This window comes from Ranitomeya variabilis, chromosome 5, assembly GCF_051348905.1.
Source record: "Ranitomeya variabilis isolate aRanVar5 chromosome 5, aRanVar5.hap1, whole genome shotgun sequence".
NCBI lineage: Eukaryota > Metazoa > Chordata > Amphibia > Anura > Dendrobatidae > Ranitomeya > Ranitomeya variabilis.
Genome location: NC_135236.1, coordinates 606,975,345 through 607,047,433, shown reverse-complemented (window position 1 = coordinate 607,047,433; position 72,089 = coordinate 606,975,345).

Below are 72,089 nucleotides of genomic sequence, written 5' to 3'. Positions count from 1 at the left end.
ATCTACATGTGTGGTGAGCACTTTGAGCCCCCAAGTGCTTCACAGAAGTTTATAAAGTAGAGCCGTGAAAATAAAAAATCGCATTTGTTTACACAAAAATGATTTTTTTGCCCACAAATTCTTATTTTCACAAGGGTAACAGGAAAAATTAGACCACAAAAGTTGTTGTGCAATTTCTCCTGAGTATGTTGATACCCGATATGTGGAGGTAAACCACTGTTTGGGCGCACTGCAGAGCTTGGAAGAGAAGGAGTGCCGTTTTACTTTTTCAATGTAGAATTGGCTGGAATTGAGATTGGACGCCATGTCGCGTTTGGAGAGCCCCTGATGTGCCTAAACAGTGGAAACCCCCCACAAGTGACCCCATTTTGGAAACTAGACTCCTTAAGGAACTAAACTAGATGTGTGGTGAGCACTTTAAACCCCCAGGTGATTCTCAGAAGTTTATAACGTAGAGCCGTGAAAATAAAAAATCACATTTTTTCTACAAAAATGATATTTTTGCCCCAAAATTTTTATTTTCACAAGGGTAACAGGAGAAATTAGACCACAAAAGTTGTTGTGCGATTTCTCCTGAGTACATTGATACCCCATATGTGGGGGTAAACCACTGTTTGGGTGCACTGCAGAGCTTCGAAGAGAAGGAGTGCCGTTTTACTTTTTCGATGTAGAATTGGCTGGAATTGAGATTGGACGCCATGTCGCATTTGGAGAGCCCCTGATGTGCCTAAACAGTGGAATCCCCCCACAAGTGACACCATTTTGGAAACTAGACCCCTTAAGGAACTTATCTAGATGTGTGGTGAGCACTTTAAACCCCCAGGTGCTTCACGGAAGTTTATAGCGTAGAGCCGTGAAAATAAAAAGTCGCATTTTTCCTACAGAAATGATATTTTGCCCCCAAATTTTTATTTTGACAAGGGTAACAGGAGAAATTAGACCACAACAGTTGTTGTGCAATTTCTCCTGAGTACGTTGATACCCCATATGTGGGAGTAAACCACTGTTTGGGCACACCGCAGAGCTTAGAAGAGAAGGAGTGCCGTTTTACTTTTTCAATGTAGAATTGGCTGGAATTGAGATCGGACACCATGTCGCGTTTGGAGAGCCCCTGATGTGCCTAAACAGTAGAAACCCCCCACAAGTGACCCCATTTTGGGATGTAGACCACTTAAGGAACTTATCTAGATGTGTAGTGAGCACTTTAAACCCCCAAGTGCTTCACAGAAATTTATAAAGTGGAGCCGTGAAAATAAAAAATCCTTTTTTTTCCTCAAAAATAATTTTTTAGCCTGCAATTTTTTATTTTCTCAAGGGTATCAGGAGAAATTGGACCCTAAAATTTATTGTGCAATTTATGCTGAGTAGGCTGATACCCCATATGTTGGGGTAAACCACTGTTTGGGCGCATGGCAGAGCTCGGAAGGGAAGGAGTGCCGTTTTGGAATGCAGACTTTGATAGAATGGTCTGCGGGCATTATGTTGCGTTTGCAGAGCCCCTGATGTACCTAAACAGTAGAAACCCCCCATAAGTGACCCCATTTTGGAAACTAGACCCCCCAAGGAACTTATCTAGATGTGTGGTGAGAACTTTGAATGCCCAACTACTTAACAGAAGTTTATAATGCAGAGTCGTGAAAATAAAAAACATTTTTTTTCCACAAAAAAGATTTTTTAGCCCCCAAGTTTTTATTTTCTCAAGGGTACAAGAGAAATTGGAAACCAATACTTGTTGTCCAATTTGTCCTAAGTACACTGATACCCCATGTGTGGGGGGACCACTGTTTGGGTGCACGGAAGAGCTCGGAAGGGAAGGAGCGCCGTTTTGGAATGCAGACTTTGATAGAATGGTCTGCGGGCGTTATGTTGCGTTTGCAGAGCCCCTGATGTGCCTAAACAGTAGAAACCCCCCATAAGTGACCCCATTTTGGAAACTAGACCCCACAAGGAACTTATCTAGATGTGTGGTGAGAACTTTGAATGCCCAAGTGCTTCACAGATGTTTATAATGCAGAGTCGTGAAAATAAAAAATATTTTTTTTTCCACAAAAAAGTTTTTTTTAGCCCCCAAGTTTTTATTTTCACAAGGGTAACAGGAGAAATTGGATCCCAAAAGTTGTTGTCCAATTTATCTTGAGTACGCTGATGCCCCATATGTGGGGGTAAACCACTGTTTGGGTGCACGGCAGAGCTCGGAAGGGAGGGAGCACCATTTGACTTTTTGAGCGCATAATTGGCTGTGGCGTTTAGAGACCCCCTGATGTACCTAAACAGTGGAAACCCCCCAAATCTAACTCCAACCCTAACCCCAACAGACCCCTAAGGCTTCTTTCACACTTCAGCTGTTTGGCGTCAGTCAGCTCCGACATAGTGACAGATCGACGGATCCGTCACAATTGTTGAGAAAACGGTTCTAATGGATCCGTTTTTTTTACGGATCCGTTACTTGGGGGTTGTCTGGGAAAAGTATCTACTTTTTGGAGCACGCGCAATTGAAAAAGAGGATTGGGGCGACGGATCCGCCGAAATGACGGTAACGACGGATCAGTCGCCCAGAGGCGGCCATTCTGTGGAATGACGAACGCGACAGATCCGTCGCGAACCGCCATTTCGGCGCAGACAAAAACGTTACAATGGCTGTCAATGTCTAGATGATGTCCGCCAAATCTCGATGGATCCGTCGCATGGCGGATGGATCGGACGACCATCCGCCGCAACCCGTCGCTAATGCATGTCTATGGGAAAATAGCGGATCTGCCAAAAAAAAAGGCGGATCTGCTATTTGATGAAAATGGCGGTTTCAGACTGACGCCAAAAGACTGAAGTGTGAAAGAGGCCTAAACCTAATGCCAACCCGATCCATAATCCTAATCACAACCCTAAGGATAATCGCAACCCTAACCCCAAAACAACCATAACCCTAATCAGAACCCTAAATCCAACACACTCCTAATCCTAATCTCAACCCTAACCTCAAACCTAACCCTAATCCCAATACACCCCTAATCCAAACCCTAACCTTAACCCTAATCCCAAACCTAACCCTAATCCCAAACATAACCCTAATGCCAACTTTAATCCAAACCCTAATCCCAACTCTAACCCTAACTTTAGCTGCAACCCTAGTCCTAACTTTAGCCCCAACCCTAACCCTAACTTTAGCCCCAACTCTAACTCTAGCCCTAACTTTAGCCCCAACCCTAACCCTAGCCCTAACCCTAAATTTAGCCCCAGCCCTAACCCTAAATTTAGCCCCAACCCTAACCCTAAATTTAGCCCCAACCCTAACCCTAAATTTAGCCCCAACCCTAACCCTAAATTTAGCCCCAACCCTAACCCTAGCCCTAACCCTAACCCTAGCCCTAACCCTAACCCTAGCCCTAACCCTAGCCCTAGCCCTAACCCTAGCCCTGACCCTAGCCCTAACCCTAACCCTAATTTTAGCCCCAACTCCTCTCTCCTGCCGGCCGGCAGATGGCAGCAGAGAGCAGGCGCACTGCGCATGCGCCCGCCATTTTCTTTCCATAGGAAGAAGCCGGCCGGCAGGAGAGGACGCAGGAGGACCCAGGGACACCGGTAAGTATGATAGGGTCCCCGAATCCCCCTATTTCTCTGTCCTCTGATGTGCGATCACATCAGAGGACAGAGAATTACACATCGCTTTCTTTTTTTTTGCGGTCGCTGATAAACAGTTAATTACCGGCGATCGCAAAACAGGGGTCGGTAAAAACCGACCCCGATCATGTTCTTTGGGGTCTCGGCTACCCCCAGCAGCCGAGACTCCAAAGATCTCCCGGGTGCCGGCCGGCGGGTGCACTGCGCATGCGCCTGCCATATTTTTGCCGGAAGAAGATGGCGGCGCCCATCGGGAGCCACGAGGAGCACCGGGGGAGACAGGTGAGTATCGGGGGGCTATCGGATTGGGGGCGATCGGGGACCCCATTTCTCTGTTCTCTGATGTGCGATCACATCGGAGGACAGAGTAATTAAATGGGAAATCGCGTTTTTTGGTTTTTTTTTGCGACCGCCGGTAAATGGTTAATTACCGGCGATCGCAACTCGGGGGTCGGTAAAAAAAACCCGAATCATGTTCTCTGGGGTCTCGGCTACTCCCGGTAACCGAGGCCCCAGAGAAAATCCGACTCTGGGGGGCGCTATTCACTTTTTCCACAGCGCCGTTAATTAACGGAGCTGTGGTTTAAGTACCCTTAGCGGCCGCTGTTAAAAGGCGTATCAGCGGTCGTTAAGGGGTTAATTCAACGCATTTCAAAGTTCAAATGACCTCTTCCTCAGGACATAACCTCAAGTGTGTAGATCAAATTTTCAAATCTGGCTCCAAGCTAACATCACTTGATTGACAATGTCAGGTTTCACAGCTTTAACACATGGTGCGACACATGACATGCAGACAACTCAATTGTACATAACGAAGTCAAAATCATATTAGTAATAATATAATTGATTAATATCTAATTCTTTTATACTCATATGGAAAAAAATAAGAGACAACATTTTTCCTTCATTTTGTGTATATACGAAGAAAAGAAAAAGCCAGGTCAAGAACCCACAACAAAGGATTCGTTTGAATGAGCAGTGCGACTTGATGTGCCATTTTTCAGTGGGAAGAGGGTCATGTGACACATCAAACGTATTGAGAATTTCACAAGAAAAACAATGGTGTGCTTGGTTTTAACGTAACTTTATTCTTTCATTAGTTATTTCTAAGTTTCTCTTTGTTTACAGCCATTGACATGTCACAGAGGTTAACACATGAGGAGCGGAGATAAGTTTTTGAAGCAGATTTCAATGCAAGACACCCTATGAGACCACCCATCTCCCATGCTACAGTTAGCAAACTGCTTGCCAAATTTCATGAAAGAGGGTCAGTGTTGGATTTGCCAAAATGTGGACACAAGAAAACTGTCACTAATGAAAATAACATCAGTGGCTGTCCTAGCTTCATTCAGCAAGAGCCCACAACATAGCACTCACTGCATGTCACAAATGGCACCCTTACAAAATAGAGCTGCTGCAGCATCTCAATGAGGATGACCCAGATTGGTGCTGAGTTTGCAGAATGGGCAAAAAAAATTGGAACAGGACCCTCAGTTTACACAGAATATTATTTTTAGTGATGAGACAAACTTTTTTGTGAAAGGTGAAGTTAACAAACAAAACCAGTGCTATTGGTCTGACACTAGCCCACAGTGGATATATACCTTCAAGACTGTTGGAACACAAAAATCGATGGTATGGTGTGGTATATTATTATCATTTATTATTATAGTGCCATTTATTCCATGGCATTTTACATGTGAGGAGGGGTATATATAATAAAAAAAACAAGTAGAATAATCTTGTTCAATACAAGTCATGACTGGTACAGGAGGATAGAGGACCCAGCCCATGAGGGCTCACAGCGTACAATGGATGGGTGAGAATACAGTAGGCGAGGGTAGAGCTGGTCGTGCAGTAGTTTGGTCGATTGGTGGTCACTGCAAGTTGTAGGCTTGGCGGAAGTGGTAGGTCTTCAGGTTCTTTTTGAAGGTTTCCACAGTAGGTGAGAGTCTGATGTGTTGGGGCAGAAAGTTCCAGAGTATGGGGGATGTGCGGGAGAAATCTTGTATGCAATTGTGGGAAAAGGAGATAAGAGGGGAGTTCTTGTGAGGATCGGAGGTTACCAGCAGGTAAGTACTGGGAGACAAGGTCACAGATATATGGAGGAGACAGGTTGTGGATGGATTTGTATGTCATGGTTATTAGTGTTGAGCGATACTTTCCGATATCGGAAAGTATCGGTATCGGAAAGTATCGGCCGATACCGTCAAAATATCGGATCCAATCCGATACCGATACCCGATCCCAATGCAAGTCAATGGGACGAAAATATCGGAATTAAAATAAACCCTTTATACACTTGTAGGTTCATTCTACATGAAGGAAAACAACTAAGAATAATGTAGGATGTATTGGGGGACGTGGCGGAGACACTAAAGGCACAGAGGTTTAGCCCAATGTAATAGAATAGCAGGATTTTTTTTTTTTTTATGACGTTCGGCGTTAGAAAGAATTTGACTATGTTATTTTTTTTTTTTTTTTTATGTCACATATTGATGTTTCACTATCACTACTTCAACGCCCTTCACCTTCTTTTTTACTTCTCCCACGCTTTCTTCTTCATTATCCTCATCATCAGCTTCTTTGACATCAACTTCTTCACCTTATTCATCTTCTTCTTCATCTTCTACCTATTATTTTTTGGGTTACATTGTTCATATTCTTTTTATTTTACTATTATCTTCATCATATTCTACTTCTTCATCATATTCTTATTTGTGACAGGCATTCCCGTAGTTGTTATCTATAAAAGTTTGAAGATTACACCTTCCGTTCTGCCTGTCACAAAAGAGTTACATTTGTCCGCGTTCAGTTTGGCCTGCAGCATCAGGCTTTATCCAGGGGCACCACGAGGAGGAACGGACTCACCCCCATACACTGCTTAGTCTTCTTCTGCTTATAATTTAGATAATATTTTTTGCTCTGATATTTAGTGTTATGCTTAATGTTCTTCTGCTCTTTGTTCTGCAGCCTCTTGTTCTTCTGCTTCTCGGTCTTCCAGGTCGTCGTCGTCTCCAGGGTTGTCGTCTCCGGGGTCGTCGTCATCGGGGTGGTCTTCAGGGTCGTCGTCTCCGGGGTCGTCGTCATCACGGTGGTCTTCAGGGTCATCGTCTCCAGGGTCGTCGTCATCACGGTGGTTGTCGTCTCTGGTGTCGTCGTCATCTTAGGGGTGTTCTTCCGGGTTATCGTGTTTAGTCTCTTGAACTTGGAAATGTAGCAGAAGGTACAAGAAGGCTGAGAAAATGCCGAGAACCAGCTGATGGAACTGGAACTCGGATGGCTACCCGAAGGTCCAAGAGCCAATGGAACTACCGAGGACCAGCTGACGTTACTGGAACCCGGTTACTAAGCAGGAGGTACCCGTGCCTGAAAGCACTACCAAGGACCACCTGACGTTGGTGGAACTCGGATACCCAGAGGGAGGCACCTAAGCCAAAGGCTCTGCCCGGAACCAGCTGACGGTACTGGAACCAGGATGGGGAGCAGAAGGTACAAGAGCAAAATACACTGCCGAGAACCAGCTGACGGTGCTGGAACCCGGATGGGTAGCCGAAGGTCCAAGAGCCAATGGAACTACCGAGGACCAGCTGACGTTACTGGAACCCGGTTACTAAGCAGGAGGTACCCGTGCCTGAAAGCACTACCAAGGACCACCTGACGTTGGTGGAACTCGGATACCCAGAGGGAGGCACCTAAGCCAAAGGCTCTGCCCGGAACCAGCTGACGGTACTGGAACCAGGATGGGGAGCAGAAGGTACAAGAGCAAGTGTCTGCGTGGCTTTTGCAGGACACGATGCCGGCTGCACAGCAGGGGAACAGCTGGCGGTGCTGAACCCCACTGACACATTGGCTGGTGTTTTTCTCTGTGCAGCTAGCAGTACCGGGCCCCAACTGGCGGTGTTGGAGCCCGGGGTCAGCAGGAGGAGGAGATGGAGCAGAGTGTAGGCCGAAGCCTGCACTGGCGGCAGCTTTTGGGTCTGTTGTGCCTGCGTGGCAGTTGCAGGACACGTTGCCGGCTGCACAGCAGGGGAACAGCTGGCGGTGCTGAACCCCACTGACACATTGGCTGGTGTTTTTCTCTGTGCAGCTAGCAGTACCGGGCCCCAACTGGCGGTGTTGGAGCCCAGGGCTCTGCAGGGGGAGCAGAGTGTAGGCCGAAGCCTAATTGAACCAATTTCAAAGGTAACCTTTAACCCCCCCTCAGGGGTTACAAAGTAGAAGAGCCACAGCTTATGCAGCAGTAGTGCTGCACAAGTCAAAGGTTGCTCTTTTAATTTCGCTCCTTGCACACGCTGAGTGAAACACGTATAACATTTAGCCCTTTATACAGTCAAACTGTGTTGGAGGCGCGAGTTCCCTTTGTAATGAGACGCAGCACAGATGTCAAGAATCCCACCTTGGTGCTGGGTGCAGCCTCCTGAGCGTTGTTATTTGCTGTACAGGAGTCTGCGCTGTCGTGTTATCCCCTGGCCTAGCGCTGTTAGCGCTGCCCATGTTCTGGCATCATTTAATGTCGGCCGGTGCGTTTCGCGATGACCATGAATCCCAGCCCCGCAGTGTCTTAACATTGTTAAAACACTGCGGGGCTGGGATTCAGGGCCTGGCGCAGCACATATGTTCGCCTCTCACACTCGGGTCCTTACACCCGCTTCAGACTGTGCGGCGTCATCTGATCCCTTATCGCATGCCACGGCCATGAAGCCGCACAGTCCGCAGAAGGCGGAAGGAGATGAGGGACAGGCGAACTGATGCACTGATCATGCCCATCAATCACACCCTCGCAGTCCCAATAACTAAGACAACGAGGGGCGTTGTGTGGGTCAGGGCGGCCGCAGAGGCGCAGGCAGCCAAACCATGATGCCAGAAGATGGGCAGCGCTACCAAGGGGGTTGCAGCGTGTCATTACATAGGAAAGTCACACCACCGGGACGGTTAAATGGTCACACAGAGGACACATTTTAGACGTGTTTTCAGTTCCACATGTGCGAGGAGAATACGTTTATGAGCCACCTTGCACACATGCAGCATTACCGCTGTACAAGGTGGCCTTTAAAACGTACAAACGCCTGGGGGAGGGGGGACAGGTTCCCTTCAATTTCAGTTCTTGTGTCTGCGTGGCTTTTGCAGGACACGATGCCGGCTGCACAGCAGGGGAACAGCTGGCGGTGCTGAACCCCACTGACACATTGGCTGGTGTTTTTCTCTGTGCAGCTAGCAGTACCGGGCCCCAACTGGCGGTGTTGGAGCCCAGGGCTCTGCAGGGGGAGCAGAGTGTAGGCCGAAGCCTAATTGAACCAATTTCAAAGGTAACCTTTAACCCCCCCTCAGGGGTTACAAAGTAGAAGAGCCACAGCTTATGCAGCAGTAGTGCTGCACAAGTCAAAGGTTGCTCTTTTAATTTCGCTCCTTGCACACGCTGAGTGAAACACGTATAACATTTAGCCCTTTATACAGTCAAACTGTGTTGGAGGCGCGAGTTCCCTTTGTAATGAGACGCAGCACAGATGTCAAGAATCCCACCTTGGTGCTGGGTGCAGCCTCCTGAGCGTTGTTATTTGCTGTACAGGAGTCTGCGCTGTCGTGTTATCCCCTGGCCTAGCGCTGTTAGCGCTGCCCATGTTCTGGCATCATTTAATGTCGGCCGGTGCATTTCGCGATGACCATGAATCCCAGCCCCGCAGTGTCTTAACATTGTTAAAACACTGCGGGGCTGGGATTCAGGGCCTGGCGCAGCACATATGTTCGCCTCTCACACTCGGGTCCTTACACCCGCTTCAGACTGTGCGGCGTCATCTGATCCCTTATCGCATGCCACGGCCATGAAGCCGCACAGTCCGCAGAAGGCGGAAGGAGATGAGGGACAGGCGAACTGATGCACTGATCATGCCCATCAATCACACCCTCGCAGTCCCAATAACTAAGACAACGAGGGGCGTTGTGTGGGTCAGGGCGGCTGCAGAGGCGCAGGCAGCCAAACCATGATGCCAGAAGACGGGCAGCGCTACCAAGGGGGTTGCAGCGTGTCATTACAAAGGAAAGTCACACCACCGGGACGGTTAAATGGTCACACAGAGGACACATTTTAGACGTGTTTTCAGTTCCACATGTGCGAGGAGAATACGTTTATGAGACACCTTGCACACATGCAGCATTACCGCTGTACAAGGTGGCCTTTAAAACGTACAAACGCCTGGGGGAGGGGGGACAGGTTCCCTTCAATTTCAGTTCTTGTGTCTGCGTGGCTTTTGCAGGACACGATGCCGGCTGCACAGCAGGGGAACAGCTGGCGGTGCTGAACCCCACTGACACATTGGCTGGTGTTTTTCTCTGTGCAGCTAGCAGTACCGGGCCCCAACTGGCGGTGTTGGAGCCCGGGGTCAGCAGGAGGAGGAGATGGAGCAGAGTGTAGGCCGAAGCCTGCACTGGCGGCAGCTTTTGGGTCTGTTGTGCCTGCGTGGCAGTTGCAGGACACGTTGCCGGCTGCACAGCAGGGGAACAGCTGGCGGTGCTGAACCCCACTGACACATTGGCTGGTGTTTTTCTCTGTGCAACTAGCAGTACCGGGCCCCAACTGGCGGTGTTGGAGCCCAGGGCTCTGCAGGGGGAGCAGAGTGTAGGCCGAAGCCTAATTGAACCAATTTCAAAGGTAACCTTTAACCCCCCCCTCAGGGGTTACAAAGTAGAAGAGCCACAGCTTATGCAGCAGTAGTGCTGCACAAGTCAAAGGTTGCTCTTTTAATTTCGCTCCTTGCACACGCTGAAAGGAACACGTATAACATTTAGGCCCTTACACAGTCACACTGATTTTGAGGCGTGAGTTCCCTTCGTAAAGAGACGCAGTACAGCTGGCAAAAATGCCACCTTGGTGCTTGGCGCGGCCTCCTGAGCATCGTTATTTGTTGCACAGGAGTCTGCGCTGTCGTGTTATCCCTTGGCCTTGCGCTGTTAGCGCTGCCCATCCTCTGACATCATGTAATGTCGGCCGGTGCGGTTTGCGATGACCATGAATCCCAGCCCCGCAGTGTCTTAACATTGTTAAAACACTGCGGGGCTGGGATTCATGGCCTGGTGCAGTACATATGTTCGCCTCTCGCTTGGTTTCTTACACCCGCTTCAGACTATGCGGCGTCAGCTGATCCCTTATCGCATGCCACGGCCATGAAGCCGCACAGTCCGAAGAAGGCGGAAGGAGATGAGGGACAGGCGAAGAAATGCACCGTTCATGCCCATCAATCACACCCTCGCAGTACAAATAAATAAGACACCGAGGGGCGTTGTGTGGGGCAAGGCGGCCGCAGAGGCGCAGGCAGCCAAACAATGATGCCAGAAGACGGGCAGCGCTACCAAGGAGCTTGTTGCGTGTCAATACAAAGGAAAATCACACCTGAGGGACGTTTTAATGGTCGCAGAGGACTCATTTTAGACGTGTTCAGTTCCCCATGGGCAAGGAGACTAAGTTTCTGAGCCACCTTGCACACATGCAGCATTACTGTCGTACAAGGTGGCTGTAAAACGTAGAAACACCTGGGGGAGGGGGGACAGGTTTCCTTCAATTTCAGTTCTTGTGTCTGCGTGGCTTTTGCAGGACACGATGCCGGCTACACAGCAGGGGAACAGCTGGCGGTGCTGAACCCCACTGACACATTGGCTGGTGTTTTTCTCTGTGCAGCTAGCAGTACCGGGCCCTAACTGGCGGTGTTGGAGCCCAGGGTCAGCAGGAGGAGGAGAGAGAGCAGAGTGTAGGCCGAAGCCTGCACTGGAGCAAGTTGAAAGGGAAACTTTAACCCCCCCCCCAGGCGTTTGTAGCTGAAAGAGCCATCGTGTACAGCACTAATGCTGGAAAAGGTAAACTTAGCTCTTTTAATTATGGTCCTTGCACATGCTGAACCTAACACTTATGAAAAGTGTCCCCTCCTACCGTGATACCGTTCGGTAGGAGGAACTTTCCTTTGTGATGTGACGCAGCACAGCCGTCATTCTTACCCCCTTGGCGCCGTGCGCCGCCTCCTCAGCGTTGTTTGAATCAGTCCCGGAGCCTGCGCTGTTAGGTTAGCCCTTGGCCATGCACACATTTTGCGCTGCCCGTCTTCTGACATCATTTGGTGTCAGGCTGGCTGCGCCTGTGCGGCCGCGCTGGCCGAGATCCCGCCTCGTACTGTCTTCTGATTTCATCCCACTGGGGGCCTGAGATACGTGGCCATGCGCAGTGCATATCCTCGCCTCTCACTCCCCTCCCTACGGCTTCTTCAGACTGTGCGGTGTCACGGCCGTGGCATGCTATTAGGGACCAGCTGACACCGAACAGTCTGAAGAAGCCATAGGGAGATGAGTGAGAGGTGGAGGTTCAGATATGCACTGCGCATGTCCATGGATCTCAGGCCCCCAGTGGGATGAAATCAGAAGACAGTACGAGGCGGGATCTCGGCCAGCGCGGCCGCACAGGCGCAGCCAGCCTGACACCAAATGATGTCAGAAGACGGGCAGCGCAAAATGTGTGCATGGCCAAGGGCTAACCTAACAGCGCAGGCTCCGGGACTGATTCAAACAACGCTGAGGAGGCGGCGCACGGCGCCAAGGGGGTAAGAATGACGGCTGTGCTGCGTCACATCACAAAGGAAAGTTCCACCAACCGTACGGTATCACGGTAGGAGGGGGCACTTTTCATAAGTGTTAGGATCAGCATGTGCAAGGAGCACCACGAAAAGAGGCACTTTTTCCCTTTGCATCATTACTGCTGCACAAGGTGGCTCCTTCAGTAACAAACGCCTGGGGGGGGGGCAGGTTCCCTTAAATTTAACTTGTTGTGCCTGCGTGGCGGTCGCAGTACACGCTGCCGGCTGCACAGCAGGGGAACAGCTGGCGGTGCTGAACCCCACTAACACATTGGCGAGGTGTTTGGCTCTGTGCGGACAGCACTTCTGGATGGCAACTGGCGGTGTTGGAGCCCAGGGACAGGTGGAGGAGGAGGAGGTTGGAGGAGGTTGGAGGAGGTAGGAGGGATTGCCACACACACAGCAGGGGAACAGCTGACGTTACTGAACCCCAATAACAGAGGAGGGACTGTCGGGACTGTGCGTACAGCACTTCTGGACGGCAACTGGCGGTGTTGGAGCCCAGGGACAGGTGGAGGAGGAGGAGGTTGGAGGAGGTTGGAGGAGGTAGGAGGGATTGCCACACACACAGCAGGGGAACAGCTGACGTTACTGAACCCCAATAACAGAGGAGGGACTGTCGGGACTGTGCGTACAGCACTTCTGGACGGCAACTGGCGGTGTTGGAGCCCAGGGACAGGTGGAGGAGGAGGAGGTTGGAGGAGGTTGGAGGAGGTAGGAGGGATTGCCACACACACAGCAGGGGAACAGCTGACGTTACTGAACCCCAATAACAGAGGAGGGACTGTCGGGACTGTGCGTACAGCACTTCTGGACGGCAACTGGCGGTGTTGGAGCCCAGGGACAGGTGGAGGAGGAGGAGGTTGGAGGAGGTAGGAGGAGGTAGGAGGGATTGCCACACACACAGCAGGGGAACAGCTGACGTTACTGAACCCCAATAACAGAGGAGGGACTGTCGGGACTGTGCGTACAGCACTTCTGGACGGCAACTGGCGGTGTTGGAGCCCAGGGACAGGTGGAGGAGGAGGAGGTTGGAGGAGGTTGGAGGAGGTAGGAGGGATTGCCACACACACAGCAGGGGAACAGCTGACGTTACTGAACCCCAATAACAGAGGAGGGACTGTCGGGACTGTGCGTACAGCACTTCTGGACGGCAACTGGCGGTGTTGGAGCCCAGGGACAGGTGGAGGAGGAGGAGGTTGGAGGAGGTAGGAGGAGGTAGGAGGGATTGCCACACACACAGCAGGGGAACAGCTGACGTTACTGAACCCCAATAACAGAGGAGGGACTGTCGGGACTGTGCGGACAGCACTTCTGGACAGCAACTGGCGGTGTTGGAGCCCAGGGACAGGTGGAGGAGGAGGAGGTTGGAGGAGGTAGGAGGAGGTAGGACGGATTGCCACACACACAGCAGGGGAACAGCTGACGTTACTGAACCCCAATAACAGAGGAGGGACTGTCGGGACTGTGCGTACAGCACTTCTGGACGGCAACTGGCGGTGTTGGAGCCCAGGGACAGGTGGAGGAGGAGGAGGTTGGAGGAGGTTGGAGGAGGTAGGAGGGATTGCCACACACACAGCAGGGGAACAGCTGACGTTACTGAACCCCAATAACAGAGGAGGGACTGTCGGGACTGTGCGGACAGCACTTCTGGACGGCAACTGGCGGTGTTGGAGCCCAGGGACAGGTGGAGGAGGAGGAGGTTGGAGGAGGTAGGAGGAGGTAGGAAGGATTGCCACACACACAGCAGGGGAACAGCTGACGTTACTGAACCCCAATAACAGAGGAGGGACTGTCGGGACTGTGCGTACAGCACTTCTGGACGGCAACTGGCGGTGTTGGAGCCCAGGGACAGGTGGAGGAGGAGGAGGTTGGAGGAGGTTGGAGGAGGTAGGAGGGATTGCCACACACACAGCAGGGGAACAGCTGACGTTACTGAACCCCAATAACAGAGGAGGGACTGTCGGGACTGTGCGTACAGCACTTCTGGACGGCAACTGGCGGTGTTGGAGCCCAGGGACAGGTGGAGGAGGAGGAGGTTGGAGGAGGTAGGAGGAGGTAGGAGGGATTGCCACACACACAGCAGGGGAACAGCTGACGTTACTGAACCCCAATAACAGAGGAGGGACTGTCGGGACTGTGCGGACAGCACTTCTGGACGGCAACTGGCGGTGTTGGAGCCCAGGGACAGGTGGAGGAGGAGGAGGTTGGAGGAGGTAGGAGGAGGTAGGAGGGATTGCCACACACATAGCAGGGGAACAGCTGACGTTACTGAACCCCAATAACAGAGGAGGGACTGTCGGGACTGTGCGGACAGCACTTCTGGACGGCAACTGGCGGTGTTGGAGCCCAGGGACAGGTGGAGGAGGAGGAGGTTGGAGGAGGTAGGAGGAGGTAGGAGGGATTGCCACACACACAGCAGGGGAACAGCTGACGTTACTGAACCCCAATAACAGAGGAGGGACTGTCGGGACTGTGCGTACAGCACTTCTGGACGGCAACTGGCGGTGGAGCCCAGGGACAGGTGGAGGAGGAGGAGGTTGGAGGAGGTTGGAGGAGGTAGGAGGGATTGCCACACACACAGCAGGGGAACAGCTGACGTTACTGAACCCCAATAACAGAGGAGCGACTGTTGACTGTGCGTACAGCACTTCTGGACGGCAACTGGCGGTGTTGGAGCCCAGGGACAGGTGGAAAAGCAGAGGAACACAATGTAGGCCGAAGCCTGAGAAAGTCGAAAGGGAACCTTTAACCCCCCCCCCCAAGGTGTTTGTAGCTGAAAGAGCCAGCTTGTGCAGCACAAAAGATGCAAAAGGAAAAGGTGGCTCTTTTCATCATGCTCCTTGCAAACACAGAACTAAACACTTATAAAATGTGTCCCCTGCAACCGTAAAACCGTCCTGGAGGTGGGACTTTCCTTCGTAATGTGACGCAGCACAGCCGTCATTCCTACCCCCCCGGCGCCGCGCACCGGCTCCTCAGCGTTGTTTGATTCCGTCCCGGAGCCTGCGCTGTCATGTTATCCCGTGGCCAGGCACACTTAGCGCTGCCCGTCTTCTGGCATCATTTGGTGTCAGGATGGCTGCGCCTGTGCGGCCGTGCTGGCCGAGAGCCCGCCTCGCAGTGTCTTCTGATTTAATCCCACTGGGGGCCTGGGATCCATGGACATGCGCAGTGCATATCCTCGCCTCTCACTCCCCTCCCTACGGCTTCTTAAGACTGTGCGGTGTCACGGCCGTGGCATGCTATTAGGGACCAGCTGACACCGAACAGTCTGAAGAAGCCATAGGGAGATGAGTGAGAGGTGGAGGTTCAGATATGCACTGCGCATGTCCATGGATCCCAGGCCCCCAGTGGGATTAAATCAGAAGACACTGCGAGGCGGGCTCTCTGCCAGCGCGGCCGCACAGGCGCAGCCATCCTGACACCAAATGATGCCAGAAGACGGGCAGCGCTAAGTGTGCCTGGCCACGGGATAACATAACAGCGCAGGCTCCGGGACGGAATCAAACAACGCTGAGGAGCCGGTGCGCGGCGCCGGGGGGGTAGGAATGACGGCTGTGCTGCATCACATTACGAAGGAAAGTCCCACCTCCGGGACGGTGTTACGGTATCAGTGGACACATTTTATAAGTGTTAAGTTCTGCGTGTGCAAGGTGCTAAACAAAAATAGCTACCTTTTCCTTGTGCAGCATTACTGCTGCACAAGGAGGCTCTTTCAGTAACAAACGCCTTGGGGGGGGGACAGATTCCCTTACATTTCAGTTGTTGTGTCAGCGTGGCGGTCGCATGACACATTGCCGGCTACACAGCTGGGGATCAGCTGACGTTACTGAAACCCAATAACACTGGGTCGTATGTTTTGACTGTGCAGACGGCACTTCTGAGCCTCAACTGGCGGTGTTGGAGCCCAGGAATTTAAATTCAGGTGGTAGAAAGATGAACACAACAGGAGACCTGGATAACGTATACAGTGACCTAATTATTTAATCAGGAGGAGGAGTGGCAAATTCCTGCGAGATCCAGGCCTTGTTCATTTTCAGGAAAGTAAGCCGGTCAACGTTATCGGAGGATAGTCGCATGCGACGGTCAGTTAGTACACCACCTGCAGCACTAAAGACACGTTCCGATAATACACTGGCCGCAGGGCAAGACAGCACCTCCAATGCATACTGGCTTAGCTCTGGCCATGTATCCAGCTTTGAGACCCAAAACTTGAAAGGGGAAGAGCCGTCTGGGAGTACAGCAAGAGGGCAAGACATGTAGTCTGTCACCATCTGACGGAACCGTTGCCTCCTGCTGACTGGAGCCGTCTGTGATGGTGTAGACTTTTGTGGGGGGCACAGAAAACTGTGCCACAGTTGGGCCATACTGGTCTTGCCTTGGGCAGAGGCACTGCTTCTGCTCCCTCTTTGTGCAGAGCCTCCACCACTGCCTGGACGCACTGAGCTGCTTTGGAATGCACTAGCAGCACTTCTCTCAGTTGGAATGGAGAAGATGATGGAATTGACCAGTGTGTCTTGGTACTCCCGCATTTTTCGCTCCCGGTTCAACGGTGTGATGAGGCTTTCTACGTTGTCCCGGTAGCGAGGATCGAGGAGGGTGAACACCCAATAATCAGACATGTTGAGAATGTGGGCGATGCGGCGGTCGTTTCTCAGGCACTGCAGCATGTAATCCACCATGTGCTGCAGACTGCCAACTGCCCAAGAAACGCTGTCCCCTGCTGGAGGCGTGATCTCTGCCCGCTCGTCATCACCCCACCCTCGCTGTACACACTGAGTACTGGACAATTGTGTAACTCCCTCCTCTGGACGGATGTCTTCCTCCTCCATTGACTCCTCCTCATCCTCCTCACAAACTGTCCCCTGCCTACGCGTTTGTGAGGAACCACGTGGCGCTGACTGTCCAGAAGATGATGGAAATGGTGAATCCTCATCCTCCACCTCTTCCACAACATCATCCCTTAGCGCTTGCAGTGATTTTTCAAGCAGGCAGATAAGGGGGACAGTCATGCTGACTAGTGCATCATCTGCACTCGCCATCCGCGTGGAATAATCAAAGGGACGCAAAACCTGGCAGACGTCATTCATAGTGGCCCACTCTGTGGTTGTGAAGTCTGTACGGCGCTGACTGCGACTTTTTTGCGCCTGAAGCAGCTGGTACTCCATTACAGCTTGCTGCTGCTCACACAACCGCTCCAACATATGTAACGTGGAATTCCACCTGGTAGGTAGGTCACATATGATGCGATGTTCCGGCAGGCGGTGTCGGCGCTGCAGAGCCGCAATGCGCGCTTTTGCCGTGCTGGAACGCCGCAAGTGAGCACACTCTAGGCGGACCTTGTGCAGCAGTGCATCAAGATCCGGATAGTCCCTCAAAAAGCTCTGCACGACCAAATTGAGCACATGTGCCAGACATGGGATGTGAGTGAGGTTGCCGAGGCCCAGAGCTGCCACCAGATTTCGGCCATTATCACACACTACCATGCCTGGCTGGAGATTCGCTGGCACAAACCACACATCGCTCTCCTGCTTGATGGCATTCCAGAGCTCCTGCGCTGTGTGGCTACGATTCCCCAAAAAAATTAATTTCAACACGGCCTGTTGACGTTTGGCCACGTCTGTGCTCATGTCGGTCGTAACAGGTACACGTTCATCACGGGTCCATGTGGAGGTGGACTGTGACGGCTCCTGCAGCGATGATTCTGAGGAACTGGTGTAAGAGGAGGAGTCAATGCGTACAGAATGGATTCCTGCAATCCTTGGAGTGGGCAGGACACGTCCTGCGCCACTCGCACGGTCTGTACCCGGCTCAACGACATTAACCCAATGGGCAGTGAGGGAAAGGTATCGCCCCTGTCCATGTTGACTGGTCCACGCATCGGTGGTGAGGTGGACCTTGCTACTGACGGCGTTCAGTAGCGCGTGTTGTATGTGTCCCTCCACATGCTTGTGCAGGGCAGGGACGGCTTGCCTACTGAAGTAAAAGCGGCTAGGCACATTGTACTGTGGGACTGCCAATGACATCAAGTCACGGAAGCTGTCAGTCTCCACCAGCCTGAATGACAGCATTTCCAGTGACAGAAGTTTGGCAATGCCTGCAGTCAGAGCCTGTGCTCGTGGGTGGTTTGACGAGAAAGGCCGCCTTTTCTCCCATGCCTGTACTACCGATGGCTGTAGACTGGGCTGGGAGTGTGTGGATGACTGGGAAAGTGGCGCTGCGGGTGGAATTACAGCGGGTCTCTGGACAACAGGGCCAGAGGTTCTTCCACGGCGATCCTGGGAGGAAGCCGAACCAGCTGCGTGTGAGCTAGAGGAAGAGGCAACACGAGCTGAAGAGGTGGTAGCTGCCGCTGTTGGTTGGCCTACCTCTTCAGTGTGTTTTTCTAACTCCGCCGGGTGCCTGTTGCGCACATGTTTCCACATGTTGGAGGTATTGAGGTTGCTGACATTTCGACCTCTTTTGACTTTTTGATGACACACGTTGCATCTGACATAGCAAATGTCACCTGCAACTGTGTCAAAAAAGGACCAGGCACTGCAAGTCTTGGGAGCGCCCTTTTTGGCTTTTGGAAGAGACATGCTCCTAACGGGTGCCAAAGCGGAGGCTGCAGGATCCGCAGTCTTCCCCCTCCCTCTCCCTCTTTGGGCCGTACGGGGAATCTCTTCCTCAGAGCTGCTCCCACCACCTTCCTGTCCCTCACGCCAAGATGGGTCGAGGACCTCATCATCTACACTACCCTCTGCCCCCAACTGCTCCTCCTGGGTAGTCTCAGCAGCAGAGCACGCACCAGTAAGTGGCACCTGAGTGTCATCATCAGCTGATGCGGCCTGCGATGTGGTGACCGGAGCCACTGGCCCACCCGCCTCTTCAGAGGAAGACAGAAAAAGCTGTTGGGCATCACTGCACCCTGCCTCTTCTTCCATTTCTCCAATGCTGCTTGGCTGGCCCCCTGTTTCCAAGCCAAGAGATTCAGAGAACAGAAGTAGAGACGGCTCCTGTCCTGGGCTCTCTGTCTGCCTGGGCAATTTGGCAGGTGGTGAAGAGACAGATGGCTGCTCTCCAGTGCTCTGTGTCTGAGAGGATGTGGCACTAATGGAAGTTGATGCATTAGCTGCCATCCATCCGACAACAGCTTCAATTTGGTCTTGACGCAGCAGCGGTGTACGGCGCTCTGACACAAAGCTGCGCATGAACGACTGTTGCCTGGTGAAAGTGGGTGCTGATGAGTCACCGGTGCCCGCAGCAGGCACAGAATCCCCACGTCCCCTCCCTGCTCCGCGCCCACGCCCACGCCCACGTGCCTTACTCACTGCCTTCTTCATTTTGGTTGACTGATAAAGATAAGCAGAAAAGTACTAACGGATTTGTGTGCTTATTCCTGAGCAACTCCTCCTAACAGGTATAAGAAACACTAATTTTCTAAAGTGTGGACTAGACTTTAATATGAGCTAATGTGGCCTACACAAATGTAAAGTGGTGTAACTGGTGTGTTTGGTGAACTTTATTATTTATTTCTTTTTGGGGGGCTGAACTGACAACAGATAGAGCTGCAGTCACACGGAGACTGTGCAGACAGACGTAAACGGCGCTGCAAGGCCCAAAAACCCTCCTCTACGTTATCCTATGTAGTGTTTTTCCACAAGTTAGCTGGAGACGGGTGGAAAGACACTAATATGATTTTTTAAAATAAATTAGCAGCAACCTACACTACTTGAAAAAAAAAGAAAATTGATTTGGCGGTATGACGCAGTGAACAACCCTGAGCTGGAGACAACCAGGCTATGGCTGCTCACAGACTACAGGGCGAGCTGCAATCACACGGAGACCGTGCAGACAGCCGTAAACGGCGCTGCAAGGCCCAAAAACCCTCCTCTACTTTATCCTATGTAGTGTTTTTCCACAAATTAGCTGGAGACGGGTGGAAAGACACTAATAGGATTTTTTAAAATAAATTAGCAGCAGACTACACTACTTGAAAAAAAATTAAAATTGATTTGGCGGTATGACGCAGTGAACAACCCTGAGCTGGAGACAACCAGGCTACGGCTGCTCACAGACTACAGGGCGAGCTGCAGTCACACGGAGACCGTGCAGACAGCCGTAAACGGCGCTGCAAGGCCCAAAAACCCTCCTCTACTTTATCCTATGTAGTGTTTTTCCACAAATTAGCTGGAGACGGGTGGAAAGACACTAATAGGATTTTTTTAAATAAATTAGCAGCAGACTACACTACTTGAAAAAAAATTAAAATTGATTTGGCGGTATGACGCAGTGAACAACCCTGAGCTGGAGACAACCAGGCTACGGCTGCTCACAGACTACAGGGCGAGCTGCAGTCACACGGAGACCGTGCAGACAGCCGTAAACGGCGCTGCAAGGCCCAAAAACCCTCCTCTACTTTATCCTATGTAGTGTTTTTCCACAAATTAGCTGGAGACGGGTGGAAAGACACTAATAGGATTTTTTAAAATAAATTAGCAGCAGACTACACTACTTGAAAAAAAATAAAAATTGATTTGGCGGTATGACGCAGTGAACAACCCTGAGCTGGAGACAACCAGGCTACGGCTGCTCACAGACTACAGGGCGAGCTGCAGTCACACGGAGACCGTGCAGACAGCCGTAAACGGCGCTGCAAGGCCCAAAAACCCTCCTCTACTTTATCCTATGTAGTGTTTTTCCACAAATTAGCTGGAGACGGGTGGAAAGACACTAATAGGATTTTTTTGAATAAATTAGCAGCAGACTACACTACTTGGAAAAAAAAAAAAAAAAAGAACAGTATGAGGCAATGAACCACCCTCCCTGAACTGAATACAACCAGCTATGGATGGCCTATGTGGCTGCACTCAGACTAGAGAGTGGGCTGCACTCACACACACACACACACAGACCTTGCAGATCGCTGTGAAAACAGCGCTACAAGGCAAAAGCAAGGTGAATAGTAGGTGAACACAGCGGTTGCTAAATTAGCCTTTGGAAAGCACAAAGAAGCAAATCGCTATCTCTAAACTGTCCCTCAGTCAGCAAACAGTGTCCTGTCACTAACTGAATTCACAGCAGAGTGATCGCAAAATGGCGCCAGCGACTTTTAAACTGCAGCATGACATCATTTCAGCAGCCAATCACAGCCTTGCCAGTACTTTCATGCCCTCCATGCTAAACAGGATGTGCCCACACTTGGAATCATTCTCATTGGCTGAATTTCTGCATTTTGAATCTTGGAACTTCCGATTCCGGTATCCGATACGCGGCAAGTATCGGAATCCCGGTATCGGAATTCCGATACCGCAAGTATCGGCCGATACCCGATACTTGCGGTATCGGAATGCTCAACACTAATGGTTATGCTTTTGAACTGGAGTCGTTGGGTAATGGGGAGCCAGTTAAAGGATTGACAGAGGGTAGATGCTGGGGAAGAGTGGGGGGACAGATGGATTAGTCGGGCAGCAGAGTTTAGAATAGATTGGATGGGTGCAAGAGTGTTAGAGGGGAGGCCACAGAGCAGGAGGTTGCAGTAGTCAAGGGGGGCAATGATAAGGGCATGTACTAGGGTTTTTGCAGATTCTTTATTTAGGAATGTGAATGTACGGATCCGGGTAATATTTTTGAGCTGAAATTGGCAGGAAGTGGAAAGGGCTAGGATATGTGGTATGAAGGAGAGATCAGTGTCAAGGATTACCCCGAGTCAGCAAACTTGTGGGACTGGGGAGAGTAAGCAGCCATTTACTTTAATGGATATGTCTGTTGGGGGAGTCGAGTGAGATGGGCGAAAGATGATGAATTCTGTTTTATCCATATTAAGTTTTAGAAATCTAGCGGAGAATGGGGATGAAATAGCAGACAGACATTGTAGGATTCTGGTTAGTAGGGTGGTGATATCTGTGCCAGAGTTGTAGGTATGTGTGTTGTTGGTATAGAAAAGATACTGAAAGCTAATAGAAACTCATGGCTGTCCAAGGTCAATGGTATAGATGGAGAAGAGCAAAGGCCCTAGGACTGAACCTTGCGGGACTCCAACAGATAGGTGGTGAGGGATGAGGTTGTGTGCGAGGGGGGGATGCTGAATATCCCATCTGTTAGGTACGACAAAATCCAAGATAGGGCCAAGTCAGTGATGCCAAGAGATGAGAGGGTCTGTAATAGTAGGGAATGGTCCACTGTGTAAAAGGCAGAGGACAGGTCTAAGAGGAGGAGGACAGAGTAGTGTCGCTTGGCTTTGGCAGTTAATAGGTCATTGGTGACTTTAGTTAGGGAATTTTCAGTGGAGTGATGCGGCCAGAAGCCAGATTGAAAGCGGTCAAAGAGGGAGCAGGAAGAAAGGTGGGAAGACAGTTCAAGATGGACGTGTTGTTTCAGTAGTTTTGAGGCATAGAGGATAAGTGATATGGGCAATAGCTAGATGCAGAGGATGAGTCAAGAGATGGCGTTTTGAGGATAGGTATGATTAAGGCATGTTTGAAACTTGAGGGGAAAACATCAGTTGTTAGTGATAGGTTGAAGAGATGGGTTAGAGTTGGGATGAAGACTGTAGCGAGGTTTGGGATGAAGTGGATTGGGATCGGGTCAAGTGCACAGGTGGTGAGATGTGATTTTGAGATTAGAGTGGAGAGTCGATCTTCTGTAATGGTGGAGACATTGGTTTTGGAGGAGGAGGGCAGAGCAGTTAGGAGGAAGGGCTCTGGGGGTTGTCGACCAAAACTGTCTCTGATGTTATCAATCTTTGGCTTGAGAAATGAGGAAAAGTCTTCGGCCGAGATGAGTGGAGAGGGAGGGGGTGCTGGGGGACGGAGGAGAGAATTGAAAGTGTTGAATAACTGTTTAGTGTTGTGAGACAGGGAGGATATGGGAGATGAGAAGTAGGTTTGTTTTGCCGCAGTGAGTGTGTCCTTGAAAGTAGTGAGGAACTGTTTGAATGTGATGAAGTGGTCATTGGAGTGGAATCTTTTCCATCTCTGCTCAGCAACCCTGGTAGTTCTTCTCAGTTCTTTGGTCAGGCTGGTGTGTTAGGGCTGTCTGTTGATTTTGCAAGCTTTTGAATGTGTAAGAGGGGCAACCAAATCCAGAGCTTCAGCTACTGTGGTGTTATATAAAGCAGCAGCATCAGTGAGAAGGGATTCAGAGAGTGAATGTAGATCGAGATGTTTGAGATTTCAGCGAGGGTGTGCAAGTTTGTGGGGTGGGGATTGTGGACCTGGAGAGGAAAGGGAAGAGAATGTGAGTAGGTCGTGGTCAGAAAGAGGGAGAGGTGAGTTATAGAGGTTAGAAAGGGAGCAGAGGTGGGTGAAGATGAGGTCCAATGTGTAGCCATCTTTGTGAGTGGCTGCAGAAGACCACTGGATGAGGCCAAAGGGGGAAGTGAGAGATAGAAGTTTAGTGGCAGCTGAGAGGGAAGTGTCAATGTGGATGAATGAGTTGAAGTCGCCCGTGATGATAGTGGGTATGTCAGCTGACAGGAAATGAAGTAGCCAGGTGGTGAAGTGGTCAATAAAGGTGGTGGCTGGCCCTGGGAGACGGTAAATGACAGACAGTTTGAGGTTGGAGGGGGGAGAGATGCGCATAGAGTGCACCTCAAAGAAAGGGAGGGTAACAAAGGGTGGCAGTGTGATTGAGGTGAAGGAGCAGTTATTTGACAGGAGAAAACCAACTCCTCCATCATGCTTGCTGCTGGAGTAGAAAGATAGTGGGGCCATTCTTCATCAATGGAAACCTCAATGCCACTGGATATCTCAAATTGCTGCATAATTATGTGTTGCCCTCTTTATGAACTGAGTTTTTCCAGCAAGATGGTGCACCACCACATTATGGGTGTCAGGTCTGAACATTCCTACATGAACAGTTTCCTGGAAAGTGGATAGGTCATCATGGGCCAGTTGAATGGTCACCAAGGTCTCCCGATCTCACCTCCTTAGACTTTATATTTGCAGTCATCTGAAGGCAATTGTCTATGCTGTGATGATACGAGATGTGCAGCATCTGAAACAACGGATACTGGAAGCCTGTGCTAGCATTTCTTCTGCGGTGTTGCTATCAGTGTATCAAGAGTGGGAGAAGAGGGTTGCATTGACAATCCAGCGCAAAGCAGCACTTTGAACACATTTTATAAGTGGTCCTAAACTTGTAAATAACTTATGAAAGAATAATGTTACGTTAAAACCAAGCACACCATTGTTTAGTGAAATTCTCAATAAGTTTGATGTGACCCTCTTCCCATTGAAAAAAATAAAGTTGGATCCAAAATGACTGACTTCAAAATGGCCACCATGGTCACCGCCCATCTTGAAAAGTTTTCCCCCTTCCATATACTAATGTTCCACAAACAGGAATTTGAAATCACCAACCATTCCCATTTTATTTAGGTGTATCCATATAAATGTTCCACCCTTTATATATCTAGGTTGAAGAAAGACTCATGTCCATAAGTTAAACATTTCTCCACCAATTATACATTCTTTGTCACTAAATTATCTATAATGCATCCACAATGCAATTTCTGCTGGGGAAAGCATTCAGCCCTTTTTTAAAAGCTGTTATAGTGTCTGCCATCACTATCTCTTGTGTTAGTGTATTTCACTTGTAGACTGTATCCTGGGATGGGCTCCCAAGGATACAGAGAAGCTGTGGCCAAGGAAAGCAACCAACACAAAACTTGCCAGATGAACTTTTAACTGATGAATTTAGATAGGGTGCTTTTCCAACATCCCCCCCAAAAATGAAACAAGTTAACTCGCACACACCCAGTCAAATCTGGCCAGGACCACTGCATTGCACCACTCAGTAAGTCCGTAATCTTGACTGTGATGATAGAATTTACCTAGTCATGCACTCGCCTAGTGCGGTTACTGAGTGTATAACTGATTTTTTCTCCCAAACACATCTGTATACGCGTGTATATTCAGCTTTACTGCTGTAGTCTCTATAAGGTACTGGTGGCTCAGGAAGCTGAGTCTGCTGGACACTGGTGCTATCAAGAGCCTGTATCTGCCTACGTTTGGCCTCAAACTAACTGTGTTTGTGGGCATACTCCCATTGTGATCCCTGCTGTGTGCCTAAGCTCTGAACTTGCCAACCTGGATTTGGTCACTGTATCACTGAAGAGAAGGGCATAGTGAGTCTTCAGTTGGTGCGTTGCACCACTGATGACTTGCTAGAGCACCCTCTTGCTGCCATTCTGATTCCAGCTCTCTAAGTTTTGGGCTCCTGCATATTTCATCCTGCAAACTTCTCCTCTATCAGTGGAACTGGAAATAATTGTATCCTCTGTTATCCAGTGCAATCTATTTCTTCCAAGGACACACAGCATCGAAGATAGTGCTGGATGTAGATGCATCATGTCCTTGTTCTTCTAGTACTCACCTTCTTCTCCCCAAGACAACCAAGAACTTTTCTGTGATGCACTTTCTCCTAGTTGCTTAAATCGCTCCGTCTGGTGCTGTCAAAGTTCAGCACAAATCAGCAGAACAGAGTTCATTTAATATGCCACAAATATTTGCCAACAGGTCTGGATTTCGAATGATACTCACAATTAAAGTGGAAAATCAAATTGCAGGCTGATCCAGCTTCAGTGTAGGTGCCTCAAGGCAAGAAAATAATGCTCAGAAGTATGTGTGGCCTCCATGTGCATGTATTACCTCCCTACAATGCCTGGGCATGCTCTTGATGAAGCAGCGGATGTGCTCCTGAGGGATCTCCTCGCAGATCTGGATTACTGTAAAGCATCAGTCACCTCCTGGACAGTCTGTGGTGCAACGTGGTGTTAGTGGATGGAACGAGACATGATGTCGCAGATGTGCTACATTGGTTTAAGGTCTGGGAAATGGTGAGGCCAGTCTATAGCATCAAAGGTTCATGGTGATGGAACTAACTGCTGACACACTTCAGCCACATGAGGCCTATCACTGTAATGCATCAGAAGAAACCCAGAGCCCACTGCTCCTTGATATGGTCTCAAGCTCAGTGACTTCACCACAGATCACTGTGAGAAATTCTCACAATGATCTGCTGTGAACTCACTGAGCTGCACTGCGATGACCTCATCACTGATTTTTCCCATGATGCTGAGGTCACCGCAGTTCAGCTTGGCTTGGAATGCAGCCTCACTGATGGGTGATATCCTCAATGACGTCACCACTGGTCAATGATGTTGCGCACGCTGCAGCTTATTCACCAGTGGTTATCAGCCTGGTCGGTCGTATCTTGGCACCATCCAGGTTGAAAACAATTTATCCCTCGACATGGATTAAAGCATGGGACAGAATGATGGAAAGGTGATGGATATTGTTGTTTTTTAATTTTTGTTTTATTAGAGGAGACGAGGGATTCAGTGGAATTAGGCTTTAGGTGAGTATAACTGTGTTTTGTTATTTTTAAATAAAAAGTAAAAATTAGTTTTGTTTTATTTCAAATAAAAGACTTTAGACTTTATACTTGCTGTGTCTTTATTTACCATATAACTAAAGGGTTAGTAATGGACTTGATGTCACCTAACAATACAAAGGTGACATGTACCTCAAAAATATTAACCTACTTGCCATCGCTATAGGGCAAGTGTGAAGACCCGGGAAAATAACCAAAATTGGTGCATCTAATAGATGTGCCTTTTCTTGGCAGTTGCGGGCTGCTCTTTTTAGGCTGTAGGGACTTTATCAATTGCCCCTTACCTGCCTGAGAATACCAACCCCCAGCTGTTTCCCTTAACAAGGCTGGTTGTCTAAAATGGGGGAACCCCAAGCCGGGTTTTTTTAATTATTTATTTAAATAATTTAAAATAACAGCATGGGGACCCCTCTATTCTTGATAACCAGCCTTACTGAAGCTGACAGCTGAGGGTTGCAGCCCCCAGCTGTGAATTTTGCCTTGCTGGTTATCAAAAATACAGGGGAACCCACGCCGGATTTTATATTTACTTATTTATTTATTTGTTTATAGCGCAGTTGGCGGGTGATGAATACTCCCATCAGCCACTCCTGCTCTCACTGTTATTAGTGGCAGCAGGTGTAGGCAGATGGGAGTAATAGTTCCATCAGCAGCTGCCTGCTGTCATTGTTGTCACTTGAATATAACTCTCATCATTCTCCCCAGCTCCTGCTGATAGCTGGCAGAGCAGGGGAGAATGATGAGAGCCGTCTTCAGCAGCTGGTGCCAGGGAACAGTGCTATCTGTACCACTGCTTCCCTGGAGTTGGTGCATGTGTTGCTGATGCAGCACACTGGTGACACACACATGTGCCATGAGGTATTACAGACACACGGACATTAACATCTCCAGTACCGGAAATATCAGAACATGTGAAACTGGCCTTATATAGGCATTGCTGGCATTCCACAAATTTAAATGAAAAGTCTACAATGTACAATGTATTTGCAAATACATGTCAGTGTTATTCCTAGAGATTTCTGGAAGTTAAATTAAAAAATGTATTATTTTTTCAAAATAAGGGAACATGAGAAAGGCAAGAGGATTTTTTGATCTGTTCAAAAAAGACTTGATCAATTGAGAGTAAATACTTATCTACAACGAAATGGTCAGTTCTGGAAAATGGGTGTTGAAGGTTGAAATATCTGGTGGTATCCAAGAATGCTTGCACTTGCTTTTGGTTGCGGGGCTGTGACCACTGAGTTACTGCTTCCACTTTGGTTGGGTCAGGCTTTATCCTACCACCCCACAAACTCTGTGTACTAGGTATTGGGCCTTCGCCATACCCATTTGTTACTTATCCGCCCAAACCTAGCTAGTTGAAGGAGCTGGAGTGTCTTCCCTAGATGCAGTAGGTGCTCCTCACAGGTCTGGCAACATCATCCAGAGAAACCTAGGAGCATTCCTGAGAGCCTGCAAGCATGACATTCACCATTTACTGAAAAGTAGCTGGCACATTCTTTATCCCAACAAGCATGACCTTACATTGGAACTTTTTATGAAAAAAAGAACTGCGCTGGCCATCCAGGGACTGCATGAAGGGAACCATCACTCCCAAGTCTAACATTTAATTCACTTCCTTCCGAATCATCCACTGAACCTAGGGTGCAAATCAGAACAGAGGCTGTTAAATTGGCTTGCTGTTCTGGTGTCCTCCCAGTGCTCAGAGTGATTCAGCCAGGCTGGTTAGAGAAGAGCCCACAATACTGGTCTATTAACTTCCATAATTGACTGAATTGGTCAGCGGTGAGATGATCCCCTAAGGTGACTTGCTCCTCCTGTCCCTTTTCTTTGCTGTGCTGTAAGAAGTCCAGGAGGGAGATCAGGTTCTGCGGCCTCTGGAGGAGGACAGAATATAGCTACAGCACTTGTATATCTGCCCTGGTACTCTTTTCATTGGTTAATATGAATCCTTTTGGTTTTGGTATGGTGGGGGTTGAATGCTACCTGATACTTGACTGCACACTTTTTGTCGACTATGGTGTAGGGACCCTCCCAATTGACCTGCAACTTGTAATGGTGGATATCGATTAGCATTTTCTGGCCCATGGTGAACTTTTGGGGATGGATGCCCCTATAATAGTAAGTTTTCTGTTGCACTTGTATCTTCCATAGGTGTACCCGTGAAAGCTGACCAAGGTGTTGTATCCTCTCTTGCAACTGCCTCACATAGCGGAGCACTGGTACCCTCCCAGTCTTTCCAGTGTTCTCATAAAATGTCTAGTTGGCCCCAAGGCTGCCCACTGTATAAGAGTTTGAATAGAGAAAATGGAGGAGACGCCTGCGACATCTCTCTGTAGTCAAACAGGAGTTATGCTAAAGCTTCTTCCCAGTCCCCACCTCCACCTCTAAGTAGACACAGATCAACCATTTCAGGGTCCCATTGAACCTCTCGCAGAGTCCTTTCATCTGTGGATGGTATGCAGAGGTGAACACTAGTTGGACCCCGGTCTGGCTCCACAAGATACGTAATACCTCCCCCATGAATTGTGTTCCCTTATCTGACAAAACCTTCTTGTGAAAACTCACCAGGCAAAATATCACAGTTGGGACACCCTGTTTGCTTCTAATCCTTGGAGGCATCTGGTGGCAAAATCCACAACCATTAGTGTGTATCTCTTTCCTGAGTGACAGGGTTGGGTCATGGGGCCTACCAAATCCACCCCCACCCACTGAAAAGGTTCTGTCAAGGCTCTGTAGTCGGGTGTCCCAGGACAAGAGGCTACTTCCCTGTCCCCCATGCTAGGGATACCCTAGTGTTATGATCCCAGTGGCTGGGGATCACAGGAAATACTAGCTAAGTAACTAAACATAGACACGAGCTCTAGGGAGATGGTAACTGGACTGACCTCAAAACCTGATCCTATCCAAACACACTAAAGGTAGCCGGTGAACGTGCCTAAAATCCTGGACGTCTCGACGCAGCCTGAGAAACTGACTACCCCTAAAGAGAAAGCAAGACCTCACTTGCCTCAAGAGAAATAACCCCAAAGATATAGGAAGCCCCCAACAAATAATAACGGTGAGGTAAGGAGAAAAGACACACGTAGGAATGAAAACAGATTCAGCAAATGAGGCCCGCTAATACTAGATAGCAGAAGACAGATAGCAAACTGTGCGGTCAGCAAAAAACCCTACCAAAATATCCATGCTGAGAATTCAAGAACCCCCACACCAACTAATGGTGTGGGGGGAGAAACTCAGCCCCTTAGAGCTACCAGCAAGCTGGGAAATCACATATTAGCAAGCTGGACAAGAAACAAATAGAACACTGATGATCAAAAAATGAACAAAACGGAAACTTAGCTTCTCTTGAAGAGACTGGGAGCAAGGTAGTCAGAAGGAATCAGAATAGCACTGAATACATTGACAGCAGGCATAGACTGAGAGTCCAAGTGAGCTTAAATAGAAAACCAGCCCACAGATAACGAGACAGCTGATGCCAGTCACAAACCTGCAGAAAGACAGCACTCACACAGTACCACTTAGACCACAAGAGGGAGCCCAGAAATAGAGTTCACAACAGTACCCCCCCCCTTGAGGAGGGGTCACCGAACCCTCATCAAGACCCCCAGGGTGATCAGGATGAGCCACATGGAAGGCACGAACCAAACCGGCCGCATGGACATCAGAGGCGACAACCCAGGAATTATCCTCCTGACCATAGCCCTTCCACTTAACTAAATACTGAAGCCTCCGTCTGGAAATACGAGAATCCAAGATCTTCTCCACCACGTACTCCAATTCGCCCTCAACCAGCACTGGAGCAGAAGGCTCAACAGAAGGAACCACAGGCACCACATACCTCCACAACAAAGACCTATGGAACACATTATGAATGGCAAACGATGCTGGGAGGTCCAAACGAAAAGACACCGGGTTAAGGATTTCCAAAATCTTATAAGGACCGATGAAGCGAGGCTTGAATTTAGGAGAGGAAACCTTCATAGGAACATACCGAGAAGACAGCCATACCAAATCCCCAACACGAAGTCGGGGACCAACACCGCGACGGCGGTTGGCAAAGCGCTGAGCCTTCTCCTGTGACAACTTCAAATTGTCCACCACATGGTTCCAAATCTGCTGCAACATATCCACCACAGAATCCACCCCCAGACAGTCAGAAGGCTCAACCTGACCCGAGGAAAAACGAGGATGAAAACCAGAATTGCAGAGAAAAGGCGAAACCAAAGTAGCAGAACTAGCCCGATTATTAAGGGCAAACTCGGCCAATGGCAAAAAAGTCACCCAATCATCCTGATCAGCAGAAACAAAACATCTTAAATAAGTTTCCAACGTCTGATTAGTTTGCTTGGTTTGGCCATTCGTCTGAGGATGGAAGGCCGACGAAAAAGACAAATCAATGCCCATCTTAGCACAAAAAATCCGCCAAAATCTGGACACAAACTGGGATCCTCTGTCTGACACAATATTTTCAGGGATGCCGTGCAAGCGAACCACATTCTGAAAAAATAAAGGAACCAAATCGGAGGAGGAAGGCAACTTAGGCAAGGGCACCAAATGGACCATTTTGGAAAAACGATCACACACCACCCAGATGACAGACATTCTCTGAGATACTGGAAGATCTGAAATAAAATCCATGGAAATGTGCGTCCAAGGCCTCTTCGGGACAGGCAAAGGCAAAAGCAAACCGCTGGCACGAGAACAGCAAGGCTTAGCCCGAGCACAAATCCCACAGGACTGCACAAAGGAACGCACATCCCGCGACAAGGAAGGCCACCAGAAGGACCTAGCCACCAAATCTCTGGTACCAAAAATCCCAGGATGACCTGCCAACACCGAAGAATGAACCTCGGAAATAACTCTGCTGGTCCATCTATCTGGGACAAACAGTCTCTCTGGTGGGCAACGGTCAGGTCTATCAGCCTGAAATTTCTGCAGCACTCGTCGCAAATCTGGGGAAATGGCAGACAAAATCACTCCCTCTTTGAGGATACCAGCCGGCTCTGAAACTCCCGGAGAGTCAGGCACAAAACTCCTAGAAAGGGCATCAGCCTTCACGTTCTTCGAACCAGGCAGGTACAAGACCACAAAATCGAAACGGGAGAAAAACAACGACCAACGAGCCTGTCTAGGATTCAGGCGCTTGGCAGACTCAAGATAAATCAGATTTTTGTGATCAGTCAAGACCACCACACGATGCCTAGCTCCCTCGAGCCAATGTCGCCACTCCTCAAATGCCCACTTCATAGCCAACAACTCCCGATTACCAACATCATAATTCCGCTCGGCAGGCGAAAACTTTCTTGAAAAGAAGGCACAAGGCTTCATCACAGAGCCATCAGAGCTTCTCTGCGACAAAACAGCCCCTGCTCCAATCTCAGAAGCATCCACCTCGACCTGGAAAGGAAGAGAGACATCAGGCTGACATAAGACTGGAGCTAAAGAAAACCGGCGCTTCAGCTCCCGAAAGGCTTCCACTGCCGCAGGAGACCAATTAGTCACATCAGAACCTTTCTTGGTCAAATCCGTCAAGGGCTTAACCACGCCAGAAAAATTAGCGATGAAGCGACGGTAAAAATTAGCAAAACCCAAGAACTTCTGAAGACTCTTAACAGATGTAGGCTGAGTCCAGTCATGAATAGCCTGGACCTTGACTGGGTCCATCTCAATAGTAGAAGGAGAAAAAATAAAACCCAAAAAGGAAACCTTCTGTACTCCGAAGAGACATTTTGAGCCCTTCACAAATAAAGCATTAGCACGCAGGACCTGAAACACCATCCTGACCTGCTTCACATGGGACTCCCAATCATTAGAAAAGACCAAAATGTCATCCAGATACACAATCATAAATTTATCCAGATATTCTCGGAAAATGTCATGCATAAAGGACTGAAACACAGAAGGAGCATTAGAGAGTCCAAAAGGCATCATCAAGTACTCAAAATGGCCTTCGGGTGTATTAAATGCTGTTTTCCATTCGTCCCCCTGCTTGATACGCACAAGGTTATACGCACCACGAAGATCTATCTTGGTGAACCAACTGGATCCCTTAATCCGAGAAAACAGATCAGACAATAATGGCAAAGGATACTGAAATTTGACCGTGATTTTATTTAGAAGACGATAATCTATACAAGGTCTCAGAGAACCATCCTTCTTGGCCACAAAAAAGAATCCTGCACCAAGAGGGGAGGAGGATGGGCGTATATGTCCCTTTGCCAAAGACTCCTTTATATAACTCCGCATCGCGGCATGTTCTGGTATAGACAAATTAAAAAGTCGTCCCTTAGGGAACTTACTGCCAGGAATCAATTTTATAGCACAATCACAATCCCTATGAGGAGGCAGGGCACCGGATCTGGGCTCATCAAATACATCCTGGTAGTCCGACAAAAACTCAGGGACCTCAGAAGGAGTGGAAGAAGCAATTGACACCAAAGGGACATCGCCATGAATCCCCTGACAACCCCAACTTGACACAGACAAAGCTTTCCAATCCAGAACTGGATTATGGGCCTGTAGCCATGGCAGACCCAAAACTACAACATCATGCAAATTATGCAGCACAAGAAAGCGAATCACCTCCTGATGTACAGGAGTCATGCACATGGTCACTTGAGTCCAATACAGAGGCTTATTCTCAGCCAATGGCGTAGCATCTATTCCCCTCAGTGGAATAGGAAATTCCAAAGGCTCCAGAACAAAACCACAGCGCTTGGCAAACGACAAATCCATAAGATTCAGGGCAGCACCTGAATCCACAAAAGCCATAACTGAGTAGGATGACAAAGAACAGATTAAAGTAACAGACAAAATGAACTTAGGCTGTATAGTACCAATGGTGACAGGTTTAGCGATTTTTTTAAGCGCTTAGAGCATGCTGAGATAACATGAGTAGAATCACCACAGTAAAAGCACAACCCATTTTGACGTCTATGACTTTGTCGCTCAATTCTAGTCAGAATTCTGTCACATTGCACTGACTCAGGTCTCTGTTCAGAGAACACCGCCAGAGGATGCGCAGATTTGCGCTCCCGCAAACGCCGATCAATCTGAATGGCCAAAGCCATTGAATCACTCAGACTTGCAGGCGTGGGGAACCCCACCATAACATTCTTAATGGCTTCAGAAAGACCCTCTCTGAAATTTGCAGCCAGGGCACACTCATTCCATTGAGTAAGCACTGACCATTTCCGAAATTTTTGACAGTACACCTCAGCTTCATCCTGACCTTGAGAGATAGCCAGCAAAGCCTTTTCTGCCTGGTTCTCAAGATTAGGTTCCTCATAAAGCAGTCCAAGCGCCAGAAAAAACGCATCCACATTCAGCAATGCAGGATCTCCTGGCGCCAGAGAGAAAGCCCAATCTTGAGGGTCGCCGCGTAACAAGGAGATAACAATTTTAACTTGCTGAGCGGAATCACCAGAGGAACGAGGTCTCAAAGATAGAAACAATTTACAATTATTCCTAAAATTCAGAAACCTAGATCTATCTCCAGAGAACAACTCAGGAATAGGTATCTTTGGCTCAGACATAGGGCTATGAACAACAAAATCCTGAATATTTTGCACCTTTGCAGCAAGATGATCCACACTAGAAGTCAGACTCAGAATATCCATGTCTGCAGCTGAGCTCAAAACCACCCAGAGATTAAGGGGATGAGAGAAGCTAGACAGACTGCAGCAAAGGAGGAAAAAAAAAAATTGTACTCAGGACTTCTTTTATCCCACTTCATGCGATGCATTAAACACTTTTGTGGCCTGCTGTACTGTTATGATCCCAGTGGCTGGGGATCACAGTAAATAATACTAGCTAAGTAACTAGACATAGACACGAGCTCTAGGGAGATGGTAACTGGACTAACCGCAAAACCTGATCCTATCCAAACACACTAAAGGTAGCCGGTGAACGTGCCTAAAATCCTGGACGTCTCGACGCAGCCTGAGAAACTGACTACCCCTAAAGAGAAAGCAAGACCTCACTTGCCTCAAGAGAAATAACCCCAAAGATATAGGAAGCCCCCAACAAATAATAACGGTGAGGTAAGGAGAAAAGACACACGTAGGAATGAAAACAGATTCAGCAAATGAGGCCCGCTAATACTAGATAGCAGAAGACAGATAGCGAACTGTGCGGTCAGCAAAAAACCCTACCAAAATATCCATGCTGAGAATTCAAGAAGCCCCACACCAACTAACGGTGTGGGGGGAGAAACTCAGCCCCCTAGAGCTACCAGCAAGCTGGGAAATCACATATTAGCAAGCTGGACAAGAAACAAATAGAACACTGATGATCAAAAAATGAACAAAACGGAAACTTAGCTTCTCTTGAAGAGACTGGGAGCAAGGTAGTCAGAAGGAATCAGAATAGCACTGAATACATTGACAGCAGGCATAGACTGAGAGTCCAAGTGAGCTTAAATAGAAAACCAGCCCACAGATAACGAGACAGCTGATGCCAGTCACAAACCTGCAGAAAGACAGCACTCACACAGTACCACTTGTGACCACAAGAGGGAGCCCAGAAATAGAGTTCACAACACCCTAGTTCCCCTGCTCCCTGGGTTACTTCTGATGGTGAAGATACCAGGACCAAGTATCTGACCTCAGTTCCTGAATCCACCCTCAGTCTGTACCCTTCCCCCACCCAGGGAAAAGGGGAGTAGTAATGTACCATATTACACCAACTAGGCCTAGTAAGGTAATGCAAGCATGGAAAAAGGGAAATACCAATCATACAAATATACTCACACAAACAATAAAGGAATGGATGATGGGGTAAAACTAAAGTAGGATTTAGAGGGGAATTAGCACACACCCAAAACCTAGCAAGAGCTACAGATGAATCCACCAAACACCTTCTCAAACAACAACCACCAACCATCATTCTCCAACCATGCAGCATAAGATAGCTCTGGCACTGAGTGCTAGCCAGTGCCCAGATTATATACGTAAGAGATGGGAGTGGGTAACAGTGAACAGTTGAGAGCCCCAATGGAGGAAAGCTTCCAGGACATCTCAACAGAGAAGATTAACTCCTGCATTGCTAAAAGAAACCTGCACCTTTTAGTATGAAGAAGTGCTTCTAATCTGTGCAGGAGTAGGAGAAATCAGATGCTGTGGTCTTCTGGCTCCTCTATGTAGTGGTAAACCAGGTTCTTCTGTTAATAGCATGGATTGCAATGGGGCTCCGCGTGTGGAGCCTCACATCTGCTGACAAGTGTCACAGGAGCTTACAATTTTTTTTATTTCAAGGATCACCCTGGGCCAGAAGAACCTGCTCATAACCCTGCATTGGGTCTTTCTCACTCCCAGGTGTCCCCTAATGGACCTTCATAAGCTAAGGACAGGATCTCCCTCCTGTATTTCTCTGGCACCACCAACTGCTTTGCATCCTGCCCCACTGTGTCTCATATAATCAGATTCATCAATCTTCTTTCCCATATAATGCAGACCCCATCTTCCTCAGACCCTTCTGTGGTTGCTGCACTTCTCCACCCCTCTAGTGATGGATATCACAACAGCAGCATGTTGATACCCCTCCATCCAGCAACAAGCACCCCATTTCTTCATCAGTGTCCTAAATACCATAAGGTGCCTCCCAGAATAGAGTCTGACTCTTGGGAAACACCCCCCAGCTACTGTGCATTGGTGGAGGTTTTTTCCTTAGGTTGTGCCCCATCAGCTGGGACTGCATGTGAGACCCCTTGTGGTGATGGATCCATTGGGTCTACTATCCCCAATCACACAATGGAATTAGTGACTGGGAGAACAATGGCTTGAGGCCCCTGAATATTGGCTTCCTTTGATTACCAATCTTCATTCTTCCTCATAAGATCCAGCATGCACATCTTCCTTTACTTACTTTCATTGAATTGAAACATTGATTCCTGAGGCTGAACTGATGAGCAAGCAAATCTCTAATAAAATCCAGCAAGCAAATCTCTATTAAAACACAACAATAAGATCGATGTAACCGGTGATCCCTGCTAGAAAAAGTCTGCAACTCTTAGAGCTACGGACTTTGCTCTACATCCATTGGTCCAATAGTCTTTAGTCTGTGGCCAGCTTCTCACAAAAACATTTTTCAGTCAGCTAATAATTGAATATATAAGTAAAATTATGAATTACATTGTATAAGCTTTGATAACGATCACTATTGTGATCGAAACGCATCACTTGCTGTTGCCTTCTGTTCTGTCTTTCCTGGAGCAATTTATATGTTTTTTACCAAGATTCCAATAAAGGATGTTTTGAACTTTTATCAAAGGAGCTGGAACATTATCCCCTTTTTTCCAGTGATTAAGTCTAACCAGGGCGGGGTTCCGTGTGTCATGGTTAGGACAAGGTTAATGTCCTGTTCTCTCAGGGTTAATGTTGGGAGCCTCTCTTTCAAGATGGGAGGGCTATTTATACTCGCTCCTAACCTGGTATCCTTGTCAGCTATAGGTTTTTCTGCAGTCTGTATGCTTGACCTCTGAAGTGTGTGCTGGCTTGCTTTGTGTCTTGCTGTCACGTGCTTTATTCATTTTACTTGATTACTGACCCCTGGCTTGGCTTCTGACTATTCCCTGACTCTCCCTGTTGGTATCTTGTAATCTCCTGGCTACGAACTCTGCTTGTTTCACTATTCTTTTTGCTTGTTCCTTCTCTGTTTCCTGGTGTCTGGCTCCACCCCCTGACCTCCTCCTACTCTATCACATGATCTAAGGTGCTGTTGCTTCGTCAGGAACGAAGGAATCTCTGAAACGCGCGTCGGGGTGCTCTGTACTTGGTGAATGCAGGACTGACAGGTATATATACGACTCATCCTTTCATTTCTCATATGATTCCCATATGTCCTCTAATCAGTGTGGTGCATTGGCAGTCTTGTGTCGCATGAGTGAATACATCTATCTGAGGTGTAGCTCCTCTGCTCCTTTCTTTGCTTATACTTGCACATATTGCTCGGCACCTTTTTTGTATATTTGTTATATAGCACATGCATATAGATTGTTAACACATGCACTTTAATTGATTTTAGCACTTTGTTCTATCCACATTTATATATTACAGATACACACATATGAGCATTCATAATATGCACACCAATATATGTTTTCAATAGAGGATTATGTGATTGTCTATATTCTTGCTTATACTGAATTTTATCCTGTCTATCCTTTATACATTTTAAATTCTTTTATATATATCCCAAGTACGCGCACTGCTGTGCCGCTGCTGCCATATTAATATAATAAAGGCTTATTCTATATCAGCACCATTTTGGTCTTTGTGGCTTTTTATGATAATGTATATATGTATTTTATATTGCTATATATTTTGCTAGGCTTGAGGGTCCAGGTGACGGTCTTTTGATTTTCATAAACCATTTGCAGGCAATACTATACTACATGCATCTAGTAGTCATCCTAAGTATACCATCAGGTGAATTTGTGTGAATTAAACGCAACTGCAGTGATGATAACAATTTGCAAGCGTAAATTGCTCATTCTTCACAAAAGCTGAAATAGCACAAATATCCAGATTGGACAATGAATAAGGCACACAATATAATTTCTAAGAGAAGTCATATTGGATTTACTATTTATTTACGAGATTTCCAGATGGTTTCAATAAGCAGAATGAGGTAATGTTTCACTACTAATTTTGTAATTTTTGTTTTTTCATTCAGGGGTTCAAAGTGTGTGTTTTTTTTCACTATTCTGTCTAATTAGTATATATTTGTTTTTAATGGTTGTTTTATGTTTTGTATAATGTATTTGGTTTACTCTAGGACCTTTTACATGTCATGCAATCTTCAATGTTAATTTGATTGGTGTCTTGGGGTTTAAAAGCTTTGCAAGAGATGGTGGTACAAAAGCGTTGATAAAGATCACTGATGTGATCGAAACGCGTCGCTTGTTCTTGCCTGCTATTTTATCTTTCCTGGAGCAATTTACATGTTTTTTTAAAAAGATTCCAATAAAGTATGTTTTGAACTTTTATTAAAGGAGCTGCAACATTATCCCTTTTTTTCCAGTGATTACGTCTAACCAGGACGGGGTTCCGTGCACCCGCTTTTAATTTCAGTGAGCTGGCTTTTTCTATGCGTTTTATTTTTAGAGCACAAATCTGCATGCGCAAATGCATGCCAAAGCACATGCAAACGCATGCTTACACCAGCGCATAAACTTGTGCATGATGCAAAAAAACACTGCGTTTGCATACGTTTAAAAGCATTTTGCCATGCGTTTGCGTTTTTTATGTGCATGGTGGAGGTGGTAACATCATTTTCTTGACATGCGGCAGTCTAAAGTACGCATGCGTATCGAACGCATGGGTACGCATCTCCTTGCTTACCAATGCGTTCCCATAGACAGTAATCCTTTTTTTGACGCACTCATCAACAATCATACTCATGTGCATGATTGCGCAATATTTGATGCCTCAATAAAGCAAACTGCTGCACACCCCGAACCATCGCATGCGTACGCATCGGCATGCCCCTGCATACACCATCATAAAGATATCAAGACCTCACAATACTGGCAGCTGTGGGATTTGAGACATAGGCGGTCTTAGGCACTCGAATAAGGCTCCAGCTTCTTCAGAGGCGTGGGTTCAAATCCATTAAGGTAGCATGGCCTAGCGGTCTAAGGCACTCGAATAAAGCTCCAGCTTATTCAGAGGAGTGGGTTCAAATCCCACAGCTGCCAGTATTATGAGGTCTTGAGAACCCATGTTAAAGTTATGTATGCATGATGATCTATGCAGATTGTATGCTGCGCACAGAAACGCTAATGTGAACCCAGCCGTAATTGACTATATGTCTAAATAGTTTAGGGGTGGCGGATCTTTCAGACAGAGCTAGTCTGTGACAAAATGTGATTGCTCTTTTAGAGGTGGAAGTAGAACCTTTTACCTCTTGGGCCCATGTGTGGCTCCACAGGTTGCACTAATGGTACAGTATGTCCATCCCTGAGCAGATTTGTCACCAGATTTTACAATACAAACTGTATACATGATTAAATAGCTCTCTTACACATGCTAATGCTGGTGTACATATATTGAAAACCCAGGTAAAATGACTGCAGAACCCTTTGGGCAAGTTTTCCCTTTTTTCGATTTTTCAGCTAACCTGATTGACACTCCCTCAGAGTTCTACTCTCTGCTGCTGCATCTTTGCCCACATAGCCTGAATGACATATCAATATCCTCCTCCTAGCTGCTGAAATCACACATTGCTCTGTACTAACTTTAATAGTCATTTAGGCCAACTATGTGAGGTGAAATACTCTTGGATTCTTTAGCTGGACTCATAACATTCTCATTTTTAGGGATCATATTCACTTGCGAGAAACTCGGATGAGTCTCGCATGTTAATACTCGATGCTGCTGCCGGCACTCAGATCGGAGCATGCGGCCGCATAGGAATACATGCAGCAGCATGCTCCGCTCCTGAGTGCCGGGTGCAGAGCCGGGTATTGATGTGCGAGACTCATCCGAGTTTCTCGCAGGTGAGTATGAGCCCTTAATATCAGGATTCCACAATCATTTTGACATGGATTTTCAAAGTAAGTACATCCGTCTCATTAGGTCTAAAGATTTATTAACTAATGTATGCAGTTTGTATTGTGAAATTGTGTGACACATCAGCTTTCATTGATATGGGTGTCTGCAATAAGATGAGCCATCTTCCTTTTATCTTATAAATTGAATGAAGCAGACTATATACTGTGTTTAACCTTCATAATTCCAAAAAGATCATTATCAAAGATTATACAATAAATATGTGCTGTAAATAGACAGTTTTTGTGCTCAAAGTTTTCATTACCTAATGAAACAATGCCAAAGGAGACTACTGACACTAAATGGACACTTCATATTTTTATACATTTGCAGAACTATAATAAAAAGCATATTCTGCAAAACCATTTAATAGATTTAATAGTCACCTGCAGTACATTTTGGTACATTTATTGATCTAATGTCACTAATATCTGAATTTTAACCACTTTGCATAAAATGTTCAATTTATCATAATAAACTGTAGTGCCTACTATGAGAATAAATATTATTTATATATTTTATTATTCTATTCCTGGTTATGTATGTTTCATGATCAGTACTTTGTTGCAGCACAAAGTTAAGGACTCAGGAGGCTCATATCAAGCCAGTTCACCATCTGTGAGAAGTTTCTCTTTGTGTTCAAATAAGTAACCTGCAGGCTCCAGACTCCTTTTATTATTGGCAGGCAAAAATAACATACTGACAGGTTAATTGATTGCTATTTATATTGCACATAGAAGGTGTGTATGACAGTGACAGGGAAATTAGATTGTAAGCCCAATGGGCATGAAGACCTTGATTTTCCATTACCAGTAAGTAATTAGTACGGTTTTCAAAAATAGACAAAAAATATGTTAATAACGAGGAACTTTCACGACTTTCAAAAATAAAACTCTTAGGCGAAGAAGATACTCAAAATTGATATAATTGAATAATGGATTACTGTTTGCTGTGACTTTTTGTAAGGTTATCCAAATACTTTTCTTAATCTTTTCTAAATGATAAATTTTACTTACTCTATATATAAAAACAATACGTCGTCTTTTACAGTGGCGGACATACCGCCAGTGCGGTCAGTTCATCTGCTCAGGCACCCAGGAGTAGAGGGGTCAACTGTGTAGGGGGAAGATTATAATAAGGATAATTTGGTCTACAACCAGGACTCAGGCTGGGGGTGCCCATCGCAATATTGCCTTTGTTTTATTCTTTTTCGAGAGTAAAGTATAAATAACCCAAGGTTATCAAAAAATCCTGAAGCATCAAAAAAGACCTATCAAAACATACAATGTTTATTAGATATTTTAAATGTAAACTCACAAAAACAAATATAGATGCAAAAGAAGAAAAAAAACACACCCTGACAGGCCTTGGGTAGCCCTAATTTCTGGGTCTACCTTGCAGGGGAGGTAGACAGCCTATTTAACCCCTTCACCCCCGGAGCTTTTTCCGTTTTTCCGTTTTCGTTTTTCGCTCCCCTCCTTCCCAGAGCCATAACTTTTTTATTTTTCTGTCAATTTGGCCATGTGAGGGCTTATTTTTTGCGGGACGAGTTGTACTTTTGAACGACGTCATTGGTTTTAGCATGTCGTGTACTAGAAAACGGGAAAAAAATTCCAAGTGCAGTGAAATTGCAAAAAAAGTGCAATCCCACACTTGTTTTTTGCTTGCCTATTTTGCTAGGTTCACTACATGCTAAAACTGACCTGCCATTATGATTCTCCAGGTCACTACGAGTTCATAGACACCTAATATGACTAGGTTATTTTTCACCTAAGTGGTGAAAAAAAATTCCAAACTTTGCAAAAAACAAAACAAAACAAAATTGCGCCATTTTCCGATACTCGTAGCGTCTCCATTTTTCGTGATCTGGGGTCAGGTGAGGGCTTATTTTTTGCGTGCCGAGCTGGCATTTTTAATGATAGCATTTTGGTGTAGATACGTTCTTTTGATCGCCCGTTATTGCATTTTAATGCAATGTCGTGGTGACCAAAAAAACGTAAATCTGGCGTTTCAAATTTTTTTCTCATTACGCCATTTAGCGATCAGGTTAATGCTTTTTTTTATTGATAGATCGGGCGATTCTGAACGCGGCGATACCAAATATGTGTAGGTTGGGGTTTTTTTTTATTGATTTATTTTGATTGGGGCGAAAGGGGGGTGATTTAAACTTTTATATTTTTTTTATTTTTTTCACATTTTTAAAAACTTTTTTTTTTTACTTTTGCCATGCTTCTATAGCCTCCATGGGAGGCTAGAAGCAGGCACAGCCCTATCGGCTCTGTTATGCAGCAGTGATCATAAGATCGCTGCTACACAGCAGATTTGCAGGTGTGCTGTGAGCGCCGACCACAGGGGGCGCTCACAGCCACCGGCAATCAGTAACCATAGAGGTCTCAAGGACCTCTATGGTTACAATGGAGGAGCATCGCCGACCCCCGATCATGTGACGGGGGTCGGCGATGCGCTCATATCCGGCCGCACGGCCGGATGCGGTAGTTAAATGCCGCTGTCTGCGTTTGACAGCGGCATTTAACTAGTTAATAGGCGCGCGCAGATCGCGATTCTGCTCGCGCCTATTGCGGGCACATGTCAGCTGTTCAAAACAGCTGACATGTCCCGGCTTTGATGTGCGCTCACCGCCGGAGCGCACATCAAAGCGGGGGTCCCGACATGTGACGTACTATACCGTCACATGTCGGGAAGGGGTTAACACAACATTTGATGCTTCCGCTCTTCGACAGCTGTCCCTTAGAGACCATATTAATCCCTGCTCTCTGGTACAGGAAATATTGCAGAAAATCAACTCTCCGGAGTGTTTGATAAACAGTCAATTCCTTGTAACTATAATTAATAACACCATACAGTGGGGAAAAAAAGTATTTAGTCAGCCACCAATTGAGCAAATTCTCCCACTTAAAAAGATGAGAGAGGCCTGTAATTGACATCATAGGTAGACCACAAATATGAAAGTCAAAATGAGAAACCAAATCCTGAAAATCACCTTGTCTAATTTGGCAAGATTTATTTTTCAAATTATGGTTCAAAATAAGTATTTGGTCATTAACAGGAGTTCATTTCAATATTTTGTTATATATCCTTTGTTGGCAATGACAAAGGTCAAATGTTTTCTGTAAGTCTTCACAAGGTTGGCACACTGTTGGTGGTATGATGGCCCATTCTGCCATTCAGATCTCCTCTAGAGCAGTGATGTTTTGGGCTTGTCACTGGGCAACATGGACTTTCAACTCCCTCCAAAGATTTTCTATGGGTTTGAGATCTGGAGACTGGCTAGGCAAATCCAGGACCTTCATATGGTTCTTACGAAGCCGCTCCTTCATTGCCCTGGCGGTGTGCTTGGGATCATTATCATTCTGAAAGACCCATCCACATTTCATCTTCAATGCCCTTTCTGATGGAAGGAGGTTTGCACTCAAAATCTCACTACACATGGCCCATTCATTCTTTCATGTACAGGGATCAGTCGCCTGGTCCCTTTGCAGAGAAACAGCCCCAAATCAGGATATTGCCACTCCCTTGCTTCACAGTATGATCTTCTTTGTATGCAACTCAGCATTCTGTCTCCTCCAAAAATGATGAGTTTTGTTTCTATCAAACAGTTCTACTTTGATTTCATCAGACCATATGACATTCTCCCACTTCTCTTCTGGATAATCCATATGCTCTCTAGCAAACTTCAGATGGGCCCGGGCATGTTCTGGTTTAAGCAGGGGGACATGTCTGGCACTGCAGGATCTGAGTCCCTGGCAGTGTAGTGTGTTACTGATGGTAGCCTTTGTTACAGTGGTCCCAGCTCTATGCAGGTCATTCACTAGGTTTCCCTGTGTTGTTCTGGGACTTTTGTTCACCGCTCCTGTGATCATTTTGACCCCACAGTTAAGATCTTGTGTGGAGTACCATATTGAGGGAGATTATCAGTGGTCTTATATGTCTTCCATTTTCTTATTATTGCTCCCACAGTTTAATTCATCACATTAAGCTGCTTGCCTATTGCAGATTCAGTCTTTCTAGGCTGATGCAGGGCTACAGTTTTGTTTCCGGTGTCATTCGACAGCTCCTGGGTCTTCACCATATTGGAGTTTGGAGTGTTACTGTTTGAGGTTTTGGACAGTTATCGTTTATACTGATAACAAGTTCAAACAGGTGCCATTACTTCAGGTAATGAGAGGAGGACAAATGAACCTCTTATAGAAGAAGTTACAGGTTTGTGAGAGCCAGAAATCTTGCATGTTTTTAGGTGACCAAAGACTTATTTTCCACCATAATTTGAAAAATAAATGTTCCAAATCTCACAAGGTGATTTTCAGGATCTGTTTTCTCAATTTTGACTCTCATAGTTGGGGTCTACCTATTATGTCCATTACAGGCCTCTCTCATCTTTTTAAGCGGGAGAACTTGTACAATTGGTGGATGACTAAATACTTTTTTTCCCCACTGTATATATTGTTTACCATATACATCAAATACTGATAGAGGCAGAAATTCTATATACACAGGCACTGTTTAGACATAAGCACATCACTAACTACTCGATCAAAGAAAAATATTCTGGAAATAGCCATACCACTAACTACCAAAATGAATGTCATTGGACCTTATTCTATCTAATATCAACACTACAAGTATGATTGTAGGCATCATTTACTGGTCATGTTCTTCAAGCATTTCAAACGAAGTATTCTGATTAGTGACGAGCGAGCATGCTCGGTAATGCTCGGTGCTTGCCCGAGCACCGCGGTGCTCGCGCTACTCGTCGAGCACCAAACATTTCCAGGATTGTTTGGTGGGAGTTCAGGTTACAGCCCTGCATGTATTGGCACTCTTTAGAGTGCCAATGACAGTGCAGGGATTGCCATGCACTGTAATGCCGCTGCCATGTTGGTTGTGGCATTACAGTGATTGGCTGGCCGCACAGCGTCATCAGGTCTATATCAGACCTGGTGCCGCCCTGCTCGGCACAGTCAGCTCCGGTCTCAGGCAGTGTAGGGGGAGTTTCTGCTGAGATAGGGAGAGATTTCTCATTTTATTAGTGTGTGTATACCATTGTTGAATCCACATATCCAGCTAAAACAACAGTTATTCTAAGGACCAGTTATGGGGTACATATATATATTTCAGTGCTAGGTAGGTAGGCAGTGTATGTGGCTATATATATATTAGTGCTAGGAATGCAAGCAGTGTATGTGGGTCTATAGATATCAGTGCTAGTTAGGCTGACATTGTATGTGGCATACTTCATTACATACAGCAAGAGGGGCCATTCCATTACTGTCTGCTGTTGCTGCCTATTATTATTATTATTATTATTATTACTAACCATTTTATAGCACCATTTATTCCATGGCACTTTACATGTGAAAGGGGAAAATATAGACAAGTACAATAAACATGAGCAAAACAAGGCACACACAAGTGCAGAAGGTGAGAGGACCCTGCCCGAGAGGGCTCACATTTTACAGGGAATGGGTAAGTATACACTAGAAGAAGGTAGGCTTGTCGAAAGAGGTGGGTCTTCAAGGTTCTTTTTGAAGGTTTCTGTGGTAGGTGAGAGTCTGATGTGTTGGTGTAGAGAGTTCCAGAGCATGGGAGAAGCACGGGAGAAGTCTTGTATGTGGTTGTGGGAAGAAAAGAGATGGAGATCTTGAGAGGATCAAAGGTTGCGTGTAAGTAAGTACCGTACAGATATATGGAGGAGACTGGATGTGGATGTCTTTGTATGTTATAGTTAGGATTTTAAACTTGAGCCTCTGGACAATAGGAAGCCAGTGAAGGGCTTGGCAGAGAGAAGAGGCTGGGAAAGAACAGGGAGACAGGTAGATTAGTCAGGCAGCAGAGTGTAGTATGGACTGGAGTGGTGCAGAATGCTAGAGGGGAGGCTAGAGAGCAGGAGGTTGCAGTAGTCGAGCCGTGAGATGATAAGGGCATGCACTCTTTTTTTGTGGTTTAATGGTCATTGAATGCAAGGATCCAGGAAATATTTTTGTGTTTTTTAGTCAGTTGGAGGAGGCAAGGGCTTGGATATGTGACTTGAAAGAGAGGGCAGAGTCCCGAATCACCCCTAGGCACCAAGCATGGGGGACTGGGGAACTACTGTATTACAGATATTGACCACATATAGATAGCCCCAGGTGTCAGTGGCCAGGAAAATTTTGCTTTTCCATCTTAATCCTGTTTTTTGCATTTAAAAGCAATCCAGAGCACACATTTTTTTTCCTTTTGCTTGTTGGCACTTTTGAATACAACCAGTTCCTTTCCATAGTACAGTGTTATATACAGCTATTTATACAGGGGTTTGGCTGTCACACTGATCACATCTGATTGCGCACAAAATTCTGGCATTTTTGTGGTAGTGTTACATTTTTTTTTGAGCATCTTATATACCGTAAGTTTTTGACACCAGTTTGCTTAAAAAAAATATTTACCTACAGGGCAGATATTTTACACCGTGTTTTGTTCGGCACACCGATCACCTATCATTCATGGTGCTAAAAAATTTTTCATTTCTGACCTCAATTGATTTTTTCTTTTGTTGTGTGTCAGCCTAGTCTTTGACACTATTTTGCTGTCCCCTCAAAAAACATGCCAGATATTTTAAAGTGGGGTATCTGCGTCACAGTCATCACATAACATTGCACTCAAAACAGTGCAATTTCAGCCCTCCATTTAATTTTTTTTGCTGTGTCTTAGCCAACTTATTGACAATTGTGCTGTAAGCAAAAAAGTACAGGCCAGATAATTTCAAGTCTGGTATATCCATCACACGCATCAGCTATCTATGGGGAAAAAATTTGGGCATATTTTGTGCTCCATTGCCCTTATTTTGCTGTATCTTAGCTTAGTTATTCACACTCTTTTCCTGTTTTTAAAAAAATACTGGCCAGATTATTTCAAGTCTGGTATTTTTGTCACATGCATCACCTATCTGTGGGGAAAAAATTGGGGGCATTTTGGGGCTCCATCGAACTATTTTTGCTGTGTCTTCATTTAGTTAGTCACACTCCTTTGCTGTTTTCAAAAAAAAGACAGGCCAGATAATTCCAAGTCTGGTATCTACGTCACACGCATCAGCTATCTGTGGGGAAAAAATTGGTGCATTTTTTGGGCTCCATTGACCTTTTTTGACTGTGTCTTAGCCTAGTTATTGAAACTCTTTTGGTGTTTTAAAAAAAAAAATACAGGATAGATAATTCCAAGTCTGGTATCTACTTCACACGCATCAGCTATCTGTGGGGAAAAAATGGGGCATTTTTAGGGCTCCATTGAAATTTTTTTTACTGTGTCTTAGTCTATTTATTGACACCTGTTTGCTTAACAAAAAAAGTGTTACCAACAGGCCAGATATTTTAAACTGTGGTTTTCCCACACACGGATCACATATAAGTTCACTCCAAAGTCTGTTAGTTTGATTTTTGTATGTTTTATTGTGTGCCTGTAAAAATGGCGTAATATTCTGACAACATTGTTCACAGCTGTGACCTGGGAGTCAGAAAGGCTTCCAGGGGTATTCCCCATGATGTTCCCATGTAATTTTAGCACTGTACCGTTCAATTTCTGACATTTTTAGACCCTAAAATGACCCCCGGGGGGCCGTGGCAAAAATATTCGGTTTTCCCATAGACTTACATTGGACTTGTTGCTCGGGTCGAGCACCCGAGCATTCCAATTTGTTCGACCCGAGCAACGAGCACCCGAGTATTTTAGTGCTCGCCTATCACTAATTCTGATTCATCATGCAAGTTGATACTCACATACAGTATAACAAAGAAAATGATAAACAGGAAAATGAATAAGGTGTCTGTGCTTAATGAATAGGGAGCTAAATAAGGTGTCTGTGCTTGACAAATAGGTAACTGAATAAGGTGTCTGTGCTTAATTCCTTTTAATATACTGTACATCAATATGTAATCATAAGAGCAGGGAGATACTTTCCCCATAGAGATTAAAGTGCCTGTGTGTCGCATATGGTAATAGAAATATGGTTTTATTTATCCAATAAATTATGTCTCAGGCAATGCCTCAATGCATTTCCCCAAAGGTGGTTCATCAGGAGGCCCGATAAATAGATATTCACCTAGATGCTCAAGGAATGCTTTGATGTGCACTGTGCTTGTTCATCTTATTATACCCCACTTGAATTGAAAAAGAGACCCATTTCCAGTACTTTTAGATGGGATTAGCAGGTACTGACATCCCATTGTGATCTCCAGTGACCACCATCCGTATATAATTAGCGCGAGTATGTAACATTGCCTACAGCTTGACAGATCAAATGTCAATTCCAGTTATACAGTTTGCACACATGCATTAATGATCTTGCGTTCCACTCTGGTACGCAACTCCATATTGGGAGATATGTGCTCCAAGCTGGTGTGTACCAGATGTATGCACTAGTGTGCCTATCCACACAGACAAACTTTGCCGACAGATCCTAGAGTATTTACAGTATACTATACGCCTATGGTGCTGTAAGGGAAATGATCAGATAATGAACCAATGAACTTTCTCACGGCAGCTCAGTGTTGCACTGTGAGAGCGATTACCTCCTGTCAGTATATCACCAACTGTCTTTGAGAGCAGTTACATCAGTGGTGCTCTCAAACTCATCAGGATCATCATGCAACATTATGGATTACTAGATGGTGATTCTAATGCATCGGGTATTCTAGAATATGTATGTAGTTTATTTATGTAGATTTTAGAATTATACATTGAATACACAGGATTCGGCCGGCCGCTACCAATTAGCGAAGCGTGGTTCAATCCTATGCCAATTCGCAGCTGGACTGCACCTGTCGCTGATTGTTCACGGCCAGCCATGTAGTATATAACAGCCCATGTAGTAAATAGCACAGCCACGTAGTATATTGCACAGCCACGTAGTATATTGCACAGACACGTAGTATATAGCACAGCCACGTAGTATGCAGCACAGCCACGTAGTATATAGCACAGCCCACAGAGTATATAGCACAGCCCATGGAGTATATTGCACAGCCACGTAGTATATAACACAGCCCACGGAGTATATAGCACAGCCACGTGGTATATAGCACAGCCCATGGAGTGTATAACAGCCCACATAGCATATAACACAGCCATGTAGTTTATAACTGCCCACGTAGCATATAACACAGCTCATGTAGTATATAACAGCCCATGCATGCAGTATAAAACACAGCCCATGCAGTGTATAACACAGCCCATGTAGTGTATAACACAGCCCATGTAGTGTATAACACAGGCCACGTAGTGTATAACACAGGCCACATAGTATATTGCACAGCCCACGTAGTACATTGCACAGCCCACGTAGTATATTGCACAGCCCACGTAGTATATTGCACAGCCCATGTAGTATATTGCACAGCCCACGTAGTATATTGTACAGCCCATGCAGTATATAGCACAGCCCACGTAGTATATTGCACAGCCACGTAGTATATTGCACAGCCCACGTAGTATATTGCACAGCCACGTAATATATTGCACAGCCCACGTAGTATATTGCACAGCCATGCAGTATATTGCACAGCCCACGCAGTATATAGCAATGTGGGCATCATATCACTGTTAAAAAAAAATTAAAATAAAAAATAGTTATATACTCACCTTCCGTTGGCCCCGGATGCAGGCGAAGCATTTACCGATGCTCCTCGCGCGCTCCGGTCCCAAGAGTGCTTTGCGGTCTCGCGAGATGATGACATAATGGTCTCGTGAGATCGCTAAGTCATCATCTCGCAAGACCGCAATGCATGGAGCGGTCACCGGAGCGTCACGAGGAGCGGGAAAGGCCGGTTCTGGATCCGAGGGGCCGACGGACGGTGAGTATATAACGATTTTTAATTTTTTTATTATTTTAACATTAGATCTTTTTACTATTGATGCCGCATAGGCAGCATCAATAGTAAAAGTTGGTCACACAGGGTTAATAGCAGTGGTAACAGAGTGCATTCCACTGCGGCATAACGCAGTCCGTTACCGCTGCCATTAAACCTGTTTGAGCGCTTACTGCGGGGAGTATGGAGCGGGCACTGACTGCGGGGAGTAAGGAGGGGCCATTTTCCCATTGCCCCATATGATATGGGTCTGCATAAAAATGGGTAGAAAAATTTACAGGGAAGAAATTACCCTAATAAATCACTATGGATTTCCTTCCTACATGCGGAAGTTGGCACCCTTCAACCTGTGCAATGGCACCCCTGCTCAATGACGGCTCTCCCTCCCTTTCCCTATAAAGCCCTATAAAGACAGAGTGCACAAAGAGAGATATCAGTATTGTATTGTATTACAGTATTGGCTCACTATAATATACCTCCTTCTCTGATATATTGAACATGCCATATGGTATATCAGAAGTAGGGTATTGGGTTGGCCTGATTACATGTGGTAGAATACTGATATTTCTCTTTGAGCACTCTGTCCTTATAGGGCTTTATGTCACATGGGGTAATGGGAATACAGCAAACAATCATTTATTGGTATTTTTACAATATTATATTAAAGGTTTTGGTATGCAGCGTGTATGGTTTAATTTAGATTCAATAAAGGAGTCTGTGTCATTATTTCAAATAAAGGACTTTATTCTGGGTGTGATTTTTTTATAATATCACTATCATGTTATTAATGGGGGCATCTTATAGACTCCTCTCCATTATTAACCTGTGGGCTTGATGTCACCTGAGAGCACAAAGGTAACATCAACCTCTCCAACTATCACCCCACTTGCCACCACTGCAGGGCAAGTGAGAAAAGTGAGACTATAAATGTGTCTTTTCTGGGGCAGCTGAGAGCTTATGTTTTTAGTCTGGGGGTCAATGTCCATGACACTTTACTTGGCTATAAATCTCATCCCATAGCTGTCTGCCTAGCTTTTGCTGATTAGATTTTATAGAGGGATGCTATGTCAATTTTTTCTGAGGTCCTGCTGTAAACTAGCCAGTAAAGGCTAAGCCAACAGTTGTGAGCTGATATTAATAGCCTGGTAAACTTTATGGCTACTGGCTACTTCCCAGAAAAAAAAACATCAGCCTTCAGTCATTAGCTTTCCCTCAGCTGGTTATGAAAATTACACGGGAGCCGACACAATTTTTTTTTCCATTTTTTTTAAATTAAGAGTGGCTGTTTAGTTACAGCCTATGTAGGTTTATTCTGTTATCACTCCTACATAGGCTGGTTACAATGTGTGTGTGTTTGCTTGTGTGTGTTTGTGTTTATTTACTGTTTTAATAATGAGGGTATCCGGCTGACACCTTTTCATTACTAATCCTAGGGCTTGGTGTCAATGACAGCTGCTGACACCAACCCTAATCCCCTTAAGGCCCCGTCTCACATAGCGAGATCGCTAGCGAGATCGCTGCTGAGTCACAAGTTTTGTGACGCAACAGCAACCTCAGTAGCGATCTCGCTATGTGTGACACGTACCAGCGATCAGGCCCCTGCTGTGAGATCGCTGGTCGTGTCAGAATGGCCTGGACCTTTTTTTGGTCGTTGAGGTCCCGCTGACATCGCTGAATCGGTGTGTGTGACACCGATCCAGCGATGTCTTCACTGGTAACCAGGGTAAACATCGGGTTACTAAGCGCAGGGCCGCGCTTAGTAACCCGATGTTTACCCTGGTTACCAGCGTAAATGTAAAAAAAAAAAACAGTACATACTCACCATCTGTTGCCCGTCAGGTCCCTTGGTGTCTGCTTCCTGCTCTGACTGAGCCGCCGTAAAATGAGAACACAGCAGTGACGTCACCGCTGCGCTCTGCTCTCACTGTACGGCGGCTCAGTCAGAGCAGGAAGCGGACGGCAAGGGACCTGACGGACATCAGATGGTGAGTATGTACTGTTTGTTTTTTTTGGTAACCAGGGTAAACATCGGGTTACTAAGCGCGGCCCTGCGCTTAGTAACCCGATGTTTACCCTGGTTACCCGGGTGCTGCAGGGGGACTTCGGCATCGTTGAAGACAGTTTCAACGATGCCGAAGTCGTTCCCCTGATCGTTGGTCGCTGGAGAGAGCTGTCTGTGTGACAGCTCCCCAGCGACCACACAGCGACAAAACAGCGACGCTGCAGCGATCAGCATCGTTGTCTGTATCGCTGCAGCGTCGCTGTGTGAGACGGGGCCTTTACTCTTCTGCTACTGCATTAGAATGAAAAAGGAGGTGTTGATCCATGAAATTAGATCACAAAACTTTTTTTTTAATATCTTTATTTAGCTCAAAAAAGCCTTCATTGCTGTACAAAAACACATGGAAAAAACGCATACAAAATCGTGGTAAAAACGCACCAAATATTGCTGCAAAATGCACATTTTGCCACAGTTGTGCCACAAGAGATGCAGAAACCTTGCAGAAATTTCTGCAAACAAATACTAAACTTGCACATATAGCCTAAATAGTTTACTGTTTTCTGTAACTTTTTAAAAGGTCGACCACATAATTTTCTTAATTTTTTCCAAATGATATATTTTACTTGCTCTAAATACATATAAAAATAGCATGAAAACAATAGGGCGTCTTTTAAAGTGAACAGATATAATAATCGTAAAAGCATGTTATATATAAACAGGCTGAGAGCATGGTAAATAACAACTCTCCCAAAGTAATAAGGATGTATTGGCAAAGTGGAATACTCCAACAATATAATAAACACAAAGAAAAAAAGGAGTAACTAGAAAACCACCAAAAGTAAAATCTAAGATGTATCCTTTAATAATTTAAGTACAAAACAAGTAGTATATAACCAAAAACAAAAATGAAAATGCAGGAAACAGACTACCCAAAGGGAAGGTTGCAGGTCCACAATAGGACTTGGGAAAGCAGAAAGAAAGTAGGCAGTCGTGTATATAGAAAATCCAATTCAGTTATAGTATCACAAGAGAGCTTGTCTCATATGAGAATATCAAACACCTAGTCACTGACCACACACGTATAACTACAATGAGGTGAACGCTAACCTATCATCAGTCCGGATCAAAAGCAGCCTTCCCATGACTCCTCACGCGCATTTTGCGTGCTCGCTTTATCAAAGGGGGTGGCAGTGGCAGACATATCGCCAGTGCAATCAATTCAACTGCTCAGGGACTCAGAAGTAGAGAGGCTTGCTGTGTATGGGGAAGATTATAATAAGGTCAGTTTGGTCTGCAACCAGGACTCAGGCTGGGGGGACCCATGGCAATGTAGCCTTTATTTCATTCTTTTCCACCACCACTATCAGCGCACATCACTGGGCAGGGAGAGTTGCTATTGCTCCACTGCAGACAATATAGAAACATAGTTGCAGAATGCCGCTCTTAGTTTCCTGTGTGGTGCCTTCTCTATGACTCAGTTGTTCCTATGATTTCATTATGCCAGCTGAGAAAGCAATACAGGGACTTATAATGACTTAGAGCAGAGAGAGGACAATGCAGGTACTTATAATAACTTGAGGAACAGTTGAGGACAATACAAGGACTTATAATGAATTTGGTAGAAGCAAGAGAACAATACAGGTAATTATAATAGAGGAGAGGTGAGACTTACAGGGAGACTTAAGGTACCGTCACACTCAGCAACTTTGCAAAGAGAACAACAACAATCCGTGACGTTGCAGCGTCCTGGATAGCGATCTCGTTGTGTTTGACATGCAGCAGCGATTTGGATCCCGCTGTGCCATCGCTGGTCGGAGCTAGAAGTCCAGAACTTCATTTCATCACCAGGTCGGCGTGTATCGTCATGTTTGACATTAAAAGCAACGACGCCAGCAACGAGCATAGGGGGCGTTGCAGCGTCTCCTTCTAGCCAGTCGGTACACTCCGGCTGTTTGACATGGAGCTAACAACCAGCGAGAATGAGAAGTGAGTCGCCGTTACATCACTGGATCGCTCCTGCATCGTTCTGGAGTTGCTGTGTTTGACGTCTCTACAGCGACCTAAACAGCGATGCTCCAGCGATCTAGTTTAGGTCGGCTCGTTGTCTATATCGCCGCAGCGTCGCTGAGTGTGACGGTACCTTTAGAAGATGGGAGTTATAATAAATTGGAGAGCTGAGAGACTACACTAAATATACAGGGACTTATAATTAGTGATGGGCTAACCCCCCGACGTTCGGAATCGGCTGGTTCACCCGAGTTTTTTGTAAAGTTCACAGTCTGTCTGGACCTTGGTCTGTCTCTATAAGGATGTCTCTAAAAGGATAACTGCAAATATTATAGCAGAAATATGCCAGAAAAATAACCCCCTGCTAAAGATGCTTCATTTTTATTTTTATCTTTGCTATGCTTTGTTATTGCTATCAATCTGACAACCTATCTGCTTCATCCTCAGGTATGTCCGCTGGCTGATACCCCAATCCCATCACCATCACCCAACTTTCCTGATCTTCCTCACCCTGCTATTTCTTCCTGGTATGTCCGCTGGCTGCTACCCCAATCCCATCACCATCACCCAACTTTCCTGATCTTCCTCACCCTGCTATTTCTTCCTGGTATGTCCGCTGGCTGCTACCCCAATCCCATCACCATCACCCAACTTTCCTGATCTTCCTCACCCTGCTATTTCTTCCTGGTATGTCCGCTGGCTGCTACCCCAATCCCATCACCATCACCCAACTTTCCTGATCTTCCTCACCCTGCTATTTCTTCCTGGTATGTCCGCTGGCTGCTACCCCAATCCCATCACCATCACCCAATTTTCCTGATCTTCCTCACCCTGCTATTTCTTCCTGACCTCCTCCTCTCCTCCACGCTTATTCGCTCCTCACTCAATCGCATCCAAGACTTCTCCCGAATATCACCCATCCTCTGGAATTCAGTGCCCCAACACATCCGGTTATCCACTACTTTTGGATCCTTCAAAAGAAACCTGAAAACCCATCTCTTCAAGGAAGCTGACAGCCTGTAAAGACCACACAGCCACCTCAACACCATTGGAGCTACTGCAACCCTCAACCTACTGTCTCCTTCCACATAATCCTGTAGAATGTAAGCCCGCAAGGGCAGGGTCCTCTTCCCTCTGTACCAGTCTGTCATTGTTAGTTTTGTATACTGTAAGTGATATTTGTATTTTGATGTAACCCTTTCTCATGTACAGCACCATGGAATCAATGGTGCTATATAAATAAATAATAATAATAATAATAATAATAATAATAATAATAATAAAGTTCAGGTTTGGGGCCAGACATAACACAAACTTGTGTCTAAATCCAAACTCGGACTTTACATATATGGGATGGGGCAGGGGGACTGTAAAAAAAGCAGAACACTAGTAATAAACATTAGAATTATACTTACCTGTCCAGCGACGCGTCCTCCCGTCCCACTGTCTCCCGGCCGCATCTACTTCTGGGACCGCTCATTAACTGCCGGCGGTTTTCACTGCACTCGGCAGTCTTCGTGACATCACCGCATGAGCACTGCCGGAAAAAGCCGAAGACTGTTGAGTGCAGTGAATACCGGCGGAAGGTTATGAGCGGCCCCGGAAGCAGATGCAGCCGGGAGACAGCAGGACAGTAGGACACGTCGCTGGACTGGTTTTTTATATTTATAATGTTTATTATTAATGTTCTGCTTTTTTTTACAGCTCGAACTGGACCCGAACTGCAACATGGGTTTCCCATGGAAACCCGTGTTCGGGACCGTGTGACTATAATGTTTGGTACAGTCCCGAACTTTACAGTTCGAGTTCACCCATCCCTACTTATAATAAATTGGTGGGTAGGAGGGAAAACACTATGAAGGGACTTATGAATTTAGAAGGGAAAGAAAAGGCACTATACAGTGACTTACAATGAATTGCGGAAGAGTAAAGGACAAAATTCAGGCACTTATAATAAATTAGTAATGGGCAGAAAGGACACAAAGGAGGAACTTATGAATTGGAGAGGAAGAAAGAGGACACTATACAGGTAGTATAATAAAATGGGAAGCAGAAAAAAACAATTTATAATGAATTGGGAATTGGAAGAGAAAACACAGGACAGGTTATTATAACTAGGGTTGAGCGAAACGGATCGGTCATTTTCATAAGTCGCCAACTTTTGGCAAAGTCGGCATCTCATGAAACCCGACCCGATCCCTGTGTGGGGTCGGCCATGCGGTACGCGACTTTTGCGCCAAAGTCGCGTTTCAATGACGCTAAAAGCGCCATTTCTCAGCCAATGAAAGTGGACGCAGAGTGTGGGCAGCGTGATGACATAGATCTCAGTCCCCACCATCTTAGAGAAGGGCATTGCAGTGATTGGCTTGCTTTCTGCGGTGTCACAGGGGCTATAAAGGGACGTTCCCGCCGACCGCCATCTTACTGCTGCTGATCTGAGCGTAGGGAGAGGTTGCTGCCGCTTCTTCAGAAGCAGGGATAGTGTTAGGCAGGGTACATTCACCCCCAAACCGCTTGTGCTGTAGCGATTTCCACTGTCCAACACCACCTTTTTTTTGCAGGGACAGTGGAAGCTACATTTTTTTTCCTCAGCGCTGTAGCTCATTGGGCTGCCCTAGAAGGCTCCCTGATAGCTGCGTTGCTGTGTGTGTTCGCCACTGTGCAAACCAACTGCTTTTTTCAAAGCACAAATCCTGTTGTTCCTTCCTTTCTGCACAGCTATCTTGTTTGTTTGTCCACACTTTTGTGTGCAGCAGTCCTTTTTATAGCTGCCTGCCATACTTTTCTGAGATTACTGCAGGGAGATAAAGATTGCCAAGTCTGCCTCTGTGCCAGTGCTGTGTGTGGCATCGGTCTCTCATTGTGTGCCACAGAAAACCTAGTGTGTAATACTGGGCCATTTTTTTTTTTTAATTCTCCCTGAAAAAAAATAAATAAATAGAGGGAGATAAAGATTGGCAAGTCTGCCTCTGTGCCAGTGCTGTGTGTGGCATCTGTCTCTCATTGTGTGCCACAGAAAACCTAGTGTGCAATACTGGGCCATTTTTTTTTTTAATTCTCCCTGAAAAAAATAATAAATAGTGGGAGATAAAGATTGGCAAGTCTACCTCTGTGCCAGTGCTGTGTGTGGCATCTGTCTCTCATTGTGTGCCACAGAAAACCTAGTGTGTAATACTGGGCCATTTTTTTTTTTTTAATTCTCCCTGAAAAAAAAAATAGTGGGAGATAAAGATTTGCAAGTCTGCCTCTGTGCCAGTGCTGTGTGTGGCATCTGTCTCTCATTGTGTGCCACAGAAAACCTAGTGTGTAATACTGGGCCATTTTTTTTTTTAAATTCTCCCTGAAAACAAAAAATAGTGGAAGATTAAGATTGGCATTTCTGCTTGAGTGCCCTTCCTGTGTGTGCCATCTGTCTCAAATTATTGGGGCACAGAAAACCTAGTGTGTCATACTGTTAATTTTTTTTTCTTAATTCTCCCTGAAAACAAAAAATTGTGGAAGATTAATATTGGCATTTCTGCTTGAGTGCCGGTCCTGTGTGTGCCATCTGTCTCAAATTATTGGGGCACAGAAAACTTAGTGTGTCATACTGTTAATTTTTTTTTTTTTAAATTCTCCCTGAAAACAAAAAATAGTGGAAGATTAAGATTGGCATTTCTGCTTGAGTGCCGGTCCTGTGTGTGCCATCTGTCTCAAATTATTGGGGCACAGAAAACCTAGTGTGTCATACTGTTATTTTATTTTTTTTAATTCTCCCTGAAAACAAAAAATAGTGGAAGATTAAGATTGGCATTTCTGCTTGAGTGCCGGTCCTGTGTGTGCCATCTGTCTCAAATTATTGGGGCACAGAAAACCTAGTGTGTCATACTGTTATTTATTATTATTTTTTTTAATTCTCCCTGAAAACAAAAAATAGTGGAAGATTAAGATTGGCATTTCTGCTTGAGTGCCGGTCCTGTGTTTGCCATCTGTCTCAAATTATTGGGGCACAGAAAACCTAGTGTGTCATACTGTTAATTTATTATTTTTTTAAAATTCTCCCTGAAAACAAAAAACAGTGGAAGATTAAGATTGGCATTTCTGCTTGAGTGCCGGTCCTGTGTGTGCCATCTGTCTCAAATTATTGGGGCACAGAAAACCTAGTGTGTCATACTGTTAATTTTTTTTTTTAAATTCTCCCTGAAAACAAAAAATAGCGGAAGATTAAGATTGGCATTTCTGCTTGAGTGCCGGTCCTGTGTGTGCCATCTGTCTCAAATTATTGGGGCACAGAAAACCTAGTGTGTCATACTGTTATTTTTTTTTTTTTTAAATTCTCCCTGAAAACAAAAAATAGTGGAAGATTAAGATTGGCATTTCTGCTTGAGTGCCGGTCCTGTGTGTGCCATCTGTCTCAAATGATTGGTGCACAGAAAACCTAGTGTGTCATACTGTTATTTTTTTTTTTTTTTAAATTCTCCCTGAATACAAAAAATAGTGGAAGATTAAGATTGGCATTTCTGCTTGAGTGCCGGTCCTGTGTGTGCCATCTGTCTCAAATTATTGGGGCACAGAAAACCTAGTGTGTCATACTGTTATTTTTTTTTTTTTAATTCTCCCTGAAAACAAAAATTAGTGGAAGATTAAGATTGGCATTTCTGCTTGAGTGCCGGTCCTGTGTATGCCATCCGTCTCAAATTATTGGGGCACAGAAAACCTAGTGTGTCATACTGTTAATTTATTATTTTTTTTAAATTCTCCCTGAAAACAAAAAATAGTGGAAGATTAAGATTGGCATTTCTGCTTGAGTGCCGGTCCTGTGTGTGCCATCTGTCTCAAATTATTGGGGCACAGAAAACCTAGTGTGTCATACTGTTATTTTTTTTTTTTAAATTCTCCCTGAAAACAAAAAATAGTGGAAGATTAAGATTGGCATTTCTGCTTGAGTGCCGGTCCTGTGTGTGCCATCTGTCTCAAATTATTGGGGCACAGAAAACCTAGTGTGTCATACTGTTAATTTTTTTTTTTTTTAATCCTCCCTGAAAACAAAAAATAGTGGAAGATTAAGATTGGCATTTCTGCTTGAGTGCCGGTCCTGTGTGTGCCATCTGTCTCAAATTATTGGGGCACAGAAAACCTAGTGTGTCATACTGTTATTTTTTTTTTTTTTTTAATTCTCCCTGAAAACAAAAAATAGTGGAAGATTAAGATTGGCATTTCTGCTTGAGTGCCGGTCCTGTGTTGTGCCATCTGTCTCAAATGATTGGGGCACAGAAAACCTAGTGTGTCATACTGTTATTTTTTTTTTTAAATTCCCCTGAAAACAAAAAATAGTGGAAGATTAAGATTGGCATTTCTGCTTGAGTGCCGGTCCTGTGTATGCCATCTGTCTCAAATTATTGGGGCACAGAAAACCTAGTGTGTCATACTGTTAATTTATTATTTTTTTTAAATTCTCCCTGAAAACAAAAAATAGTGGAAGATTAAGATTAGCATTTCTGCTTGAGTGCCGGTCCTGTGTGTGCCATCTGTCTCAAATTATTGGGGCACAGAAAACCTAGTGTGTCATACTGTTATTTTTTTTTTTTTAATTCTCCCTGAAAACAAAGAATAGTGGAAGATTAAGATTGGCATTTCTGCTTGAGTGACGGTCCTGTGTGTGCCATCTGTCTCAAATTATTGGGGCACAGAAAACCTAGTGTGTCATACTGTTAATTTTTTTTTTAATCCTCCCTGAAAACAAAAAATAGTGGAAGATTAAGATTGGCATTTCTGCTTGAGTGCCGGTCCTGTGTGTGCCATCTGTCTCAAATGATTGGTGCACAGAAAACCTAGTGTGTCATACTGTTATTTTTTTTTTTTTTTAATTCTCCCTGAATACAAAAAATAGTGGAAGATTAAGATTGGCATTTCTGCTTGAGTGCCGGTCCTGTGTGTGCCATCTGTCTCAAATTATTGGGGCACAGAAAACCTAGTGTGTCATACTGTTATTTTTTTTTTTTAAATTCTCCCTGAAAACAAAAATTAGTGGAAGATTAAGATTGGCATTTCTGCTTGAGTGCCGGTCCTGTGTATGCCATCCGTCTCAAATTATTGGGGCACTGAAAACCTAGTGTGTCATACTGTTAATTTATTATTTTTTTTAAATTCTCCCTGAAAACAAAAAATAGTGGAAGATTAAGATTGGCATTTCTGCTTGAGTGCCGGTCCTGTGTGTGCCATCTGTCTCAAATTATTGGGGCACAGAAAACCTAGTGTGTCATACTGTTATTTTTTTTTTTTAAATTCTCCCTGAAAACAAAAAATAGTGGAAGATTAAGATTGGCATTTCTGCTTGAGTGCCGGTCCTGTGTGTGCCATCTGTCTCAAATTATTGGGGCACAGAAAACCTAGTGTGTCATACTGTTAATTTTTTTTTTTTAATCCTCCCTGAAAACAAAAAATAGTGGAAGATTAAGATTGGCATTTCTGCTTGAGTGCCGGTCCTGTGTGTGCCATCTGTCTCAAATTATTGGGGCACAGAAAACCTAGTGTGTCATACTGTTATTTTTTTTTTTTTTTAATTCTCCCTGAAAACAAAAAATAGTGGAAGATTAAGATTGGCATTTCTGCTTGAGTGCCGGTCCTGTGTTGTGCCATCTGTCTCAAATGATTGGGGCACAGAAAACCTAGTGTGTCACACTGTTATTTTTTTTTTTAAATTCCCCTGAAAACAAAAAATAGTGGAAGATTAAGATTGGCATTTCTGCTTGAGTGCCAGTCCTGTGTTGTGCCATCTGTCTCAAATTATTGGGGCACAGAAAACCTAGTGTGTCATACTGTTATTTTTTTTTTTTAAATTCTCCCTGAAAACAAAGAATAGTGGAAGATTAAGATTGGCATTTCTGCTTGAGTGACGGTCCTGTGTGTGCCATCTGTCTCAAATTATTGGGGCACAGAAAACCTAGTGTGTCATACTGTTATTTTTTTTTTTAAATTCTCCCTGAAAACAAAGAATAGTGGAAGATTAAGATTGGCATTTCTGCTTGAGTGACGGTCCTGTGTGTGCCATCTGTCTCAAATTATTGGGGCACAGAAAACCTAGTGTGTCATACTGTTAATTTATTATTTTTTTTAAATTCTCCCTGAAAACAAAAAATAGTGGAAGATTAAGATTAGCATTTCTGCTTGAGTGCCCGTCCTGTGTGTGCCATCTGTCTCAAATTATTGGGGCACAGAAAACCTAGTGTGTCATACTGTTATTTTTTTTTTTTAAATTCTCCCTGAAAACAAAGAATAGTGGAAGATTAAGATTGGCATTTCTGCTTGAGTGACGGTCCTGTGTGTGCCATCTGTCTCAAATTATTGGGGCACAGAAAACCTAGTGTGTCATACTGTTAATTTTTTTTTTTAATCCTCCCTGAAAACAAAAAATAGTGGAAGATTAAGATTGGCATTTCTGCTTGAGTGACGGTCCTGTGTGTGCCATCTGTCTCAAATTATTGGGGCACAGAAAACCTAGTGTGTCATACTGTTAATTTTTTTTTTTAATCCTCCCTGAAAACAAAAAACAGTGGAAGATTAAGATTGGCATTTCTGCTTGAGTGCCGGTCCTGTGTGTGCCATCTGTCTCAAATTATTGGGGCACAGAAAACCTAGTGTGTCATACTGTTAATTTTTTTTTTTAAATTCTCCCTGAAAACAAAAAATAGCGGAAGATTAAGATTGGCATTTCTGCTTGAGTGCCGGTCCTGTGTGTGCCATCTGTCTCAAATTATTGGGGCACAGAAAACCTAGTGTGTCATACTGTTATTTTTTTTTTTTTTAAATTCTCCCTGAAAACAAAAAATAGTGGAAGATTAAGATTGGCATTTCTGCTTGAGTGCCGGTCCTGTGTGTGCCATCTGTCTCAAATGATTGGTGCACAGAAAACCTAGTGTGTCATACTGTTATTTTTTTTTTTTTTTTAAATTCTCCCTGAATACAAAAAATAGTGGAAGATTAAGATTGGCATTTCTGCTTGAGTGCCGGTCCTGTGTGTGCCATCTGTCTCAAATTATTGGGGCACAGAAAACCTAGTGTGTCATACTGTTATTTTTTTTTTTTAAATTCTCCCTGAAAACAAAAATTAGTGGAAGATTAAGATTGGCATTTCTGCTTGAGTGCCGGTCCTGTGTTGTGCCATCTGTCTCAAATGATTGGGGCACAGAAAACCTAGTGTGTCATACTGTTATTTTTTTTTTTAAATTCCCCTGAAAACAAAAAATAGTGGAAGATTAAGATTGGCATTTCTGCTTGAGTGACGGTCCTGTGTTGTGCCATCTGTCTCAAATTATTGGGGCACAGAAAACCTAGTGTGTCATACTGTTATTTTTTTTAAAAAAATTCTCCCTGAAAACAAAGAATAGTGGAAGATTAAGATTGGCATTTCTGCTTGAGTGACGGTCCTGTGTGTGCCATCTGTCTCAAATTATTGGGGCACAGAAAACCTAGTGTGTCATACTGTTATTTTTTTTTTTTAATTCTCCCTGAAAACAAAGAATAGTGGAAGATTAAGATTGGCATTTCTGCTTGAGTGACGGTCCTGTGTGTGCCATCTGTCTCAAATTATTGGGGCACAGAAAACCTAGTGTGTCATACTGTTAATTTATTATTTTTTTTAAATTTTCCCTGAAAACAAAAAATAGTGGAAGATTAAGATTAGCATTTCTGCTTGAGTGCCGGTCCTGTGTGTGCCATCTGTCTCAAATTATTGGGGCACAGAAAACCTAGTGTGTCATACTGTTATTTTTTTTTTTAAATTCTCCCTGAAAACAAAGAATAGTGGAAGATTAAGATTGGCATTTCTGCTTGAGTGACGGTCCTGTGTGTGCCATCTGTCTCAAATTATTGGGGCACAGAAAACCTAGTGTGTCATACTGTTAATTTTTTTTTTTAATCCTCCCTGAAAACAAAAAATAGTGGAAGATTAAGATTGGCATTTCTGCTTGAGTGACGGTCCTGTGTATGCCATCCGTCTCAAATTATTGGGGCACAGAAAACCTAGTGTGTCATACTGTTAATTTATTATTTTTTTTAAATTCTCCCTGAAAACAAAAAATAGTGGAAGATTAAGATTGGCATTTCTGCTTGAGTGCCGGTCCTGTGTATGCCATCCGTCTCAAATTATTGGGGCACAGAAAACCTAGTGTGTCATACTGTTAATTTATTATTTTTTTTAAATTCTCCCTGAAAACAAAAAATAGTGGAAGATTAAGATTGGCATTTCTGCTTGAGTGCCGGTCGTGTGTGTGCCATCTGTCTCAAATTATTGGGGCACAGAAAACCTAGTGTGTCATACTGTTATTTTTTTTTTTAAATTCTCCCTGAAAACAAAAAATAGTGGAAGATTAAGATTGGCATTTCTGCTTGAGTGCCGGTCCTGTGTGTGCCATCTGTCTCAAATTATTGGGGCACAGAAAACCTAGTGTGTCATACTGTTAATTTTTTTTTTTTTAATCCTCCCTGAAAACAAAAAATAGTGGAAGATTAAGATTGGCATTTCTGCTTGAGTGCCGGTCCTGTGTGTGCCATCTGTCTCAAATTATTGGGGCACAGAAAACCTAGTGTGTCATACTGTTATTTATTTTTTTTTTTAATTCTCCCTGAAAACAAAAAATAGTGGAAGATTAAGATTGGCATTTCTGCTTGAGTGCCGGTCCTGTGTTGTGCCATCTGTCTCAAATGATTGGGGCACAGAAAACCTAGTGTGTCATACTGTTATTTTTTTTTTTAAATTCCCCTGAAAACAAAAAATAGTGGAAGATTAAGATTGGCATTTCTGCTTGAGTGCCGGTCCTGTGTATGCCATCTGTCTCAAATTATTGGGGCACAGAAAACCTAGTGTGTCATACTGTTAATTTGTTATTTTTTTTAAATTCTCCCTGAAAACAAAAAATAGTGGAAGATTAAGATTAGCATTTCTGCTTGAGTGCCGGTCCTGTGTGTGCCATCTGTCTCAAATTATTGGGGCACAGAAAACCTAGTGTGTCATACTGTTATTTTTTTTTTTTAAATTCTCCCTGAAAACAAAGAATAGTGGAAGATTAAGATTGGCATTTCTGCTTGAGTGACGGTCCTGTGTGTGCCATCTGTCTCAAATTATTGGGGCACAGAAAACCTAGTGTGTCATACTGTTAATTTTTTTTTTTAATCCTCCCTGAAAACAAAAAATAGTGGAAGATTAAGATTGGCATTTCTGCTTGAGTGCCGGTCCTGTGTGTGCCATCTGTCTCAAATTATTGGGGCACAGAAAACCTAGTGTGTCATACTGTTATTTTTTTTTTTTAAATTCTCCCTGAAAACAAAAATTAGTGGAAGATTAAGATTGGCATTTCTGCTTGAGTGCCGGTCCTGTGTGTGCCATCTGTCTCAAATTATTGGGGCACAGAAAACCTAGTGTGTCATACTGTTATTTTTTTTTTTTAAATTCTCCCTGAAAACAAAAATTAGTGGAAGATTAAGATTGGCATTTCTGCTTGAGTGCCGGTCCTGTGTGTGCCATCTGTCTCAAATTATTGGGGCACAGAAAACCTAGTGTGTCATACTGTTATTTTTTTTTTTTAAATTCTCCCTGAAAACAAAAATTAGTGGAAGATTAAGATTGGCATTTCTGCTTGAGTGCCGGTCCTGTGTATGCCATCCGTCTCAAATTATTGGGGCACAGAAAACCTAGTGTGTCATACTGTTAATTTATTATTTTTTTTAAATTCTCCCTGAAAACAAAAAATAGTGGAAGATTAAGATTGGCATTTCTGCTTGAGTGCCGGTCCTGTGTGTGCCATCTATCATGATTCTCAATGGCAAGAGAACATAGCCCAGCATATATGAGAACTAGCTCTTGGAAGATGGAAACTATACTGACCATGAACTAAACCTGCCGCACAACTAGAAGTGGCCGGGTAGCATGCCTACGCTTTTTTATCCCTAGATGCCCAGCGCCAGCCGGAGAACTACCTAATCCTAGCAGAGGAAAAGACAGTCCTGGCTCACCTCTAGAGAAATTTTCCCAAAAGGCAGACAGAGGCCCCCACATATATTGGCGGTGATTTTAGATGAAATGACAAACATAGTATGAAAATAGGTTTAGCAAAAAATCGAGGTCCGCTTACTAGATAGCAAGAAGACAGAAAGGGCACTTTCATGGTCAGCAGAAAACCCTACCAAAACACCATCCAGAAATTACTTTAAGACTCTAGCATTAACTCATAACACCAGAGTGGCAATTTCCGCTCACAAGAGCTTTCCAGACACAGTAACGAAACAGCAGCTGTGAACAGGAACAAAATGCAAAAACACACAAGGACAAAAGTCCAACTTAGCTGGGAGTTGTCTAGTAGCAGGAACATGCACAGAAAGGCTTCTGATTACATTGTTGACCGGCAAGAAACTGACAGAGGAGCAAGGTTATATAGCGACTCCCACATCCTGATAGGAGCAGGTGAACAGAGGGGATGATGCACACAAGTACAATTCCACAAGTGGCCACCGGGGGAGCCCAGAATCCAATTTCACAACAGTACCCCCCCCTCAAGGAGGGGGCACCGAACCCTCACCAGAACCACCAGGGCGATCAGGATGAGCCCTATGAAAGGCACGGACAAGATCGGAGGCATGAACATCAGAGGCAGTGACCCAAGAATTATCCTCCTGACCGTATCCCTTCCATTTGACCAGATACTGGAGTTTCCGTCTGGAAACACGAGAGTCCAAGATCTTTTCCACAACGTACTCCAACTCACCCTCAACCAACACCGGAGCAGGAGGCTCAACGGAAGGCACAGCCGGTACCTCATACCTGCGCAACAATGACCGATGAAAAACATTATGAATCGAAAAGGATGCAGGGAGGTCCAAACGGAAGGACACAGGGTTAAGAATCTCCAATATCTTGTACGGGCCGATGAACCGAGGCTTAAACTTAGGAGAAGAAACCCTCATAGGGACAAAACGAGAAGACAACCACACCAAGTCCCCAACACAAAGCCGAGGACCAACACGATGACGGCGGTTGGCAAAAAGCTGAGTCTTCTCCTGGGACAACTTCAAATTGTCCACCACCTGCCCCCAAATCTGATGCAACCTCTCCACCACAGCATCCACTCCAGGACAATCCGAAGATTCCACTTGACCGGAGGAAAATCGAGGATGAAACCCCGAATTACAGAAAAACGGGGACACCAAGGTGGCAGAGCTGGCCCGATTATTGAGGGCGAACTCCGCCAAAGGCAGAAAAGCAACCCAATCATCCTGATCCGCAGACACAAAACACCTCAAATATGTCTCCAAGGTCTGATTAGTCCGCTCGGTCTGGCCATTAGTCTGAGGATGGAAAGCAGACGAAAAAGACAAATCTATGCCTATCCTAGCACAGAATGCCCGCCAAAATCTAGACACGAATTGGGTCCCTCTGTCAGAAACGATATTCTCCGGAATACCATGCAAACGAACAACATTTTGAAAAAACAGAGGAACCAACTCGGAAGAAGAAGGCAACTTAGGCAAGGGAACCAGATGGACCATCTTAGAGAAACGGTCACACACCACCCAGATGACAGACATCTTATGAGAAACAGGCAGATCCGAAATAAAATCCATCGAGATGTGCGTCCAAGGCCTCTTCGGGATAGGCAAGGGTAACAACAATCCACTAGCCCGAGAACAACAAGGCTTGGCCCGAGCACAAACGTCACAAGACTGCACAAAGCCTCGCACATCTCGTGACAGGGAAGGCCACCAGAAGGACCTTGCCACCAAATCCCTGGTACCAAAGATTCCAGGATGACCTGCCAACGCAGAAGAATGAACCTCAGAGATGACTCTACTGGTCCAATCATCAGGAACAAACAGTCTACCAGGTGGGCAACGATCAGGTCTATCCGCCTGAAACTCCTGCAAGGCCCGCCGCAGGTCTGGAGAAACGGCAGACAATATCACTCCATCTTTAAGGATACCTGTGGGCTCAGAATTACCAGGGGAGTCAGGCTCAAAACTCCTAGAAAGGGCATCCGCCTTAACATTCTTAGAACCCGGTAGGTAAGACACCACAAAATTAAACCGAGAGAAAAACAACGACCAGCGCGCCTGTCTAGGATTCAGGCGCCTGGCAGACTCAAGGTAAATTAAATTTTTGTGGTCAGTCAATACCACCACCTGATGTCTGGCCCCCTCAAGCCAGTGACGCCACTCCTCAAAAGCCCACTTCATGGCCAAAAGCTCCCGATTCCCAATATCATAATTCCGCTCGGCGGGCGAAAATTTACGGGAGAAAAAAGCACAAGGTCTCATCACGGAGCAGTCGGAACTTCTCTGCGACAACACCGCCCCAGCTCCGATTTCAGAAGCGTCGACCTCAACCTGAAAAGGAAGAGCAACATCAGGCTGACGCAACACTGGGGCGGAAGAAAAGCGGCGCTTGAGCTCCCGAAAGGCCTCCACAGCATCAGGGGACCAATCAGCAACATCAGCACCCTTCTTAGTCAAATCAGTCAATGGTTTTACAACATCAGAAAAACCAGCAATAAATCGACGATAAAAGTTAGCAAAGCCCAAAAATTTCTGAAGACTCTTAAGAGAAGAGGGTTGCGTCCAATCACCAATAGCCTGAACCTTGACAGGATCCATCTCGATGGAAGAGGGGGAAAAAATGTATCCCAAGAAGGAAATCTTTTGAACCCCAAAAACACACTTAGAACCCTTCACACACAAGGAATTAGACCGCAAAACCTGAAAAACCCTCCTGACCTGCTGGACATGAGAGTCCCAGTCATCCGAAAAAATCAGAATATCATCCAGATACACAATCATAAATTTGTCCAAATAATCGCGGAAAATGTCATGCATAAAGGACTGGAAGACTGAAGGGGCATTTGAAAGACCAAAAGGCATCACCAAATACTCAAAATGGCCCTCGGGCGTATTAAATGCGGTTTTCCACTCATCCCCCTGCTTGATTCGCACCAAATTATACGCCCCACGGAGATCAATCTTAGAGAACCACTTGGCCCCCTTTATACGAGCAAACAAATCAGTAAGCAGTGGTAACGGATATTGATATTTAACCGTGATTTTATTCAAAAGTCGATAATCAATACACGGCCTCAAAGAGCCGTCTTTCTTAGACACAAAGAAAAAACCGGCTCCTAAGGGAGATGACGAAGGACGAATATGTCCCTTTTCCAAGGACTCCTTTATATATTCTCGCATAGCCGCGTGTTCAGGCACAGACAGATTAAATAAACGACCCTTAGGGTATTTACTACCCGGGATCAAGTCTATGGCACAATCGCACTCCCGGTGCGGAGGTAGTGAACCAACCTTGGGTTCTTCAAAAACGTCACGAAAGTCAGACAAGAATTCAGGAATCTCAGAGGGAATAGATGATGAAATGGAAACCAAAGGTACGTCCCCATGAGTTCCTTTACATCCCCAGCTTAACACAGACATAGCTCTCCAGTCGAGGACTGGGTTATGAGATTGCAGCCATGGCAATCCCAGCACCAAAACATCATGTAGATTATACAGCACCAGAAAGCGAATAACCTCCTGGTGATCCGGATTAACACGCATAGTCACTTGTGTCCAGTATTGTGGTTTATTACTAGCCAATGGGGTGGAGTCAATCCCTTTCAGAGGTATTGGAGCTTCCAATGGCTCCAAATCATACCCACAGCGTTTGGCAAAGGACCAATCCATAAGACTCAAAGCAGCGCCAGAGTCGACATAGGCGTCCGCGGTAATAGATGACAAAGAACAAATCAGGGTCACAGATAGAATAAACTTAGACTGTAAAATGCTAATTGAAACAGACTTGTCAGGCTTCTTAGTACGCTTAAAGCATGCTGATATAACATGAGTTGAATCACCACAATAGAAGCACAACCCATTTTTTCGTCTAAAATTCTGCCGCTCGCTTCTGGACAGAATTCTATCACATTGCATATTTTCTGGCGTTTTCTCAGTAGACACCGCCAAATGGTGCACAGGTTTGCGCTCCCGCAGACGCCTATCGATCTGAATAGCCATCGTCATGGACTCATTCAGACTCGCAGGCACAGGGAACCCCACCATAACATCCTTAATGGCATCAGAGAGACCTTCTCTGAAAATCGCCGCCAGGGCGCACTCATTCCACTGAGTAAGCACAGACCATTTGCGGAATTTTTGGCAGTATATTTCAGCTTCATCTTGCCCCTGAGACAAGGACATCAAGGCCTTTTCCGCCTGAAGCTCTAAATGAGGTTCCTCATAAAGCAACCCCAAGGCCAGAAAAAACGCATCCACATTGAGCAACGCAGGATCCCCTGGTGCCAATGCAAAAGCCCAGTCTTGAGGGTCGCCCCGGAGCAAGGAAATTACAATCCTGACCTGCTGTGCAGGGTCTCCGGCAGAGCGAGACTTCAGGGACAAAAACAATTTGCAATTATTTTTAAAATTTTGAAAGTGAGATCTATTCCCCGAGAAGAATTCAGGCAAAGGAATTCTAGGCTCAGACATAGGTGCATGAACAACAAAATCTTGCAAATTTTGTACCTTTGTGGCGAGATTATTCAAACCTGTAGCTACACTCTGAAGATCCATTTGAAACAGGTGAACACAGAGCCATTCAAGGATAAGAAGGAGAGAAAGAGAGGAAGGCTGCAGTATAGGCTGACTAGCAAGTGATTCAATTAAGAGCACACTCAGAACTAGAGGGGAAAAAAAAAAAAAAATTGTAGCAGACTTCTTTTTTCTCTCCTTTCTCAGCCAGTAATTTAACCCTTTTTTTTGGGCCGGTCAAACTATCATGATTCTCAATGGCGAGAGAACATAGCCCAGCATATATGAGAACTAGCTCTTGGAAGATGGAAACTATACTGACCATGAACTAAACCTGCCGCACAACTAGAAGTGGCCGGGTAGCATGCCTACGTTTTTTTATCCCTAGATGCCCAGCGCCAGCCGGAGAACTACCTAATCCTAGCAGAGGAAAAGACAGTCCTGGCTCACCTCTAGAGAAATTTTCCCAAAAGGCAGACAGAGGCCCCCACATATATTGGCGGTGATTTTAGATGAAATGACAAACGTAGTATGAAAATAGGTTTAGCAAAAATCGAGGTCCGCTTACTAGATAGCAAGAAGACAGAAAGGGCACTTTCATGGTCAGCAGAAAACCCTATCAAAACACCATCCAGAAATTACTTTAAGACTCTAGCATTAACTCATAACACCAGAGTGGCAATTTCCGCTCACAAGAGCTTTCCAGACACAGTAACGAAACAGCAGCTGTGAACAGGAACAAAATGCAAAAACACACAAGGACAAAAGTCCAACTTAGCTGGGAGTTGTCTAGTAGCAGGAACATGCACAGAAAGGCTTCTGATTACATTGTTGACCGGCAAGAAACTGACAGAGGAGCAAGGTTATATAGCGACTCCCACATCCTGATAGGAGCAGGTGAACAGAGGGGATGATGCACACAAGTACAATTCCACAAGTGGCCACCGGGGGAGCCCAGAATCCAATTTCACAACAGCCATCTGTCTCAAATTATTGGGGCACAGAAAACCTAGTGTGTCATACTGTTATTTTTTTTTTTTAAATTCTCCCTGAAAACAAAAAATAGTGGAAGATTAAGATTGGCATTTCTGCTTGAGTGCCGGTCCTGTGTGTGCCATATGTCTCAAATTATTGGGGCACAGAAAACCTAGTGTGTCATACTGTTAATTTTTTTTTTTTTAATCCTCCCTGAAAACAAAAAATAGTGGAAGATTAAGATTGGCATTTCTGCTTGAGTGCCGGTCCTGTGTGTGCCATCTGTCTCAAATTATTGGGGCACAGAAAACCTAGTGTGTCATACTGTTATTTATTTTTTTTTTAATTCTCCCTGAAAACAAAAAATAGTGGAAGATTAAGATTGGCATTTCTGCTTGAGTGCCGGTCCTGTGTTGTGCCATCTGTCTCAAATGATTGGGGCACAGAAAACCTAGTGTGTCATACTGTTATTTTTTTTTTTAAATTCCCCTGAAAACAAAAAATAGTGGAAGATTAAGATTGGCATTTCTGCTTGAGTGCCGGTCCTGTGTTGTGCCATCTGTCTCAAATTATTGGGGCACAGAAAACCTAGTGTGTCATACTGTTATTTTTTTTAAAAAAATTCTCCCTGAAAACAAAGAATAGTGGAAGATTAAGATTGGCATTTCTGCTTGAGTGACGGTCCTGTGTGTGCCATCTGTCTCAAATTATTGGGGCACAGAAAACCTAGTGTGTCATACTGTTATTTTTTTTTTTTAATCCTCCCTGAAAACAAAAAATAGTGGAAGATTAAGATTGGCATTTCTGCTTGAGTGACGGTCCTGTGTGTGCCATCTGTCTCAAATTATTGGGGCACAGAAAACCTAGTGTGTCATACTGTTATTTCTTTTTTTAAATTCTCCCTGAAAACAAAAAATAGTGGAAGATTAAGATTGGCATTTCTGCTTGAGTGCCGGTCCTGTGTGTGCCATCTGTCTCAAATTATTGGGGCACAGAAAACCTAGTGTGTCATACTGTTAATTTTTTTTTTTTTAATTCTCCCTGAAAACAAAAAATAGTGGAAGATTAAGATTGGCATTTCTGCTTGAGTGCCGGTCCTGTGTGTGCCATCTGTCTCAAATTATTGGGGCACAGAAAACCTAGTGTGTCATACTGTTATTTATTATTTTTTTTTTAATTCTCCCTGCAAACAAAAAATAGTGGAAGATTAAGATTGGCATTTCTGCTTGAGTGCCGGTCCTGTGTGTGCCATCTGTCTCAAATTATTGGGGCACAGAAAACCTAGTGTGTAACATTGGGCCTGATTTTCCTTTCAGTGTCAGCCACCTATAAAGGTATATATAAATCCTACAGAAGTTTGAGTTCACCTTATAAGTTATTTTACAGTAACAAATACCGTTACTTTGGTTACGTTTTGCAAACAATGAGGGAGTCTGGTGGAAGAGGTCGTTGCCGTGGGCGGTCATTGTCAGCTGGTAATGATGGTAGTGGTGGTGGAGCATCAGGTGGTCGTGGTAAAAGCAGTACAGCACCTAAGTCTCGAGTTGTT